General features: G+C 33.7%; 2 protein-coding genes and 2 non-coding genes across 10 annotated transcripts; 2 read left to right on the top strand and 2 right to left on the bottom strand.

Moving 5' to 3' along the window:
• Positions 1 to 17,290: 17,290 nt before the first annotated feature.
• LOC121208355 (small nucleolar RNA R71) lies at positions 17,291 to 17,397 on the bottom strand. The gene has a single exon (XR_005903337.1). It is a non-coding gene; the product is annotated as a small nucleolar RNA R71 (small nucleolar RNA).
• Positions 17,398 to 26,183: 8,786 nt separating this feature from the next.
• LOC121207535 (small nucleolar RNA R71) lies at positions 26,184 to 26,290 on the bottom strand. Its single transcript, XR_005902611.1, has one exon. It is a non-coding gene; the product is annotated as a small nucleolar RNA R71 (small nucleolar RNA).
• An 18,761-nt stretch (positions 26,291 to 45,051) lies between these two features.
• LOC107916989 (probable LRR receptor-like serine/threonine-protein kinase At1g56140) lies at positions 45,052 to 58,432 on the top strand. Its single transcript, XM_041111890.1, has 24 exons — positions 45,052 to 45,281; positions 45,945 to 46,137; positions 47,204 to 47,275; positions 47,474 to 47,545; positions 47,629 to 47,700; positions 48,031 to 48,102; positions 50,325 to 50,396; positions 50,504 to 50,575; positions 50,704 to 50,775; positions 50,862 to 50,930; positions 51,034 to 51,105; positions 51,553 to 51,624; positions 51,714 to 51,779; positions 52,460 to 52,525; positions 52,774 to 52,818; positions 53,475 to 53,539; positions 53,943 to 54,319; positions 54,868 to 55,066; positions 55,138 to 55,299; positions 55,750 to 55,868; positions 56,697 to 56,907; positions 57,016 to 57,244; positions 57,361 to 57,511; positions 57,785 to 58,432. The coding sequence occupies exons 1-24, from the start codon at positions 45,152 to 45,154 to the stop codon at positions 58,154 to 58,156; spliced, it is 3,102 nt and encodes a 1,033-aa protein (XP_040967824.1). The 5' UTR covers positions 45,052 to 45,151; the 3' UTR covers positions 58,157 to 58,432.
• Positions 58,433 to 64,423: 5,991 nt separating this feature from the next.
• LOC121228873 (protein ROOT PRIMORDIUM DEFECTIVE 1) lies at positions 64,424 to 67,849 on the top strand. 7 transcript variants are annotated; one of them, XR_005926408.1, is made up of 3 exons: positions 64,424 to 64,657; positions 65,001 to 66,576; positions 67,319 to 67,849. XR_005926408.1 is itself a non-coding variant. In XM_041111882.1 (2 exons), the coding sequence occupies exon 2, from the start codon at positions 65,084 to 65,086 to the stop codon at positions 66,392 to 66,394; it is 1,311 nt and encodes a 436-aa protein (XP_040967816.1). In that variant the 5' UTR covers positions 64,431 to 64,657; positions 65,005 to 65,083; the 3' UTR covers positions 66,395 to 67,849. The 7 variants fall into 7 exon arrangements, 2 of the variants coding, with proteins under 2 accessions (XP_040967816.1, XP_040967814.1); XR_005926410.1 differs by having other exon boundaries at positions 64,432 to 64,657; positions 65,005 to 66,576; positions 67,323 to 67,849; XR_005926409.1 differs by having other exon boundaries at positions 64,432 to 64,657; positions 67,323 to 67,849.
• The last annotated feature ends 4,240 nt before the right edge of the window (positions 67,850 to 72,089 follow it).

The following is a 72,089-nucleotide window of genomic DNA, read 5'->3' as shown; positions in this document are numbered from 1 at the left end:
TTCTAGAAAAATCATCAATAAAAGTTAGCATATAATTAGCTCCACCTCTCAAAGGCACTCTGGATGGCCTCCACAGATCAGAATGAATATACTCCAACGTTCCCTTCGTGTTATGAATTCCTCTAGTGAATCGAGCTCTCTTTTGCTTCCCAAAAACCAGTGCTCACAGAAATTTAGTTTGCAAATTTCTTGCCCATCAAGAAGCCCTCTTTTGCTCAATTCTGCCATGCCATTCTCACTCATATGCCCTAGGCGCATATGCCAAAGTTTAGTAATATCATCATCTGACAAGGAAGAGGAAGCGACAGTTGCATCACCAGTAACAGTAGAACCCTGCAAAACATATAACTTGGCAATCTTTCTCTGCCCTTTCATCACAACAAGGGACCCTTTGGAAATCTTGAAAACCCCACTTTCAGCTGTGTGTCTGTACCCTTTTGAATCAAGAGTACTCAACGAAATTAAATTTCTTTTCAATTCTGGAACATGCCGTACGTCACTAAATGTTCTAACAACTCCATCAAACATCTTAACTTTAATTGTTCCAACACCTGTGATTTTACACGAAGCATTATTTCCCATTAAAATAACACTTTCAGACACTGTTTCGTAAGTTGTAAACCAATCCCGATTGGGACTCATGTGGAAGGTGCAGCCTGAATCAAGTATCCACTCCTCGCTTACTTTAGAATCATTGACAGAAGCGACTAGAAGTTCACCATCGCTGTAGTTTTCTACAACATCAGCTTTACCAGAATTTTCTGGTTGTTTTCCCTTTTGATTTGTAGCCTCCCTTTTAATCTTATTTTGTAGCTTATAGTACTCAGATTTAATGTGTCATTTCTTCTTATAGAAGTTACAAGTTTTACCTCTGTTTGAAGACTTCGATCTACCCTTAGATTTACCACGAGGATTCCGTTCTTGTGTCCTACCACGATCATCATCAGCATTCTGATCTTGTCTCCCACGAACAATGAGACCCTCTCCCTGAGAGTCGGGTTTAACCACAACATGCTTCATCTTATCATACGAGGTTAAAGAATCATAAACCTCATCAACTGTGAGAGACTCGCGGCTATATAAAATCGTGTCTCTAAAGGTTGAATAAGACGGGGGCAACGAACAAAGTAGATTCAACCCTAGATCTTCATTATCATACTGAACCTCCATGGCCTTCAAGTTTGAGAGAATTTCTTTAAACACTGTTAAGTGTTCGTGTACAGACGCACCTTTCTCCAAACGATGAGCATAAAGACGTTGCTTCATATGCAACTTGCTTGTTAGAGTTTTCGACATACATATTTGTTCTAGCCTCTTCCATAATGCAGCGGCAGTCTTCTCTTTCATCATATCCTGCAAAATTTCGTTGGACAAATGCAGATGTAATTGTGTTAACGCCTTTCGATCCTTACGCTTCTTCTCTTCATCTATTAATGTCGAAGGCATCTTATCTATCCCTAGCAGGGCATTCTCCAGATCCATCTGCGCAAGTACTGCTTGCATCTTAATCTGCCACAACGCAAATCTAGTGTTGCGATCCAACAACAGAATTTCATACTTCAAAGACGCCATTACCTTGATCGAGATGAATAACCCGGAAGCTCTGATACCAATTTGTGAAAATAAAAATAAAATAATAAAATAAAGAATACACAAATTTTACGTGGAAACCCTTTCCAAAAAAAACCACGGGCAGAGGAGAAGAAAATTTACTATGTCGAAAATTTGAATCAATACAAGAGGAATAGACTATTTCTATTTATAGGCTTGTAAAGCCATATTCTAGTAGGATTGAAACACCTTATCCTAATCAATATAAAATAGATGGAGTTTAATAAGGTTTAAAAAACCTTATTCTAAAATAAAATAAAAGAAGTCTAGTTCTATATGGATTTTACTTTTATTTTATTTTCCATAGTATTTTATTTAAATAAGAATTCGGGTCACTTAATTCTAACACAAAGAGTTTGCTTGTAGATGAAACTATGTGTCTATATAATATGTCCTCAAATTACTTTACAGGGAAGGCTAGTGGGCTTATAACAGCCTGATTTTTAGTGGTATCGAAACAACAATTTTGGAACCCTATTTTTGTAGTCCAAGTGCATAAATATTAATATTCTATATTTATGAGACTAGTATAAAAATATATTAAAGTTTGGTCTAGCAATTTTGTTGAATTGCTAGTTGATTGAGGTACAAAGACTAAATTGTAAAAGTTTATCAGTATAAATTTTTAATTAGCCAATGGCCTATGGACTTAAATTGCAATTAACCTAAGGTCTAATTAGTCAAATAAACCATTTTTATAATGAGTATAGTGCACAATGGTGAATGTGTAAGTATTAGTATTTATTAAAGTTTTAATTAAATTACAAAATGTATAAAATGTTTATATTAAACAAAACAAGTGGAAAGAAAGAGAACTCATTTTTCTCTCTTCTTCATCAACACCGAATATTCAAGAAGAAGAACGCCAAAGAATCGGCCTTAGGGTTTCAACATTTAGTCCATCAATTGATGAGTTCAATTAAGTATTTTTTGTTGTTGTAATTTTTATATTTTTGAGGTCATGAAACTTGTTTTAGCTAGCCTATGTATTAATTTGCAAAACCATTAAAGTTTTTGAAAGTTTTCATTGATGATTTCTTGAAGAAATTGGTGTTAAATTGATAGATTTTTCAGCTTAGATGTGAAAAAGGACTAGATTGTAACGTTTAATTGTTAGTTTTTGAACATGAGTAAAGTGTATAAATTGTGAAATTTCTATAATAATAGATAATTGAGTGTCATAGAAGGATGTAATTGAGATCAATTTTGAAATCGGAACTTAAAATTGAAAGTTATGACTATTTTGATTTTAGGGACCAAATTGAATAAGATGCAAAAATTTAGGGGTATTCAAAAAATGAAATTAAATTTGTTGCATATTATGGGGTGATATTACAATGTTTGATATTGATAAATAGAATTGAATAATTGTATAGAACAAGAATTTGACCAAAATTGTTGAGTAATCCTTGAAGTTCATCTCATTTGTTGTTTTTTGTCAGGTAAGTTCCTATGGTATAATTGTTTTTAAATTGTTACGTATTTGAATTTTGAATATGTGTATGGTTGGTTGAAATTTGGATTGTTTACGATTTGGTACAAAAGATGATAATTTAACTAAATTGTAAAGAAATGTATATATGTGTTAAAAATGCCCAAGTGAACTTAGTAAAGGTTTTGTTCACATTTGTATGGATTGATTACCAATGATTATTGAGATCCAACATTTGTTGCAGACTCGAAGATACATGTGACATAGGTTTAGCCCGAATTAGTAACCTGATGTCATTTTAAAGGTTTAGCTTGGATTGGTAAGCTTATATGTACATTTACAGATTGGTCAAGCAATTGAATGTGTCATTAAATGTTCAGCTTGAACTGGTAACCTGACATGAATATGTATTCAACTCAGACGAGCAATTATATCGGAGATATTTGTGTAACTGAATCCATTTACTAGAGTTCATCGGACTAAGTATCTAATGAAAAGAAAATTTGAAATGAATTAACATGAGACTGATGTTTGAATTAATAAATATGGAATTGAATAAGAGCATGATATTGAGATATTAATTTGAAAATGAATTGAATTTGTATATGGGTAAATGACATTGTGGTTGTTTATATGATAAGCTCACCTTGTTGTGATTTACCATGTTAGGCAAACTTTGTCAAGCTAATTAGTTTATTATGTTTAATTGTAAGATAAGGTACGTTTCTTATTTAAATACCTATGAACTTACTAAGCATTTTATATGATTACTCATTTGTTTTCTTTTCCTTATAGATCACCTTGCAGAACTTGTCAAGTTGGATCAACTCGAAGCTCACACTATCCTATCACCAAATCGATAGCTTTTTTGTTATTTTGGATCTTAGTTGTGGCATGTATATCTAGGATATTTGAATGTGATTTTAATGTTTATAAGTATCTTGGAATATGTATATCAATGTGTATAAGTTTTGTTGAGATGGTAACTTATGATGAAACTAGTACATAATGACCTTGAATGTGTTCATGGCATTAAATTTGGTAACACTTGAATTAGCAATGTTGGTGTTTAGTTGATACAGAATGATTGATTAGCATGTTGATTTTATATATCTATATAGCTAAAATGAGATTGAAATGGTAAGTTTCAAGTTAGTTTAGTATAGGTAAAGTCTAATGAATTTCATGACATATTTGCTAGGTGAAATGCATTGAATTGTTAGGCTTGAATGATATGTTGGACTTGTTAAAAACTTAAGCATTGATGCTTGAACTATTTGGCATGAATTTAATACTGTTTTAAGATATAGATAAGTAATATTGAATGGTCTTATTGATAGGTTGGGTTTGTAAGTTTTGAAATAGGTACCATTTGGTTCTTTTTTACCAAAACAGTATATCACATCGCGATGTCAAGCGATGGTCATCGCGATAAGCTTTAGACTTCAGGCCACGACGCGACGAGGAGGTCATTGTCCAAGTTAGTATGCTATGCCACGACGAGGAACACCCTCATGTTGTGACATCAAATTGAAGTTTTGAAACTATTGCAAATTGATCCTCATTTGATCTCGAGTTAAATTTAGAGCATGTGTAGGCTCGTATAAGACTCGTGAAAGGTTGCATAACATATCTATTGTTTGTATTGCTAATGTTTGCACACATAATGTTTCGAATGGAAGGTTAAATGATTGTAATTGTTCCAATATTGATTGTAGTTATGAGTCTCTATTTCCCTCATTTCCAATATCTGCATTTTCATCTTTTATAAAAAAGAAAAAGAGAAACACCTTTATTACCAATTCTACATGAGCAAGACAAAGCCAAAAAAAACATAACAATGTTCGAGTGCAGTAATGAAGGAACCAAATAGTAAATGTCTCTCATTTTCTGTAATATCCTTGTTGTTTAAGATTGGCTCATTTCTTATTGTTTAAGGTTGATTTCATTGGTGTATAAAAATGTCATATACCTTTTAAATACGTAAGTCAAGTCAAATAATGCCAAAGTGTTTGTAGAAATAGGAATTAACATTTTAACACTGGTAAGGGAGTATCACTATCATGGCTATCTTCAGCATCCCTAAGAATAGACTGAAGTTGAATATTATGGTGACAGTAATGAACTTGAAAGCATTTCGCCTCTAGATTTTATTTCTATTGTGGATGTGAGGTAGAAAGATTAAAAAAAATATGTTCAAAAGTCTTTTTAGGTATTCCTAATAGTTGGTTTCACAACGACCTGTTTCTAAACTATTTTTCCAAAGAAAAAACTATGTCAAAGTTCTCGAGTCATGTCATTTGTGCTTAAAAGTATAGAACGAGTTAAAAGAGGAGAATATTAAGAACGAAAGTAGGTTGGACAAACTTTGCATCATAAGCAACATTATTGCTTTCACTTCGTTTTGGTTTTACATGTTACTTTAGTTTAACATTGTACTAGTGATGTTACTAACAAACTATCAACATAATTTTCTAGATGTAAAGACTTGATTGTGCTTCGAGTAATAAAAAATGCTACTTGTCAAATTCTCTAGGGGCGATGTTAACAAAATTTGCTTCATTGGTATCTTGTGTTGTTCTTTGTCTACTAGTGATGTTACTAACAAACTACTCATGCTAACTTGTTTTGATCTTAAGCACTTTTGGTTTCAAAATATCGATAATGCCATTAATAATAGGTCCAAATTTGGTCCCCTCAATTAAAAGTTGTATACTGTCAAATTAATTGAACTTTTAGAAGATTCTTTGCTAATGCCATCAATGGCAGGGCAATGTAATTGTCTGAGAGGTCTTTACTTTTCTTTTTCCCTTATTCCGCATCTACCATTACTGTACCATGAATCATTGAAGTTTTTATTGTTTCAATGAAGTAACTAACCGACCATTGATGTAGTATTTTCCTTCAATGATCTACCATTTGTTTGCTCTTGTCTCTGAAATATTCCTTTAAAGCAAATAAAGTAAAAGTTGAAAGCAAGTTTAGAAACAACGTAAAGATTTTATAAAGCAAGCTATTTAAACAAAGTGTATTCGTTGACCTCAAATTCACTACTTATTGAACTTCTAAAGCATCAATAGAAATGGCCTTAAGTTTGTATACATTTTAATAAACAAAATAGTAACATTGAAGTTCCAAACAAGTAAAAAAATATGGCATATGTGTATGCTTGGTCAAACGTCATCTATAATATCTTTCCATGTTGGTAAACACTTTAGATGAATAAACTTGTGTCCTTTCTTATAATAAAAATGGTGCTCATAAGTAGTCATTTTATACAACAATTAAAGGGTGCCACAATTTAGTTTCAAAATAATTAAAATTTTATACTTGTAAATGCTTTTCATCACCATGAAAACGTTTTTTGTGTCCTTGTTTTCCTTTTTGGACAAATTTTATACCTGTAAATACTTTTATACTTAGACAAATTACTTTTCTTTCCTTCTCTTCAAGTATTTCAATAACATTTTTTCTTCATGCAATGTCTCCTTTTTTTAGGCTTAGGGAGCTAAAGTGGAATAATTACATCTCCATATTGGACAGAATCTCATTAATCTTCATCAGTAATTGGACAAAACATATAAGCATAGGTTTTCAAAATTTTGCAACCTTGTATTAATCATCCACATAATCCTTTAGATGTTTTATTCGGTTAAGGATGCAAGAAATTGTATACGAACATGGTAATTCACTTAGCTACCATCTCTTACAAGATCATGTTTATTTATTCATATCGACTATAAATTGATTTAATAGACATCTAACTGGAAATGTATGATCTCCTGACCAATCTGATATGCAATTAAAAGACTCAATCTTCAACTTGTCAAGTTTCTTTTGTATTAGGACAAATTTGGCCATTAAATATCCTCATTGCATCTCATTGTGTATAAACTCTTCTTATCAACTTTGAACTGGTTGCTTCAAGCATATTAAGAATTGTTTTGTCTCTCACATCTAAAAGTAAGTTGTTGAAACTCTCGCACAGATTATTCAAAAGCATATAAAATTTAGAAAAAGTTATAAAATGCGATCTAGACCATTCCTAAACCGATTTCTTTTTCAACCACTTATAAGCACTATCACATGTCTTCTCAATCTTTTCTATCCAATAATTAAATTACCAACATCGATAGCTCATGCTATTGCCCATAAATAGTCTTTAAGGGTCTTTCCTTTGTGAGCATCAATCTTGGAAAATTTTTTATACATATGTCGAACATAAAATTGATGCTCAGAATTTGGAAATAATGATCGTTCAATAGGAATTGGACCCTAAAAATAAAAATAAAAAACATATTAATCTAAGAAACATATAATAAGGTAAAAAAATAAAAATAAAAACTTAAAAAGATGTTGCTATTTGCTAACATTTTGCCTATATGACATAAAAGTCCAAGAGTGAGAGTTTCGATGTTTAAATCATTGGCTAGCAACTTTAAAAACCAACCACAATTATTATTGTTCTCTCTCTAAACAACTGCATAAGCTATCAGATAGATGCAATAATTGGCATCTATACCTACTGCAGTAAGTAACTCTCCACCATATTTACCCTTTGGCCAACATCCATCTATAGAAATAATTGGTCTACAATCAGCCAAAAAGCCATCCTTCAATGCTTTGATGCATATGTAAACGCTTTGAAATAATGATCTCTCTAAATGCAAAACCATGTTAGACCACCTAGGTTTTCTTTTTCTTATATTTCTACAATAGTTTGGTAGTGTAGGGTGCTAGTCTTCATCCTTCCCCCTAATAATCTCTAATACTTTTACTTTTGATATGTCGTTGAGAGCACAAAAAATATCCTATTCCCTGTAAAATAATAAAAATAACAGTAAAGGGGAAGTAGGGTCGAATCCTCAGGGACTGGATTGTACAAATACTTGTTTCTTGAAATCCTAAACAATTTCTTGGCCAAGAAAACCTGCGTTCCTGAAAAATAAAAAAAATGGAATTAAGAATTTCAATTTGGAAAAATAAAATAAAAACATAATTTAAAGTGAGTTGAAATTGCGAAAATTAAAATGAAGAATATAAAAAGTTTGGGGAAAAGAAAGTTTCTTATGTGGCGAGATTCCAGCCTCCGGTTGTCTCATTCCACCTTTGGTTCAATCCTTGGCTTTTAAGTAACCCTTCTCGAGCAGGATAAGCCAGTTATAGTGGCAGAGGACGCCTACGACCACCAGCTCCAAGGATTTAGACTTAAAATTTGGCGGAGCCTGACTCTAGCCAATAATCGCTTTTGTAGGACTATCTTCTGCTAGATCATCACTTCCCAACGGCGAATACCACGCCGTTTTGTCTCTTGGATTCGCCAACCTCTAACGCAGAAAGCCAACGAACCGACTGTGTAATCTTCCCAAAACGTACAAAGCGGCCGTTCCTTGCACTAGTTGGAAAGATCACCTATTAAGGGACATGGACGGAAGTGTCAGCATCGTAGTGCGAAGAAGCGATGAATACCCTGTTGAGAAGGCTAAGCGCGGATTCTAAGCCTCATGAACCTTTTTGGGGAATTTCGACAACCTTCGGCTAGATTGGTTTAGTGGCTCATGATTTTTGGGGAAGAAATAAATAAAATAGATATGAGATTTTTATTGAAGAAAATATGGAGAGAACAAAAAGACAGAGTTTTTGGGAGAGGGAGTGTTTACAGGAAAAGAGATGTCAAATATGTGCCACTCCATCCCCTATTTATAGTACTAGAAAACCTAGTCTATTCCTATTGAAATTCTAAAAGATAAATACAAATAAATAAAGATAAATAAAGATAAATGAAAATAAATCCTAGAATTAAATCTAAATAAAAATCCTTAATAATTATCCTAATATAATTGAAATTAAAATAGAGTCTTGTGCTATAAAATCTCTTCTATTGCATTTTAGTCCTTAGGTCTTCTATGTTTGCATTTTTGGCACCACTGCTCTCTTTCTTTGCATGTTGGCCCATATATCTTCAAATTTGCACTTTTTGCCTTTAAATCTCCTCTTACTTCCAATTTAGTCCCTAAAAGATAAAAGACCACAAAATAATCCAAATTAGTAGGATCATACTCAAAATAAGCATGCAATTAGCACATAAAATATGTCGTTCTAGAGTATTATCAAATTCCCCCTACTTAGCCCAAGCTTGCCCTCAAGTATGGTTCGTGTTTTCTGTGAAAATTAAATCCTGCCATGAAAGAAATACTACTCCAAAGTTTTATAAAAATTAGTCAAAATGCATATGAAAAATAAAGAGAACCCTTAGCTTGCTTTAAGTAAAATTTGAAAAAAGTATTTCAATTAACACACACAAAAATTAAGATCGACTTGGATTATTTCATGAAAATTAGGTAATTTACCAAACCTATCAACACAATTTATTTATTTCTCCTTTAGTCCCCCAATTTTATTAATACCTCATTCTTTTTTTCTTTTTTTTTTCTCTTTTTTTAATTCTATTTATTTATTTTTACTTAGGAATATATTGAACCTTTTGACGCGAAGAGAGATGACAGCCAAGCACCCCACCCTGGTTACTTAGCCCAACACATTCCTAATTTTTATTTTTCTTAAGAACATATCGAACCTTTTGACTCGAAAAGAGATGATAGCCAAGCACCTCACCCCAGTTACTCAGCCCAACACATTCTTAAAAATTAATTTCGGTTAGCGGAGTTTTATCTAACACGTCACACAACCTTTTGACGCAAAATAGGATGACAACCCAAGTACCCTACCCCGATTACTCAGCTAGTCACGTCTTAAGCTGCACTTATAACCATGGAAACATTATTATTAAACGAAATTTTAATTTTGGAGGACTTAGGAGCAATAATCAAGTGTCAAAAATAAGTTTCAGCAACCACCTTAATAGTCATGAACATATTTTAAGCATGCAAGTGTATTAAATGTCCTCTTTGTATTTAGACTTAATCAAATTTACTAAAAGCAAAATAGGGTTAACTCTATTAATCAAAATTATTCAACCTAAAAGAAATAAAATAATAGAGATGCAATCAAACAGGCAAAATCATAACTAACTCAGTAGACAAAAATCATGCATGTGGGTTAAACAGTGGGCAATTCGTGGTCAAATTCTTGGGCATGAAAAGAGGCAGAATATTCTTTTAAAAAAAATTTATATGGGCAGCAACAACTCGGGCAGCAACAACCAAATCAGCATCTAAAACGACAGAAATAATGAGGAATGTCTCCCCCTACTTAAAACACATAGTCCTCGATGTGGAATAAATAAAATAGGAGAAAATGGTGTATAGGAACTCCCCGTGTACTTAATGTCATTCGCGTATGATTGCAATGAGATCCGCTAGTTGCTATTTGGCTGCAGGGTTGTCTCTCCCTTTCTTCGTTTCGGTTACCTAGAAAAAGAGAATTTTATTAATATCTAAAAATAATAAATAATAAAATAATAAGATAAAATAAAAATAAAAGTAAAAGTAAAAATAAAAATTGGGTTGCCTTCCAATAAGCGCTTGTTTAACGTAATTAGCTCGACACCATGAATGGTTCTATGGTGGCTCTAACTGAATCTTTTCGACCTTGTGCGCTTGAAAATTTTCGTAAAATGGTGTCAACCTTTGGCCATTGACTATGAACCGCTTCCTTGTTTCTTCACTCTCTATTTCAACTGCACCATGTATGAATACTTGGGTCACAATAAAAGGTCATTGCCACCGAGATCGAAGCTTACCTGGGAATAGCTTTAATACGGAGTTATAAAGAAAAACTTTTTACCTTACCGAGAAATGCTTCTGACCTATTTCCTATCATGAAACAGTTTTGTTTTGTCTTTATAAATGCGAGCATTTTCATAGGCATCATTACGAATTTCCTCCAAATTTTCTTGCCTTCCCTGTGGGCTCTAACTCTATGTTACATTGTCGAATAGCCCAATAAGCTTTGTGCTCCAGTTCTACTGGTAGATGACACACTTTTCCAAAAACAAGTCGATATAGGGTCATGCCAATCGGGCCCTTATACATCGTCCGATAGGCCCAAAGCACGTCCTTGAGCCGAAGACTCCAATCCTTTCGGTTGGGCCGATCTATTTCTTCCAAAATAGACTTGATCTCCCTGTTCGAAATCTCTTCTAGGTCGTTTGTTTGGGGATGGTACGCTGTTGCTATATGATGATGAACTCCATATTTTGATAATAGTGCCTCCATGACCTTGTTGCAAAAGTGGGTACCACGATCACTGATCAAAGCTCGAAGTGTGCCAAACTTAGAAAAAATAGTTCGTTTTAGAAACTCCATAACAGTTTTAGCATTATCATTATGAGTAGGCTTTGCTTCTATCCACTTAGAAACATAGTCTATTGCAAGAAGTATATATACGTTTCCAAATGAAGAAATAAAGGGGCCCATGAAATCGATGCCCCATACATAAAAAATCTCACATATATGAATTAGGGATAGGGGCATTTGATTTGGTTTAGTGATGTTACTTGTATGTTGGCATTTATCGCAAGACTTACAGAAGTTATATGCGTCGTGAAAAATTGTGGGCCAATATAGCCCACACTCCGATACCTTGTGAGCTGTCCGTTTAGGGCCGAAGTAACCTCCACAAGCTTCTGTATGACAAAAAGTAAGGATAGAGGTTACCTCGGTTTCTAGAACACATCGTCTTATTATCTAATCTGAACAGTGTTTCCACAAGTATGGGTCGTCCCAAATGTAATACCGAGCTTCCCATCCAAGCTTGTCCTTCACGGAACGTGCTAACTCAGTGGGTAATGATCCTGTGGTTAAGAGATTAACTATATCCGCATACCATGGATAGTGAGCCTCAGTCGAAAATAAGCTTTCATCAGGGAACTCATCCTTTATAGGAACATCATCAAATGGAGTTTTGATCCAACTCAAGTGGTCAGCCACCAGGTTTTCACATCCCTTTTTGTCACAAATTTCGATGTTAAATTCTTGGAGCAGCAGAATCCATCTAATGAGCCTTGGTTTCGCCTCCTTCTTTGCGATCAAGTACCTAAGAGCTGCATGGTTAGAAAAAATAATCACTTTATATCCCAATAAATAAGATTGAAATTTATCTAAAGCGAATACAACTACTAAGAGTTCTTTTTCCGTAGTGGTGTAGTTGCTTTGTGCAGTATCTAGGGTTTTTGAGGCATAGCAAATGACATGAGGCTCTTTGTCTATCTTTTTCCCTAACACGGCCCCCACATTGCGTTCGCTTGCATCGCACATAATTTTAAAAGGGTAGTTTCAATCTGGTGCTTGTACTATAGGAGCGGTCACCAACTTCTGCTTGAGTGTATCAAAAGCCTCCTTACATTTTTGGCCGAATTCAAATTTCCTATCTTTCTGCAATAACTCGCATAATTAGTCTTATACCCATTCATCCATTTTATTTCAAGATTTAATTCCTTTTCTATCTTAGCTAAAAATGTATTCACCTTTATTTTAGGGTCATTATGAAACACATCTAAAAACCTATGTGTCAACCATTCAATAGATGCAAATTTATCTTCAAAAAATTTACTACAGTTATGCTCACTCATAATACTTCTTGTGTCACCCATATACTAAAAGGACAACCTTCTTTGCACATTACATCCATTCTATCTTTATCATTATGCTTAAAATCAATCCCAAGCTGATTAACTATTTAGTATCATGCCACAACAAATTCAGGAATTTTCACATCCCTTTCAACATCAATTTAAGGAAGTTTAAGTTTTCTCTTGACATCACTATCACTATGACTAATAGCATAGTCTAGATATAATTAGTCATATCTATCTGAAAAGTAACCAAATCTAGATTAAAACTAATCATCTAGTGAATCATTTGACCATTTTATTGGTTTTTTATCAATAACTTTTTGTTTTTGTTTTGTTTTTTGTTGTGTTTTTGTTGCTTTCCAGTCATGGATTAATGTGCCATCTATCTTACTACTGACTTCAACATCAAATAACCCATCATCACCATCATCTAAATCATATCCATTATTGCAAAAGTTACCATCTTCATTGTTTTTCATATTCTAAACCATTCCAAATTCTTACCTATGTTCAAAACAAATTTCAACTTTTTGGTTACATGACGCATATAAACCAATTGTTATAGCATCATCATCTTTCTCTATCTTAACTAATCTATCAATTAAGCCTTTTTCTGGTATCCTCTAATGATATATTTTATATCTATTATAACCTAACATTTATGCAAACTCATTAAAAAAGCTCAATGAAAAATTAGTTGGGTTACACCAATTAATCTATCTCATCACCATCATATTTAATTTCCTTGTTAATACAACATAGAATATAAACAAAAATCAAATAAAAAATAACAAAAAAAATACCAAAAACATAAATAAATAAATAAAGATTCAAATCAAATCCATAGAGTATATTGGTTAATTTTAGTAATTCTAAAAGAACCTTTACAAGTTTACATTAAGTTTTAATAAGGCTGAAAAATAAGCATTGGATTCAAATGATTTTAAACCAATCAAGGTTACATAAGTTTTCCTTTTGAAAGAGAGATTACTTAATTTCAGGTATTTTTTGAAACTAGTGGTTGTTTAAGAAATCAACATAAATAACACTAATAAATTTAATATGAAATTTATCAACATATAAAAAGCCACAAACTCTAAATCTTCTTCTTTTACTATTTAACTTATTTTTTTTTAAAGTATGTATACTCTCTTACAAAAAGGATTAGGTACATGAGGGTATATGAATTCTAGGTACATGATGGGCATATGAATCCAAAACAATAAACAAAAAACTAGAATAGTCGATGATGATTATTAGTAGTAATTTAATTGATAATCATTCTTTTATTTTGAATGAAAATTATTAAAATTAAATTTTAATGAGTTTACTAATAGTACAAGCAACATAAAATCGAAAAAAAAGAATTATAAAAGTATTAAATACTTACAATATTTGGGCATGGGTTCAATTGATTCTCGTAATTTTGGTTTCATTCTTCTTCTAAATTTGAAAAAACTCTTCATCTATAGGAATTCTAAATTTTTCTAATAATTTAGATTTGAAAAAACCTTAAAATTTTATTTAAAATACCAAATAAATGTTATTTTGATTACATGTAAAAAATATGCCAATTAATGGTGTTGACTCAACTTTTTCATTAAATCATTTAATTATGTTAATGTAAATGATTTATTTTATTAATAATAAAAGTAGAATGTTGTAGCTTGATTAAATTAAAGTTTTATGATTTATATGAAAGTTGAAGTAAAGTTTGGTGATTTAAATTGTAAATTACTCCAATCTATTAATGTGATACATATGCTTAACAATATTAAAATTTTTACATGTCAACACACGTTGTAACATCCTGTTTTTCAGTGGTATTAAAAATAGTGGTTTTGAAACTCCATTTTTTGATGATCGAGTTTGTACATTTTATTAATTATTATTTATGAGTCTATTATAGTGTCTGATGATTTTATTAAACAAATAGTAATTAAGGTATAAAAAATAAATCGTAAAAATCATAAAAAGTAATCACTATAAATTTTTAATGGCTAAAAGGCTTAATTAGTAATTGAACAAGGCTTGAAATGACAATTAAGCCTATTTAAAATAGCATGGATGATTAATGCTTGTTGATTAGTAATTATATGTTAGTAATAATGTTAAATTAAGTTTAAATGATATTAAGATAAGAAAAAAAATACCACTATCATTTTTATTTGTATCTTTCCACCAAACATTCAAAAGAAAAAGAATCAATAACTATTTTTGAAGCTTTGTTGTTTGGCCAAGCTTCTTCCGTTGCATGGTAAGCTAAATCACACATGTTTCTTGTAAATTTTATGTTTTTGAGATCTCAAGAGCTTGATTTTGCTAGTCTAGGGATTACTTTGTAAAACTTTTAAAGTCTATAAAAGTTTTCATTGTTAAATCTTGAAGGTTTTGGTACTAAATTGATAGATTTTGAGCTTAGTTATGAAAAAGGACTAATTTGTAAAGTGAAAGTTGATAGCTTTGAATAGTGACTAAATTATAAACGTTTCAAATTTAGCATGAAATTTCTATAAAGATAGTAGAGGGTATCATAAGATCATAATTGAAATTAGGATGAAAAACAAGGCTTAAATGTGAAAGATATGATTGTTTCAGTTTTAGTGACTAAATTGAATAATGACAAACCGTAATTTATACATATTTTATCCCATGCTTAGCACATTTATGGATGAATTCTCTTTAGATTTGGTGAATTCGATGCTCCTAATTCTTTAATTTTACGTTTTATACTTAGGTGAGCATATGAGAGTAAAAAGAGCGAGAAATGGGCTAAAAACGAAGAAAATGAACCCACATGGGAAATCAACACGACCTGGAATTCCTCACACGGGTGTGTCACACGATCGTGTCCATTTGGCAGGATCGAAGTAGGACTTAAACCGGTAGACTACACGCCCGTGCCAATTCAACAGCCTTGACCACGGGCTGGAGTAATCACACACTGAGGTGGCACACGGGCGGGTCCCTGCCGAGCCCAAGTATAGTCCTATTCGGAAAAGGCCACTTTTGAGGGCTCTTAGGTATTCTAAAGCCTATTTAAACACCTGAGGAGGCACTTAGAAGACACACGCGGAGTAGGAGGCAAGGAATTACTCAAGGGAAGCCGATTGGTCCATATCAGAAGCCGAGTTCATCGTCAAGACTAAAGATCTCCCTTCAATTTCCATTCATAGGTTTTGGGTTTTCTTTATGATTTGTATTCATTATTCTTCTGAGATGTTTTCTTTTATAATTATGAACTAAATCCCCTAAATACCTGATGGGAATAAAACCTAAGACGGATATTGTTATTATTATTTGAATTGTATGATAAATATTTGATTTGTTTTTAATTATGTGTTCTTAATTCTTGTTTTAATATTTTAGGATATTGATTCAAGTTAATGCTCTTATTCAGAGGAGGAATAGACCCTGTCTAAGAGTAATTTTGTCATAATTAAGTGGAGTTGATTGCACGCCTAGAGATAGGGTGTTCAAATTTTGCCGGATTAGGGTGAAACCTAATAAGGGGATCCATAGATTGAGTTAATGCAACACTAGGGCGTTAATTAGAAAGATATTTCAATTAATCAACCTAGGGTTAGACGTTATTAGTCTCGTGAGAGATAATAATATAACTTATGGATTTCTACGGATCAAGTCAAATGAATAAATCGTCTAATTCAGAATCAAATAACAAGTGAAGTCTATGTTGATTTTTCCTTGGGTATTGTCTTAATCAATCAAGTTTTCCCAAAAGCTTTTTCCCAATTTTCTCTCTACACACCCTTAGTTTAGTTAATTAGTCTAGATAAACAAATCCCTTCATTTTTTAGGTTAGATAATAAAAAGAAAGTAATTACTAGTATTCTTGGTTCCTTTGGGCTCGACAATCCGGTCTTGCTAAAGCTATACTACTATTCGATATGTACACTTGCCTTCATCGTGATAATAGTTAGCTCCAAGAACGATTAATTATAAATACTTAAAACCTGTCACGAATATCACGTACCAAGTTTTTGGCGCCGTTGCCGGGGAACTAAGATATTAGGAACACTCAATTTTTATTACTTTAGCCATTTTACTTTATTTGCAATTTAAATTTTTATTTTCTTTTCTAATTTTTCTTTTATTCGTTCCTAGCAGGTTTTTATAGTGTATGAATAGAAGAAACCCGTCGGGACCATTACTGTTTGATAGTGAGATCGATCGCACAGCTCGTAGAAATCGAAGAGAAATAAGACAAAGCTTAAGATATACAGAAGAAGAGCAAGGGGACGATATTTCAACCACAACCAATGAGATGGCTGAAAACCAAGAAAATCCGCTACCTCCTGCAATTGCTGTTAATCAGAATCCTGCTCCACTACTATTTATGATTATGCTAAACCTTCTTTAACAGGAACTGAATCGAGCATAGTTAGGCCTGCTATTGTTGCAAATAATTTTGAACTAAAACCTAACACCATTCAAATGATCCAACAGTTTGTTCAGTTTGATAGTTTGCAGGACGAGGATCCCAACACTCACTTAGCAAATTTCTTAGAGTTTGCAACACTTTTAAAATCAATGGCGTTTCTAATGATGCCATTCGCCTTCGGTCATTCCCTTTTTCATCGAGGAACAAAGCTAAACAGTGGTTGAACTCGTTACTACGAGGGTCAATCACTACTTGGGAACAAATGACCGAAAAGTTTTTATTAAAATATTTTCCGCTGGCTAAAACAGCTAAATTACGTAATGATATCTCTTCTTTTGTGCAGATGGATTTAGAAACACTCTACGATGCATGGGAGAGATACAAGGACCCGTTGAGAAGGTGCCCTCACCATGGGTTACCACTCTGGCTACAAGTTCAAACGTTTCACAATGGCCTGAATCCTTCAACTAGATAAATAATTGACGCAGCTGCAGGAGGAACTATCAATAACAAGACACCGGAGGATGCTTATGAATTTATAGAAGAGATGTTACTGAATAATTATCAGTGGCAAGTCATACCGGCGTTTTTAACGTCGATTCAGTCACCATGCTCTCTAATTAGGTAGAACTTTTGAATAGAAAAATTGACGGTTTTCTTGGTTCTTCACAGGTTCACCTAGTAATGCAGTGCGAAGCATGGAGGTGGATCAACCAATTCAGAATACCCACCCTATGGCCACAACATGGAGAACGAGCAGTTAAATTACATGGGTAATAATTCTCGATCTCAAAATAATCCTTATAGTAATACTTACAATGCCGGTTGGAGGAACCACCCAAATTTCTCATGAGGAGGCCTAGGAAATCAAAGACCACCACCACCTCCAGGCTTCTAACAACCACCCTACCAACAAGAGAAAAAACTGAACCTTGAAGAGATGCTAACAAAATTCATATCTGTATCAAAAACTCGTTTTCAGAATACTGAGACAACACTTAAAAATCAACAAACGTCGATCCAAGGGCTAGAAACTCAGGTAGGTCAGCTCGCTAAATTATATCTGAACGACCACAAGGTAGCCTACAGAGTAACACTGAATCTAACCCAATGGAGCAAATCAATGCAATTACCATTCAAGATGAGGAAGGGTTAGTCGCACTTGAACCAGAACCGAGGCAAAAATCTGTGGTAAAGACATGTAAAGGTAAGGTGGACCACAATGACCAGAAATCGGTAAGTAAAGAATACAAACCTCGTGTGCCATACCCAAACGCGACAAGGAAAGACCACACAGAAGAACAATTCAGTAAATTCCTTAAATTATTAAAGAAGTTACATATTAACTTACCGTTTATTGAAGCTCTTTTGCAGATGCCAAACGCAGTTAAATTCCTGAAGGAGCTTTTAATAAACAAGCGGAAGTTGGATGAGGCGTCGTATGTGGAGCTAAATGCGGTTTGCTCAGCCATACTACAGAGTAAGCTGGCCAACAAATTAAAAGATCCAGGGAGTTTTACGATTCCCTGTTTAATTGGTAGCTTAAATGTTAATAATGTTTTGGCTGATTTAGGGGCTAGTATCAATGTCATGCCTTATAAAATGTTTAAGCAACTAGGTCTTGGGAAACCCAAACAAACTAGGATGAATATTCAATTAGCCGATAAAACAATCAGATTTCCTTGGGGGATTATTAAAGATGTACTCGTTAAAATTAACAAATTTATATTCCTAGTTGATTTCGTTGTTTTAAACATAGAAGAGGATAGTAACGTTCCTTTAATTTTAGGGAGGCCCTTTTTAGTAACTGCTAGAACAATAATTGATGTTGGCACAGGTGAACTCACGCTTCGTATGGGAGACGAAATAATCACCCTTCAAGCTCGGAATTCGAGTAATACATCGAAAATTGAATGTGGTGGTGTAAATCATCCTACTAAAACTAACCATGAGGTGCAACCTACTTTGCAGGAAATAGGTTCGAAGAATATACATGAGCCATGTTCAAGCAACAATAAAGGACCTATCTATGAAGAAGGAGGGCTACAAATCGAGGAACTAGATGAATGACGGACACATAAACCGAAAACACACGATAAACCAAAACCACGCCATGAAAAGCTAAATTTTTCCCCAAGTCAACTTAAAGTTGGAGACAAAGTGCTATTAGACACAGCAGACCCTTGTATTATCACTTCTGAACCGAATAAAGAAATCCCTCTTACGGTACTTAGCATTTTTCTATACGGTATAGTCGAGGTAATTCATCCCAAATTTGGCACGTTCAAGGTAAATAGTACTCGTCTTAAACCTTATGTTGATAAAACTGATAGTAGGGATGAGGAGTGTAAACTCCTCGAACCATTATGATCACGCAACAAGAGAGGTAAGTCGAGCTTAAACTATAAATAAGCACTTTTCAAGAGGCAACCGAGCACTAACGATGTTTACCTCTTTAAAATTTTAGTTTTTAACATCTAATCATTAACTAAGTCATTGAACCACAGGTTTTCTAATCCACGCGGCCGGGCACACGGGCATGCCTTAGACCGTGTTAACACTACGAGAGGAGACAAGGCTGTGCAATACGGACGTGTGAAAATAGGGCAAAAACGTTTCCTCAACACAGGAATCGATAAGTTGCCACGGCTGTGCGACATGGCCGTGGGCAATCCTGCCAAAGTAACATGAGTGTGAGACACGACCGTGCCCACCGATCGTGGTCGTGCCTGTCAAAGTAACACGGGCGTGCACCTGCATACACGGGCGTGGAAGAAGTGAACGAAGATTGACACGGCTGTGCACCATGGCTGTGTACACCAATGTGCTCAATTTCAAAAACCACGAAACGCACGGGCTGAAATAGGGCACGCCCGTGTGCCCCAATCTCTTTATAAACACCTATATTTATTTTATTTTTATCTTTCTATTTTGAAATTACTTTTTATTTCCTTTTAATACTACTTTATCTTGCGATTTTATAATTTTTATTCGGCTATTTCTTTACGAGTAATTATGCTTCTTTCCTTATTCTATCATAGTTATAAAGAGCTCCAAAGCTAACCATCACTTAGGAACTTGATACTCCACTGGAAAAGGTTCTCCACGACTGCCATGTCCTGGCCGACCACCACGATAACCTCTTCGATGGACACAGTGGTTGTGGAACCCAACCTCTACCACCACCGGAATATCCGCCTCCAATCTTATCATTGCCATTGGCCGATTATTCTCCATAACTCCATTTCAAGGAGTCCATTCATCATTCAGGAAGTTTCACTTCTCTCTCTGTCTTATGATCTTATATCTATATCGTCATGAATCTAACTTTGTACATTGGGAGCAATGTACATCTTCAGTATAGGGGTCTTTTATATCATTATCAGAAATCCCTGAATGTTGTCTCGTTCTCATGTGATCTTCTCATACCACTATTAGAATGAATTTTGATTAAGTTATGATTTTTATCGATATGTCTTGAATTAAAACATAGGCATTTATGCATTGATCGTTTAAACTTTAAGATATTAGAGAATCAAAGATGATAAGTGGATTTTTGAGAATTTAAAACTTTTAAATTGCTTTCCCCAAGTTTAGGTATTATCTTGAGTTGAAATTCACAGGTTTAAACATCAAACAACTATAATTTTTGTGAGATCTTGAGCCTTTAGAGCATCTATTTCTTTCATGATCACTTTTATTGTTGCTTTCAGTACGTCAGTGTTGATTTGTTATTCTAGAACTTGCTTGATTATGCATGTCAAGACCACACCATTTGATTTGATAAGTCGAGATGATAAAGGCACTTAGGTTTAACCCACTCACTCCATAAAAGCCTACCTTCATAATTAACACTTAGTAAACCCTTTTGAGCCTAACAAGCCATTAATTGATTTACCCTCAATATTAACCCATAACCTATTATTATTGAAATCCCCTAATTTGATCCCTATTTTTGTTGATATTTTATTTTAATTAATTGCTTAGCTATGTTTTATTCTTCAAATTTCTATGTTATTTATCTTGTGAAAAAAATACAATACATACATACATACATTTTAGTAGTAATTCGTCGTTTTTGAGCTCAAGTGTTAATTCTATATTCTGAGAAGAAGCTCACTTATATTCAATTGATGACTAATTATTTTTCTAGATAAGTAATTTTTCAATTCAATCTCGATTCTGACCTTTTCTTTCAGCTTGTGACCACACCGCTTAACCAAAGCCACACTACAACCCTCTAAAGACCTTTTTGATTGATGTGCCATCTGAATATATAGTGGTGGAGATTTAATTTTCAAGCAAGCCTATGGTAATAACTTTTCATTTTGACTAATGAGTGCTTTATTTGATCCCCTTAAACACTTCGAGTGATTTGAGTGAACCTTTAGTGAGGATGTTAAACTCTGTGATATTTTGATCAAAGGTGATTACTTAGATGAGGGGGGACACCTATGTTTTCATGAAAAAATGCTTAACTTGAAGTGTTTGAAACTTTGGTGTACTTTTAGTTGAATTTTCAATGTATGATAACTTATGGATAATTTTGAGATATTATTGATAGGGATTATAAATTGAGAAGAATTTATTTTGATTGTGAGTTGAAGATTTTGCTTGGGGACAAGCAAATGCTTAAGTGTGGGAGTATTTGATAAACCATAGTTTATACATATTTTTATCTCATGCTTAGCACATTTATAGATGAATTCTCCTTAAATTTGGTGAATTTAATGCTCCTAATTCTTTAATTTCACGTTTTATACTTAGGTGAGCATATGAGAGTAAAAAGAGCGAGAAATGGGTTGAAAATAGAGAAAATGAACCCACATGGGAAATCAACATGGTCTGGAATTCCTCACACGGGCGTGTCACATGGTTGTGTCCATTTGGCAAGACCAAAGCACGACTTACACGGGTAGACTACAAGCCCGTGCCTATTCAACAGCCTTAACCACGGGCTGGAGTAATCGCACACAAGAGTGGCACACGGGCGTGTCCCTGCCGAGCCCAAGTATAGTCCTATTCGGAAAAAGGCCACTTTTGAGGGCTCTTAGGCATTCTAAAGCCTATTTAAACACCTGAGGAGGCACTTAGAAGACGCACGCGGAGTAGGAGGGAAGGAATTACTCAAGGGAAGCCGATTGGTCCATCTCAGAAGTCGAGTTCATCGTCAAGATTGAAGATCTCCCTTAAATTTCCATTCAGGGTTTTGGGTTTTCTTTATGATTTGTATTCATTATTCTTCTGAGATGTTTTCTTTTATAATTATGAACTAAATCCCCTAAATACCTGATGGGAATGAAACCTAAGACGGAACTTGTTATTATTATCTGAATTGTATGATAAATTTGACTTGTTCTTAATTATGTGTTCTTAATTCTTGTTTTAATATTTCAGTATATTGATTCAAGTTAATGCTCTTATTCAGAGGAAGAATAGACCCCGTCTAAGAGTAATTTTGTCGTAATTAAGTGGAGTTGATTGCACGCCTAGAGATAGGGTGATAAGATTTTGCCGGATTAGGGTGAAACCTAATAAGGGGATCCATAGATCGAGTTAATGCAACACTAGGGCGTTAATTAGAAAGAGATTTCAATTAATCAACCTAGGGTTAGACGTTATTAGTCTCGAGAGAGATAATAATATAACTTAGGGATTTCTACAGATCAAGTCAAATGAATAAATCGTCTGATTTAGAGTCAAATAACAAGTGAAGTCTAAGTGGATTTTTCCTTGGGTATTGTCTTAATCAATCGAGTTTTCCCAAAAGCTTTTTCCCAATTTTCTCTCTGTGCACACTTAGTTTAATTAATTAGTCTAAATAAACAACTCCCTTAATTTTTTAGGTTAGATAATAAAAAAAAGTAATTACTAGTACTCTTGGTTCCTTTGGGTTCGACAATCCGGTCTTGCTAAAGCTATACTACTATTCGATAGGTATACTTGCCTTCATTGTGATAATAGTTAGTTCCAAGAACGATTAATTATAAATACTTAAAACCTGTCATGAAATCACGTACCAAATAAAATGCAAAATTTTAGGGAATTTTAGAAAAGTGAAATTATATCGTCATATGCATGAAATAAGATGGTACAAGGTGTTTGAAATTGATAAATTGAAATGAATACCATATAGATCAAGATTCGAACTAACTAGTGGATAATTGAAGAAAAGAGAAAATTTCAAATTAGGTAAGGTCATATGGTATGATATATATATAAATAAATGTAATGTATGCATTTGAATTATGAATTTATATTTTGTGATTGTACTTTGAATTTTATGCAAATTGGTACAAAAAGGTGAGAAATGGGCTAAATTGTAAAGAATTAATATGGTGTGGTAAATATCAAGATTGGATAAAATTGGCATGCCAATAGGGTTATTTGTGCATTGTACAGGATTTACAAAAGAGATGGTACATGGTATACTGATGTACAGAGAATTCACTAGTTATCAGAATCTTGCATTTGATGTGGATTACTGAGTTATGTCTTTATGGAGACTTTGGTGTGGTGGAGGGATGTACTGTTATATTATATCTGTGCCTAGGGCCTTGCACTTCGGTGCCCTGGTGTGGTGTAGTTACCTTTTGTATCCATATCCGTCCAATTTACTACATTGAGTTAAATGGTTAAAGAAAAGAAAAAATGACAAGTTGATAATATGTAATTGGATGTGATATGTTTATACGATGATGAATTAATGTTAATGATATATAGTTGCGTACTTTGTTGAACGATATTGAATCGAAATTGCATGTAAATGTGAAATGTTACTTGAATTGAATATTTGATGAGCTCACCTTGTTGTTGTAAATGTTATAAAAGGAAATTGAGTTAAAGTAGTTATTTTGATATGTTTAGTTATGAATTGATGTAAGATACCATTTAAATACCAATGAACTTACTAAGCATTCATAATGATTACTTTATTTTGTTTTATGTTTCTGCAATGGTCAATTTTCGAATTGTGTCAATTGGATCACCTCGAAGCTCACACTATTCAACTTCTGACTCAGTAGACTTTTAAACGTCCTGGAGTTGGTTATGTGGCATGTATATAGGATATGTTCTACAAATTTTTTACTTTGAATGTTTATGATTTTGAACCATAAATGATGTTTGATTTTGGATGCTGAAAAACCGTAATTTATACATATTTTTACCCCATGCTTGGCATATTTATGAATGATTTTTTCTTGGTTTTAGTGAATTCGATGCTCCTAATCCTTTAATTTCATATTTTATACTCAGGAGAGCTTAGGATAGCAAAAGGAGCGAGAAATGGGCCAAAAACGGACAAATTGGGCATAAAACAGTGTTTCACACGGCCCAGACACTTCCATACGGGTAAACCACACGCCCGTGTGAGGCACACAGGCAAACCACACACCCGTGTGTCATGGTCGTGTCAACTAAGAACCAACTTAGTATTGCACACGGCTTGAGCACCTTCACACGAGCGTAGCTCACGGCCGTGTCCCTGCCGAGCCCAAGCCTAGTTCTATTCGGAAAAGGGCACTTTTGAGGGTTTTGAAGCATTCTAAAGCCTATATAAACACCCTAGAAGAGGATTAGGGGCGACATACAGAGTTGAAGGTAGAAAATACTCGAGAATAGCCATCGGAATCACCTCGGAGCCAGGATCTATATCAAGACTGAAGATTTCCATCCAATTTCCTAGAAGTTCTTTGGGTTTCTTTATGTTTTGTTGTTTTCCAAACTTTGAGATGTTTTCCATTATTATTATGAACTAAACTTCCTAAATACCTAAGGGAGATGAACCCTGTGACGAATCTTATTACTATTTGAATCATATGATAAAGACTTATTCTTATTCTTAATTGTGAGTTCGAAATTCTTATTTTAATATTCTAGGGTATTAATTCAGGTTTTGATATGCTTATTCAGTGGAGCAAAAGTCCCTGTTTAAGAGTAGATCATTCATAATTAAGTGGAGTTTAATGCAGTCCTAGAGATAGGACGACATAAATCTGTTGGATTAGAGTCAAATCTAATAAGGGAATCCATATATCGAGTTAATGTGACAATAGAGGTTTTAGTTAGAAAGAGATTTCAATTAATGAACCTAAACTCAGTTGTTCTTAGTCTCGAGAGAGATATTAACATAAATTAGGGATTTCTACGGATTAAGTTGAGTGAATAAATTGTCTAATTCAGAAGTAATAAGTGAACTCTGGGTGGATTCTTCCTTGGGTATTGTTTTTTCCATCGGTTTTTCCTAAAGCATTTTCCAAACTTCATCTTTGTGGTCATCTTAGTTAATTAGATAATTAGTTTTAGTTTAAAAACACACTTTAATTCTTAGGCTAGATAATAAAAAGATAGTAATTATTAATACTTTTAATCCTCGTGGATACGATATTTCCAGTCTCACCAGAACTATACTACTATTCGATAGGTGTGCTTGCCTTAGTCGAATTTATAGTTAGTTTGACAACCATCAAGTTTCTGACGCCGTTGCCGGGGACTAAGATATTAGGAACACTTAAATTTTTATTACTTTAGCCATTTTTTATTTTTATTGCAATTTAATTTTATTTTTGCGTAAATTACTAAATTTTCTTTTATTTACTTCAGGTAGGCTTTTATAGTTTATGACTAGAAGAAACCCGTCAGGACCTTTACTTTTTGATAGTGAGATCGAAAGCATAGCTCACAGAAACCAAAGAGAAATATGGTAAAGCCTACGATACATAGAGGAAGGACAAGAGGATGATATTCAAATCACAACCGAGGAGATGGTTGATAATCAAAATAATCAGTTATGTCTTGTGGCTATTGCAGACCCAGTAAATCAGAATCCAGCTCTTCGTGCTATGTATGATTATGCTAATCCTACCTTAATAGGAGCTGAATCTAGTATAGTTAGACCTGCTATTGCTGTAAATAATTTTGAACTGAAACCTAACATGATTCAAATGATATAACAGTTTGTTCAGTTTAATGGTTTGCAGGACGAGGATCCAAACACTCATTTGGCGAATTTTTTGGAACTCTGCGACACTTTAAAGATCAATGGCATTTATGATGATGCCATTTGCCTTCGGTTGTTTCTATTCTCATTGAGGAACAAAGCTAAAAAGTTGTTGAACTCGTTACCTCAAGGGTCAATCACAATTTGGGAACAAATGACTGAAATTTTTTTACTAAAATACTTTCCGCCGGCTAAAACGGCTAAATTGAGGAATGATATCTTTTCTTTTGTGCAGATGGATCTAGAAACTCTGTATGATGCATGGGAGAGATACAAGGACTTATTAAGAAGGTGCCCTCACCATCGGTTACCTCTATGGCTGCAGGTTCAGACTTTTTACAATGGTGTGAACCCCTCAACAAGACAACTTATCGACGTAGCCGCCAGTGGAACATTGAACAACAAAACACTTGAAGAGGCTTATGAATTTATTGAAGAGATGTCACTGAATAACTATCAGTGGCAAGTCATGAGAATGAAGCCGACGAAAGCTGCTGGTGTTTTCAACCTTGATGTGGTTACTATGCTATCTAACCATGTAGAGCTTTTAAATAAAAAGATTGACGGTTTTTATGGTTCTACTCAGGTACATCCAGTGATGAGGTGTGATTCAACTGAAAGAGTACACACAGATTATCCAACCTTCAACCCTAACACCAAGGAGGAACAATTTCAATATATGGGTAATAATAATTCTAGACCTCAAAATAACCCATACAGTAACACTTATAATGCAGGTTGGAGGAACCATACTAATTTCTCGTGGGGTGGGCAAGGAAATCAATGGCCACAACATCCCTTAAGTTTTTAACAACCACCATACCAGCAGGAAAATAACGGAACCTTGAGGAGATACTAACGAAATTCATCTTGGTGTCAGAAACTTGTTTTTAAAATACTGAGACAGCCCTTAAAAATCAGCAAGCGTCGATTAAAGGGCTCAAAACTCAAATAGGACAACTTGCTAAGTTAATTTCCGAGCGACCACAAGGTAGCTTGCCGAGTAATACTAAAACTAACCCAAGGGAGCAACTTAATACGATTACTGTTCGAGAGGAAGAAGGGCTAGTTGAACTTGAACCAGAACCGAAGCAAGGACTTGTGGTAAGTAAAGGTAAGGATGAGGTGGACCACAGTGAGCAAAAATCGGTAAGTAGAGAATATAAACTCGTATGCCATACCCCACCGCAACAAGGGACGAACAATTTGGTAAATTCCTTAAATTATTAAAGAAATTACATATTAACTTACTGTTTGTTGGAGCTCTTTCGCAGATGCCAAACGCAGTTAAATTTTTAAAGGAGCTTTTAGCAAATAAGCGAAAGTTGGATGAAGTGTCGCATGTGGAGTTGAACGCAGTTTGCTCAGCCATTCTACAGAATAAGCTACCTAACAAATTGAAAGATCCAGGGAGTTTTACGATCCCTTGTTTAATTGGTAGTCTAAATGTTAACAATGCTTTGGCTGATTTAGGGGCAAGTATTAATGTCATGCCGTATAAAATGTTTAAACAACTAGGTCTTGGGAAACCCAAACAAATTAGGATGAGCATTCAATTAGCAGACAAAGCAATAGGATTTCCTAGGGGTATTATTGAAGACGTACTTGTTAAAATCGATAAATTTATATTCCCAATTGATTTTGTTGTTCTAGACATGGAAGAGGTCAATAACGTGCCTTTCATTTTAAGAAGACCCTTTTTAGCAACTGCTAGAACTATCATTGATGTTGGCACAGGTGAATTGATATTTCGTTTAGGATATGACACGATTAAACTTTAAGCTCATCATTCTACTAAAATGATTCTGCTAAAATATCTAGTAATCGAGACGATTGTTTAAGTTCTATTAACCTGAAAAATGTTGCAACTAAACCTCATTTGCAGGACTCCCCTAGGAAGAACGTGATGGACCTGCAATCTAATCTATGCAACAAAAATAGAGAGACTCACGAAGAATGAAGGCTTCAGATCGATGAACTAGATAAATGGCGAACATATGTCAATGAGAAACCAAAAGCACACGATGAATCCAAGCGACACCTCGATAAGTGCAGGAATGAAACAGCGAAATTTAAGGCTGAGGATAAAGTATTGCTAGATGAAAAGGACCCCCTAATTGCTACCTCAGAGTTTAATACAAACGAAGCGACTCCCTTCACGGTACTGAATGTTTTCTCATACGGTGCAGTCGAGGTAAATCATTCTCAATTTGGCACTTTCAAGGAGAATATTACTCGACTTAAAATTTATGAGGAGAACAGGATTGATAGCAGAAGTGAGGAGTTTCAACTCCTCAATCCACCGTAATCATGCGAATGAGAGGTAAGTCGAGCTTAGACTCTAAATAAGCGCTTCTCGGGAGGTAACCTGGGCACTAACACCACTAATTCATTTATTTTAGCTATTTTTAGTGTTTTTGTGTAGGTACAGTGGCCCACACGGCCTAGACACACGGACATGTCCTTGGCCGTATGGAAACAAGGCTAAAAATTCCCCAAGTATTGAGCTACACAGCCATAAATTCAATCCACACGGCCGTCCGACATGGCCGTGTAAAACACACGGCCTGGACACATGGGCATGTCCAAGGCCATATGAAAACTGGAGCTAAGTTTTTAAATTTTAAATAAGTCAGGGAGCCACACGGGCAAGGCACACGGCCGTATGGCCCAACACAGGTCTCACACGGCCATGCCCCTTTTTAAACCCCCAAACCCTACTTTTTTCTTCTTCTTTTTCACCAACCCTTTCCCCCCTTAGCCGCCGCAGCACTTCCCCTACACCGACGCCCTTTTTTGGCCTCCAGCACCATTGGCCAAACCTCTTCCTACCTTACCTCCCCCCTTTCTTTTTCTTTCTTTCCCCCCTCCTTTCTTCCCTTTCCTTTCTTTTCTTTTTCCTTTCCACTTACTTTCACCAATGCACCGCACGGCCTGACCTCCCACGCCCGTGTCTCGTCCCTGTTCTCTACCGTCAGTGCTACCAGCTCTGACCACGGTCCTCCGACGACCGACCACCACCACCGCATATAATGACAAACTCACGAGGTAAAAAGAGTGCAGTTCTCGCTTCGAAAAAGTGGAAGAGTCCTAGCGCAACCTCCTCGAGCGCTTCGACCCAAGCTCGCCACCCTCTACTTCGGTTCTCGTCAGGCCTATAGGACGACCTGTTTCAGCTTTTATGAGTACGACTATTAGGAGTGGGTCGATGTATTGACTAGGCCGCTTTGGAGTAGGTCCATCTTGCTCACCTTGTTCGTTTTCATCTCGATACCGTGCCATGGGATCGGTTCTTTGCAATCATCAAGCCCACATATTCAGAGCTGACATTGGAGTTCTGCACTACTTTTCACCTACAACACGTGATGAATACACATGACGAGGCTGGTACTATCATTTTCTGACTTGGTGAACTTGTCATGCATATGAGTGCACTCGAATTCGGGGAAGCTTTGGGCCTCTACACGGAGAAGTTCATGGCTTCATCAAATTTCCTACAGCTTCATCGTCACATACACTATTCACCATCTTGTTATTAGACCGACCTTACGGCGAGAACAGTTCTCTATGACGCGATTCGCTCGAAAGCGACTTCTCTCCCTCCAGCACTACGCTACATTCACGCCATCTTGGCCCACATTTGACTGGGAAGAGAGAGAGCACCGGAGTAGTTAGCACCACCGATGCCTACTTCCTATAGAGCATGACGACTGGCCATGTATTTGACTTGCCGTATTTTATCGCCCTCGCCTTTCGCCACCAGACGGATCTCCATAGGAGGGGCCCCATCTGCCTTGGCCCTTTCGTGACTTGCCTCGCTCGACACTTCGGCCTTTTTGACACTCCGAAAATGTCATCGACACTCACATTAGTTGGCCAGATGTCTCCGCAGGGAATTTCCAGTATGATCCACATGCGGAAGATAGAGCGACGCCGTGAAGTCGACCCACCTCAATACAGACTTATCCAGTTGGCTGGCCAGGATGAACCAGAGGACATTACTGACGATGTCCCTCCCTTTCACGAGGACCCACCCTCACCACCACCACCGCGTCACCAACCTCCTATTGCCACTTTGACAAACTTATCCGAGTGATTAACTCATTTTGAGTAGTAATGTTTTGAGCAATTCGACAGCATTGATGCCACTCTCTGACAGATTTGTCACCACCTCCATATCTCTTCTCCAGCGCCACCGGCTCACAACTTTGATGATGAGAACTTTTGAGTCCGTTTATTTTACTATTATTTTTATTTTTACTTTTCTTTTTATTTAAACTTTATTGTGTCTTATTTATTTTTCAAAGACTTATGGTTTTATATTTTAAACTCTTTTTATCTTTATGATTATTATCGCTTTATCCCCTAATTCTTTTCCACAATGGTATTTTCTTTAGTACATCAGAATCATGCCTCTTATTCGGCTTCCTCTACAATTCTTGCTCTTGATACTTTAAGGATCTCATCCAAATTTTCAGAGCAGATTCGCTTCTCCCCCTCTCTTCTGATATTATGCTTATATTTTTATTAACTATCTTTGTACATTGAGGACAATGTACATCTTAAGTGTGGGGAGGTTATCTATGTGATTATCAGAAAATCATTGAATTTTTAAGCTTGTTCTTAAATAATTTTCTCATATCATTATTAGAGTAAATTTTGATCGATCTATGATTTTTATTGATATGTTTTGAATTAAATCATAAGTAACTATGCATTGATTGTTTAAACTTTAAGACATTAGAGAATCAAGTACGATAAGTTGAAACTTTTGAGAATTAAAATTGCTAGGTTGTTTCCCTAAATTGAGGTATTATCTTGAAATTTTGAATTTACAGGATTGACATCAAATACCCATAATTTCTGTGAGATTTTGAGCCTTTTAGAGCATATGTCCTTCGTGCTCACTGATTTTATTAATTATGAGTGTGTCAACATTGATTTGTTATTCTAGAACTTGCATCGATTTTATATGTCGAGACCACACCATTGATTTGATATACTAAAATGATAAAAGCACTTAGGTTTTAACCCAATTTTCCCCCCATAAAAAGCCTACCTACACAATTGACCCTTAGTGAACCCTTTGAGCTTAACAAACTATTTTTTTTAATTTACCCTAAAATTTAACCATTTTATCATACTTTTTGATTCGTTAAGAATTTTTCCCATTTTATTGACTCCCTTTTTGTCGAGATTTGAATTGGTTAATTGCCTAACTATGTTCTTTCATTTGAATCATATAATTCTCTCTTATATAAATATTTGTTTTTATTCTTAAAAAAAATACATACATACATACATATTGGTAGTAATTCTTTGTTTTTGAGCTTAAGTTTTTAATTTCATATTCTGAGAAGAAGCTCATGTTTATAGATGTTAGTTATTTTTCTAGTTAGGTAATATATCAAGTTAATCTCGATTCTAACCGTTTCTTTTCCAGCCTTTATCCACACATTAACCCAAAGCCCCATTACAACCCTTCAAAGACCTTTTGATTTATGTATCATCTCATTTATAGTGGATGCAAGCCTATGGTAATAACTTTTCATGTTTGACTAATAAGTGCTTAATCATTGAACCTTAAACACATTGAGTAATTTGAGTGAACCTTTAGTGAGGATGTCATTCAATGTCAATTTAGAATTAAAGATAATTACTTAGATAAAAGGGGATGCCTATAATTTTATGATTGAAATGCTCAACTTTGACTATTTGAAACTTTAATGTTCTTTTCGTTAAATTTTCAAAGTGTGATTACTTGTGGATTATTTTGAAACATTATTGATGAGAATTATAAGTTGAGAAGAATTTATTTTGATTGTGAGTTGAGGATTTTGCTTGAGGACAAGTAAATGCTTAAGTGTGGGGATATTTGATAAACCGTAATTTATAAATATTTTTACCCTATGCTTGGTATATTTATGAATGATTTTTTCTTGGTTTTAGTGAATTCGATGCTCCTAATCCTTTAATTTCATATTTTATACTTAAGAGAGCTTAGGATAGTAAAAGGAGCGAGAAACGGGCCAAAAATGGATAAATTAAGCTTAAAATAGTGTTTCACACGGCCCAGGCACTTCCACACGGGTAAACCACACTCTCGTGTGAGGCACACGAGCAAATTACACGCCCGTGCGTCATAACTGTGTCGACTAAAAACCAACTTAGTATTGCACACGACTTGAGCACCTTCACACGGGCGTGGCACACGGTCGTGTCCCTGCTGAGCCCAAGCCTAGTTCTATTCGGAAAAGGGCACTTTTGAGGGTTTTGAAGCATTCTAAAGCCTATATAAACACCCTAAAAGAGGATTAGAGGGGACACACAGAGTTGGAGGCAGAAAATGCTCGAGAATAGCCATCGGAATCACCTCGGAGCCAGGATCTACATCAAGACTGAAGATTTCCATCCAATTTCCTAGAAGTTCTTTGGGTTTCTTTATGTTTTGTTGTTTTCCAAACTTTGAGATGTTTTCCATTATTATTATGAACTAAACTCCTTAAATACCTAAGGGAGGTGAACCCTATGACGAATCTTATTACTATTTGAATTATATGGTAAAAACTTATTCTTATTCTTAATTGTGAGTTCTAAATTCTTGTTTTAATATTCCAAGATATTAATTCAGGTTTTGATGTGCTTATTCAATGGAGCAAAAGTCCCTGCTTAAGAGTAGATCATTCATAATTAAGCGGAGTTGAATGCAATCCTAGAGATAGGACGACATAAATCTGCCGGATTAGAGTCAAATCTAATAAGGGAATCCATATATCGAGTTAATGCGACAATAGGGGTTTTAATTAGAAAGAGATTTCAATTAATCAACCTAAAGTCAGTTGTTCTTAGTCTCGAGAGAGATATTAACATAAATTAGAGATTTCTACGGATTAAGTTGAGTGAATAAATTGTCTAATTCAGAAGTAATAAGTGAAGTCTGGGTGGATTCTTCCTTGGGTATTGTTTTTTCCATCGGTTTTTCCTAAAGCATTTTCCAAACTTCATCTTTGTCGTCATCTTAGTTAATTAGATAATTAGTTTTAGTTTAAAACACACTTTAATTCTTAGGCTAGATAATGTATTGATACTTAATCCCAAAGATTGAGACTTTATAATGTATTGATACTTAATCCCAAAGATTGAAACTTTATAAAGGTATCGATACAAATTGACTTGTGTCCAAAATTTTGTAAATGACAGAATTCCAAAATGATATCGATATTTAAGTTGATATCAGTACTTGTGTATTTTAACTTGATTTTTGAATCATCGAAGTTAAAGACGGTATCAGTGTCTGACCTAGGTATCGATACCTATGCTCAAACTTTGAAAAGTTTACAGTTTGATCCTTGTTCATGCTCGAGGACAACTTTAGAGCTTTCACAAGCTTCGCTAAGTCTTGGTTTTGTTCGTAAATCATATTGTACATGAAGTTAAAAAATGTATTGAATTCATAATAAATTAATTACTATGAACTGTGAGTTATTGCTCTGGTAATGATAGTAACATCCCGTAGATCGGGTCTTATGACTGGCTCAGGTCCTATGACTGGACCGGGTGAAGGGTGTTACACATGTGACCAATGGTAGAGTGTAACGTGTCATTTTTTTTAGAGTTTTTTCTTTCAAAATATGCTAAAGACCTTAAATTAAATAAGTTAAATTCTTTTTTAACCAAAAGGGAAAATATTCGCGAATGTTATGTTTGAACAAAAAAAAAATAGAGCTAAGGTTCTTGAATCGATGATGATGAGGCATTTCTCACTTCTTCTCTTAGCATTCACGTTGTTATAGCTCCTTTGCTTCACCGCTAATGATGATATTTTTTTTATGACTCATTTGGTGAGTGATGAGTTATCTTTCATAAAGATTATTGTAAAGGTGGATGGAAGCAATCAAAGAGCGAAAGGCATCATGACTTTGTGCATCTAGTAAGCGAGATGGCATAGAAGTATACAATATTGAAATAGTTGAATCAGGGTGTGAGTCTCAAAATGAGCCCATTGTACTTTATTTTAAGGCAAACCACTAGATTGGACTCAAATGCAGTGGTGCATATATGAAATAATATGGAATTTTTTTAAAACTTACATTCAAATTTTTTTCTTTTTTAACAAACCTAATCTCTTACTTCTTTTTTATCTTTTAATCATAATTTTCTTATATTTATATTTATTTCTTTTTTAAATCTCATGAAATTTTCTAATTTGTGTTTTCACTTTGTTTATTTTATTTGTTTAGTTATTCTCTTGCTCTCTTACTTTTGAAATAGATTTTCAATAGGAGTGAAATTTCTGGTCAAGAAAAAAGAATAGGAGTGAAAATGGGAATAGTTAGAGATTTAAAAAATGATTTTGATTTTTTGGATTTTGTGTAAGAATTAATGGTTCTTGATTGGTTAATAATAATAATAGGCTTAAGGTTTTTTAAGATTAAAAAAATATTTGTTAAAAGTGACACATGACACCTTACAATTGGGCCACGTGTCTTGACAAATCATAATTTAACACCGTTACGCATAGGTACCAAATTAATAGATGAAGTAAAAGTATAGGTATGAAAGAAAACATTTTTACAATGGAATTACCACATTAGAAGATTTGATAAATTATAGGGGCCAAATATGCTATTTTGCATATATAAAAGGTTTAAATGATAAAAAAATCATAAAATAAATGAACAATCAATTGCGTTTCTAATTAGAAACATCGTCCAATTGAGGTCTTAATCGAAACTAGCAATCAATTAATTATTCGAATTTGTCTTTTTCATTGAAGCTCTTGACATTAACTTTGTGCTAACTAGGTAAAAGATGAGGCGACATGATATGAGGTTGGCAAAATATTGAAAAATAAAAAACAAAAAAAACTATTAAAATATTGTAAATAAAAAAATAAAAAAATAAAATTATTATAAAAATTATGAAACATCTCGATTAACTCAAAATTTATAATTACAATTCATATAACTACAAATCATGTTTAAGCTACTGATTGAAACTAAAATCAATTAGTTATTTGAAATTGTCTTTTTCGTTGGAACTCTTGATATTAATTTTGTGTTAACTAGGTAAAAGATGGGGCGTATGACATGAAAGTTGAAAAAATATTAAAAAAAAATTTATAAAAATATTATAAAAATATTGTAAATAAAAAAATTTAAAAAATACAATTATATAAAACTAATAAAAGCTATAAATTATAAACATGTCAATTAACTCATAGTTTATAATTGCAATTCATGTAACTTCTAATCATATTTACGTTGTTGTAATTTCAGGAGGAATGTTTGATCTTAATAATTACATTTGGAATTTGCGAGCAATTATATTTTTTTTATAGTTTTCATTACTTTTTTTATAATTTTGTTTTGAAAACATGTTTACTTTTTTTATCTTAGTTATTCTTACTATAAAAAACCTTAAAATATTAAAAACATCTAATTTTTTCTAAAAAAAAAATCTATTTTTTAAAGTACTGGAAATTTTAAATATAATGTTATGTATTTTATATTATTATTTTTTGAAATTAAAAAAAATGTATAAAATTATTAATAATGTACATTTAGAATAAACTTGGACAAAATAACATCTAGATATATTTAAATTTGGACATCCATTTATCTAAATTCATTTTAGACATGAAATTAAAAAAAATAAAACTTAAAAAATCTATACCACGCCATGTCAATGAGTGTCAAATTTTTTGAAAAATGTGGCTTTAGAATTTTATGGCAACATTTAGAAGTCGATCAAGGATCCAAATATTGAGCATTGTAGGCATACATTTGTGAGGAGACATTATTTCACCTTTAGCCATGTAGTATTTAGTAACTCCCTTCATCATCATGGTGTGAATGATGTGAATTTCTTGGCTAAAGATGATTTTCTTGCTACTCAACTCACCAACAATGTTTACACTACAAAGCTTGAAGGCTAAGATTTCAAAATCTCTGAACTTGAGACAACGTATACTAATTTGTAGGTCAATGCTATCAAGAATTGATTCATTAATAAATAGAGCATGGTGATGAACAAAATGATGGATGCATTACTATACAAGGTGGTTTCATTTATTCCTTTTGATCTTGGATTACTAATCTTTAATAAAATTGTTAAGCATGCAAAAACAAAGAATACTAGGCATGCATTACCCTTTCCATCATTCATTTACTAAATTCTCTTTAAGAAAAAGAAAGATATAGTGGAGAAAAATGAGGCTCTTGAGCCTTATATAGGTCAATTGGAGTATTCTCTAAAGTGGAAATGAGGTAAACATGTTGTTGCTAACACAATTTAGGATTTGGTACTAATAAAGATGAAGATCCTACCCCAGTTGTTACCCTAGTTGCCATTATATTAACATTTGTTGGCATATCTAATGCTTATCAAGCTAGATTCATAGAACATCTTGATGAAAATTTGGCCTGCCTTGATAAGAACATACAATATCATAAGTTTCAATTGAAGTTCTTTAATCAACAAAAGACTCATACTTTCCACTATAAGGCAAATTTGCTTGCTCATTAGACATAATGCTTTTGCATTTTTAAGCAAAAAAGAGAATGAGTTCGAGGAGGAGTATGTGTTTGATATATGATTTATGATTTTGTTTTTTAGTTTTCTTCTTATATGGTTTAGAAATGATACTTTGGATTTTATATTTGAGAAATGAACTTGTAGAAGTTTCCTTTAATTTTTGTCTTTTGCTATGACACTATGATACTATGAGTTTTCATTATTAATGTTGTATATTATCTTTGCTTTGATGATTAATTCCATTGTTATATTTCATAGATGAATAGATGGATTAAGGATGAGTGTTGAGTGTTGAGTTCAAGACTATATTTACCTAGCTTGAATGTGCTATTGTGTTTTTATTTTTTGTTTTTTTTAAAAAGACAAATGAAGAGATTGTTAGTGTTGATTACATGGGCCAGATGCAACTCCAATTGCAACTTAGCTTGCATTTGGCAGGCTAAATGTAACTTGACATATTTGGTTAGCATCTTTTGACCAAAATTGTTGGACTCTTTAAAAGTATATCTTTGAGGATTTTTTTCATAATTTTACTGAGGCTGAATGTAATGCCCCAGATTTTATGAATTCTAGTTGTTAAGCATGTCAAATAATTTGATTTGGTGTAGTGGTTAAGTGCATTGCATGTTTACCTTAGATGTTAAGTTTGATTCCCTTCTTTTGAATTTTCCTATTTATTTTGGGGTTATGTTCAACTTGAGTCTTAGGGCTTATCTTTTATTTTTGTTGAATTATAACAAGAAAATGCTTGTTGGTTTAGTGGTAAGGCTTTAGCTTATCACTTGGTCTTATGTTTGAATCTTGTGTTGTTCGTGAGTGTAATATTTTCGGTTAGTTATTGAATTTTAATTTAAATTCTAAAAAAAATCTAGTGGGTGGGATTTGGATTAAATTAAACCTCTTAATTATTTTATTTTATTTTAATTTTACCAAATCCCTACTTTCTCTCCCACTTTGAATTGTCCAAACTCCCACTCTCTTTTGCACATTACTATAATTTGTTTCCCTTATTCTATTGTTTTCATCTCCTTTTCTCTTGGTTCTTTCTTTTTCGCTTTGATCATTCTTAAATACTATCAATTTTTGTGCATTTTGACTCTTAAATCGTATTCCGTTCATAGTGTAAGTTTCATTTGGTTACTTTTGCTATCTTTCTATTATTATTTTAGTTTTAATTCGTTTCTTGAATAAGTTGGGTTTGTGTTAGTATATTTTCTTCGTTGTTTTTGTAATTAGCATTTTTGTGGTTCTCGATTAGGCGAAAGATGTGAGAATCTAAATCCTCCAACAGAGTAGGCTCGGTTTTGGACGACGTTTTGGAGAGGTGAGTAAGCGAATTGTGATTTAGGATCTGAAATTTTGGTTTAATTGATGTGATTTTAGATTATTTTCTTTCGGTTAATTAGTATGAGCTAATGAACAATTGTGGGTTTTTGGGAGTTCCTGTTGAGTAGTTAATCAAATTAATAATCAGGTGTGTGAAACTAACCCAAAATATCACTCAAAACTTGATAAAATTGCAAAAAAAAGACTATTTTAGAAACTGCCCAACACCACACGATCGTGTACCAAGCCGTGTAGTTGGCAATGTGCTAGGCGGTGTGGAGCACACTACTATGTGTTATTACACGACCTATGTCGGTAGACCATGTTGACCACACAAGCTAGCTTTTTGGGCCATGTGGGCCTTTTGAGCCAATTTTAAGGCCCAATTAGGGGTCGAATAAAGGACTCAAAAATTGGGTCTGTGGGTATCATACAGGCTCAAAAAATAGTAAGTTTTAGTTCGTATATACACAAGAGTAAGCTTATTAAATATGTTAAGTAAGTTTGGTTGTGTAAAAACTATACGCTATGCTATGTTCCCTAAAAGAAAATGTATGTGTATGCGTGCCGTAGGACTTATGATATATATATGTGTGTATGATGTTATAACTATGTTTATGTCTATGTTTTCGGGTTGATGCGTTATGATGGGGGAAGTTCTATATGACAGTTTTTACTGCAACTATAGTGACTAGACCGCAAGATTTCTGTCTAACAGCTCAGCTGCATATTTATGAATTGCATACTGCCACATATTGGTATGATTGGATGGATGGACTATTTTAGTCCTAATTGGTGTGATTGGTTGGATGGAGATGGTGTGTAACGGATGGGGTAGAATATGATATGTTATGATATGATATGATAAAATATGAAATGTGCTACGACATGATATGGAATATGATATGATAATATATGATATAAGATATGCCCCATTATGAAATATATTATGCTAAGACACACTCCAATATATGTATATATTTACCACGATACGTAGGCCAAATCACACACTGGACGTTAAGCTCACGCGTTTGTTTGTTTTGTTTCAGGTGACCCTCAAACTTAGGATTGGACAGTGACTTTGGAGCTCGAATTTCACTCATTCGGTTTAACTATATATTGGACTACCTTTTGTTTATATGGATTTTATAGGCTTTTTGGACTTTCGGACATTTTAAATTTTGTCTGGGACGTTAAAATTATTTAGGTACTTATTTTTGCTAAAGTTTTTAACTTTTACTAATGCTTAGGTCAGTACAACTAAAAATGAACCATAGTTATAAAATTGATTCGCTATAATGTTTTCCGTTACAAGTTTAATCGAAATTCGTTAAGGTGATTTATCTCACAAGCGTAGTAAGTAATAAAAATATGTTTTGGTAAAATTAATAAAGGTGGTTTTCTTCAACGTACTCACAGGTTTTCAAAAATGGTATGTCTTCAACGGGCTAATCAAACTTGTTTTCTTGAAGTTAAAAAGTTTTTTCCAAATAAGAAATTTTTGTTTTCACGTGTAATGTAGCCTCGACAATTCGACTGTAACGTCTAGGCCGGGTTTGGGATGTTACACTGAATCATAGAGAAAAACATGGATAAATTGAAGGCTTTCAATGTGATCACATTTTCTTATATGGAGAAATTTATTTATCTTAGAAGATTAAATCAATAGTGTTATCTTTTATATCCACCAAGAGGGGGGCAAATTAAAGTTTTAAGAAATTTAATAAAATGGACTCAAGAATAGTTGATACAAGAATTTATAGTGGTTCTACCTAAAATGCCTACCTCACTACCTTGCATCCCAAAACTAAGGATTTTCTCCAATTTACTAATTGGTACCTTTTTAGGACAAGGTATAACCTTTACACAATCTTTATCTCTTAATTTGGTAAAATAATGCCACTACCCTTTAAGCTTTTTTACCCCCAAAACCTTAAGATCACTAAAAAATGAGAATGGAAATAATAATGAATAAGTTACCTATCAAAGGTATATTTACAATGAATAGCTCTCACAAATACAAACAACACTTAAAAGAATGAATAATAAAAAAAGCCATGAGTTTTTTATAATAAAGATGACTTTAACAAAAAAAGGGATAAGATTTTTGCTCAATGAACTTTGTAAACTTATTTTCTGAGTTTAGTTGGGTGTACTTGGATCATATTTATACTCTCTCATTGATTTTGAAACATTTGGAGCCATTAGAGGGAGTTTCTAGTTGTTAGAGACATTAATTTTGTGTATTTGATGTAGTCTGCTAGGTCATGTATTGATACCCAAAAAAGGTGGTACTGATACTTAGAGAATAAAATAGTTGTTAGAACTTTGTGGGTATCAAAACCAAGAAAGGAGGTTTGAAACCTCAAAAGAAAATGTTGATATCTCTTAAGAGGTTTTGATACCTTACTTCCCTATTTGTCAATTTTAGCTACTGGCTTTCCTAGTTCTGATACATCCAAGTCGTATATCAATACTTGGCACATATTGATACTTGACAGTCAGTGTACTACTATGTTCAACCAGGTACTGATACATTGCTCCCTGCTTTGCAATTTTAGTTATTGACTTGCCATGTACTGGTACTTCTTGTTCTAGTATGGATGCACAACCTCAAAATTGCATTAAAAGGCTTTTGAAAGATTTAGGAGTTCTAAAAAACTTTTGCAATAAGTTTAAGTCTTTTGAAAATTGGTCTTTGAGTTTTATACCACTTGAAAATATTTTAAGTGATCTCCAATTGATTTTTGCAAATTTTATTAAGATATTTTTAGAGTTATTTTGTTATATCAAAACATTTTAAAATCAAAGCTAACAAAGAAGATCTTTGTTTATTCTATTCCATATTGAAGATTTGATTCAGTTTAATTTAAGGTAATTGTATATTTATTTAAGAGAATGCTTGTAATTTTTTTACATACGAGATTGTTATAGAGTACTTATATTGTTCATGTTAGGAACTTATTTTAGTGCAAATTTATTTTAAGTAAACTATTTTTGTTGATTAATTTACAACTAAGCTTTTAAAGGGGAAAGTCTTAGTGGGTGAGTGATTAAGATTGTATATACGAGTGAAGTTACAACTTGGTGAGTGAGTTAGAATTAAATCATGACTTGTGTAAGTTGATTTATAGTGGATTACTCTCTAAGTAAGACATCTAAAATGTAAGAAGTTTTAAAACTACATAACTAAAATTCTATTTTCATCTATTATCTTATAATAGTTAATAAATTAGTCCACTTGCAACTAAACATGTAATTGAAAGGTAAAGTCAACAGATTCACACAATTCAACTTCAATTCTAGTAAGATGAATAATAACTTAGAAGAATTCTAGTGAGAGAAAGAGTGTCGAGGAATCTTGATTTTTTTATGGATTTGAAGTGGAGATGGACTATTTTTAAGTTTTAGAGTCCAAATAGTAACAATAGATTTCAGAATTGATAAGTTTAGATTTGAGTTTGAGAGGTTGATCAATAAGAGTTTTGGAAGTGGACTTGGTTTCTCGCTTGATCAAATGTATTCCTTCTAGTCTTGAAACATTGTTTTTATTGTGTCAATGAAGCTAAGGAAGTGGCGGAGAGTTATAAGGCCAAGAGGAAGGGGAAAGTTACAGAGAAGTGATTGATTTTCAATTTTTGCTCTTTAATTTCCAATATATTATATACATTTTTTCAAATTAAATGCTTTAGGATCTATTGTTTAGTTCATAGATTGATTTGTTTATTATTTTATGGAAATCTTGATGTGTTCATGTATATTAAGTATGCTTGTTTAGAAAATTGATGTATTCTTTATGATTAGTTATGACTGTCATTGCGAAATGCATAAAAAAGATAAGTTGCTATTGAAATTTTTGTGTTGAGATCAAGTTATTAAGTTATGTTAAAATGATTATGAATAATCTTAATGGCCCTATTTAATGATATTGGATAGTTCTTATGTATAGTTTTCATGCTACAGGGTATGTAGAGCTCTATTAAAATTTTGTATATATAGGTTAGGCTAGTGTGCCCCAATAAATTCGTTTTGTAGCTTTTCACACATTCACGCATTCTTTTTCGGGGAATAGTTGGATAAGTCGCGTTATACACGCACTAGAGATTCATTATTATGTACCTTATTGATGTGCCCTATACACCACTTTTCGGGTATTTGAATTGATACCCATGCATCCATTCATGATTCCATATTTGGTTTTGGGTAAATATGTCTATATTGAAATATTCCTATGTTGATTGATTATTTGAAATGATTCATGGAAATATCTATGTTACTTATGTGCTTACTTGTGGTAGATGTATAATTAATGGTTCTATACTAGCATCACAAACTTGTTAATATGTTCTAATGCCTACTATCATGGTTAGGCTATATGTCATGAAATTGAGAACATAAATATTGTTGGTATGCTCTTAATTTTGTAAATTGTTTATTGTATTATTAGAAGTTTTTTTAGCATCACTAAGCTTTAAGGAAAACGCAACATGTAGATTTCTATTCTATGCGCATGTTACAAGAGATTCGAAAGTTTTTCTTGAAGACAAGTAGCATCACTTTCAAGAGTTTTCAACTAATCATTTTTTTTTTGTAAAGATATTTTTTTCCTTTGTTATTAGTTTTTGGCATGTACCTAGACCTTAGGAAGATATTTTTGGATGTTGCTTAATTTCCAATATTGGTTTGGTCATTTTGATATTCTGACACTTCTTGTTAATACTTTGGCATGTATAATGCTTATGCTTCATTTTAAATGTGAGACTATAAAGTGACTACATGTTAGTGCATAAGTGTTCAAACTACTTATATAGTTAAATTTTTCCTTAATCAGTTTTTGGCTATGAATTTGCATGTTTTAGACTTGTCTTAGCATGCTAAACTTGATGGTAATGAGTTGGTTTAGTGTCAAATATGTTTGAGCATTATTGGAGCATGATTGTATGGTCTAAAATGTCATTTTTTGCATTTCTAAGTTTAGATCTCGAGACAGATTGAACAAAATTGTATGAAAATGCATTTTCTGGGTGCATGTCTTGACACATGGCGTGCTTGACTCGAGATATAGGAGACTAAGTCTCGAGACACTAAAATCAATAGCTAAAGTTTTAGAGGTTTCAGGTGTCGAGACAAGGATCTTTTGTCTCGAGACATAAGGCACTTTCTTGATACTTTGCCTTAGTATCGAACTTGGCTAATTGTTTGATCAATTTTGACCCTGGTACTTCGTATTAAGGCTCATTTGAGCTTGATTTTCACCTATATTGATATGTAATTACTTTTGTATCATTATGTATTATGTTTTAAACTCGAATTTTTGTTTTTGGACTATAAGATTGATCACTTAAGTTGCTTTAGCAACAAATGTGATGCTTTAACTTATTCTGAATATAAAGAAAATATTAATATTTCTAAATTAAATCAAGTATTATATATGGATTAAAATGTGAAGCCTAATAATTATACTAATATTATAATGGATATAGTGTTAAATTATAATTAAAGGTGTTCACTTGTCATAATTTTATTTTTTGATGCCATTTTTTTTACTTAAGGGTACACAAAACGGTTGAATTTTTTGGAAAAAATAAATGAGGTCTTTTTTTTTTTGCACCCAATTGCACCAATGAACTTTAAAAATACACCTAATTAGGCCCTTTGACCGTTAAGTTTAACGGTTCAATTTTTTTCTATTATTGGATTATGTTTGCCACGTGGCATGCTATGGTTGTGCCATGTGACAAAATTGATATTTTCTTTATAAATTTGTAAAAAATATAAAAATATTTTAAAATAATAAAACTAATAAAAATTATAAAAATATAAAATTGTATACATAAAAATTATATAGAATTATAAAAATAATAAATATATATAAAATAATAAAAATAAAAAAATTAAAGAAAATTCTAAAAAGATAGAAAATTCTGCAAATTATAAAAACATTTTTTTTTTTCATTTTCCCAACAAAATATGAAACAAAATGTATGTTGAATCCAATAAAAACTTAATCGAGTCAAACATAATGATTTAAAACAACATTTCACTCTCAAATTTCTCCTAAAAACATAAAAACAAGCAGCAACGCATGAAGATTTATAAAATTGAAAGAACATTTTGACCTGGATTAACTCTCTCTCTCTCTCGTATATAATAAATTATTTTAACATTAATTTATATGATTAAAATAACATGTCTCGAAAAGGTAATTTTATTTACGTCTTACTCTATTTCATTCATCACACTTGTGATAATTTAACATCGATTGAGATCTTTGATGTGGCATTAAATGTTGTTAAACGATAAGTTTTTATAATAATATTGGGGGATGTGTTAAAAACGAATGCTTAGTAAAAACTTTAACTATTGTTCCATACAAGTCAAGATATTAGGCTCCAGAGTTTTTTTTTTTTTGCCTAAGCAATTTGACTCGAAAATAGAAATGTTGATTCAACCAATTTTTACTGGTTTATTTGGTTTAGGGTTCCTATTCAATTGCGATTCATGGCTCAATCAATTCTCACCCTTACTCCGAATTGATCTACCGATCGATTCTCAATCTAATCAATTCAACTGATAATCTAATTCGATTTTAGTAACTTTAGTTTTAAGATATTTCAGATAAGAACTTTTAACTACTGGTAGTTGACTTTGCAGTTAAAATTATGTGTGACAATTAAAGCACAGGGTGCAAATAATTTAAAAACATTTATAAACTGAAAAGGTCATGCATGGTATGAAAAGTAAATTTTTTATTAGAACTTTAGGATATATAATAGCACCATCCATGACGCATGGACGGGCGGGTGTCATTGTCGTATTTGTACGTGAAACTCAAATGTAATGGCTGGCGCGCCACCAATGCGCTCCGTTGAAATACTATAGTTGAATATTCAACAATTAAATAATCAATAACAACGTCTAAAATATTTTGATAATCCACAGTCAGACTTTTTCATAGGGTTAGCATTTCCTTAACAATATTGTAATGAATATATGTTAAAATTCAACTAAAATTATTTAAAATTTTGTACAAATGAAAACCAACCATCATGTATGAGAGGAAAGGGAAGTAATGGAATCCCTTCCGACATTTCTTACTCTAATATTAAAATAAATGAATATTGGTTTGGTCAAATTTTATGATCCAAAAAGGTTGCTTAATTTGCAATTATTCATAAAAGGCAACATTTTTAACTACTCTCCTACAACTTTTTTTCATTCAACAATCAAACAGAGAAATATATATATAGAGAGAGATACATACATATACATGAAACAACAATTAATTAACATTGGAAGCAGTGATTGATGAAGATGTGGAAATTATTTAGATCAGAACAAGTTCTGGGTTTGAGTTTATGTGCTCTTTGTGTTTTAGTTTTGCCTTTTGCAGCTGAAGCTCAAAATCAATCTCAGCCAACTACTGATCCTGCTGAAGGTTGGTGGTTCTTAATATTTTCGTTATATTACCTCTTTCAAACGTTTGGAAATAACATGTGCGCTAAATCGAAATAAGTTACAACTAAGCTCTCTTTCTTTAGTTGGATACATACTTCTTTGCATGGCGTTTAAGAGATTAGATACATAATATTCAGGTTGTTCGAATATGACTATAATATTATTTTCATCGATGATGATATGATGAATGAAAAGCTTATTTTTGAATCTGAATGATTTTTTTATGTGTTAAAAATTTTATAAAATTATTAGTAATTTTTTTGTGAGATGGGTTATACATTTAGTTTGATAGGGAGGCTTGCTTTAGATATCGTCTTATAATTGAAAGTAGTTTGATTCATATTAATAATAATATTATTAATATTATTTTATTTAAATTTACTTGTGAAAATATATAAATAAATGATATAAAAAATTATATATTTTAAATAATAAAATGATTATTAAACTGTGTACGAACTAATTAATAAAAATGTAACTCATATCATGTTTTTATTGGATACCTATAATAAAACGAGAACAATTTGGTTAAAAACTTCATTAAGAATTAAGAAGCGGTTATTTGTTTTAACTGTCAATATTTTTTAGTTAAATTTTATTTAGAAGACATGTAGAAAGTTGACACCCTTGAATGGGAGTTCAGTGAGAGCATTGAACTCAATATTTGAAGACTGGGGAATAACAGCACGACAGGACCAATGGAACACAACGGGTGATCCATGCAGTGGAGCGGCCCTCGACTCTGACTCCACCGACATCGACAACGTTGCTTACAACCCTTTCATCAAGTGCGACTGTTCTTTCAGCAATGGTTCTACTTGTCATATCACCCGCCTGTACGTATCCGGTATCTCAATCCCATGAAAACCTGTTATTTTTCATGTACGGTATTTGATGGTTGTATAGCTTCTGTTTTGACATTATGTCTGAATGATCTTGAAACTGCTTGTATTGAAGCTATAATTGTTCCCATCCACTTGCATATTGCTTTAGTTCTACTTTTCGTAGCAAAAACTTTTCAGTTTTTTCTTTAATCGTATATATTTCATTAACCTAAATTTTAACTACTATGGACTTGAAAACTTTTTTAATATATGAAAATATTATCTATTAACTTTTTTTTATCTTTATTTTTCTATCTCTCGCTCTTCTTTTTTCTGCTTCAAATTTATCATAAGTTATCATCTTTTAATGTTGAGATATTTTGAACTTAAAATGAAAATATACAAGGAATATAATTATTTATTTTCTAGCATGAATAAAATTAAAAAAATATTTTGCATAAACTTTTATATTAGATTTCACATTGATTTTTTTATGCATCTTAGTAATAGTTCACTCATATAGTACTAAAAATACTCTTTTGTCTAATTTCCAGTTTCTTTTATTTTTAGACATTTTACCTCTGGGTTTAATTCTAAGCCTCCATAACTTGTTTCATTATCCCTAGGCCAAAAAGAAAGAAAGCTATTTCTTTTATCTACCTAGCCAAAAAAATCTATGGGAACAAAACGAAAATGTGGAAGCATGCTTAATTTGTTTAATGTACAGAAAAACAAAATAACAACCTTTGATTTGATAGCCATTTGCTGCATGATTACTGATAAGTAGATCTATAGAGTACTTTTTTTAGAAGGATTTTTTATTATGTCATCCTATTAGTTTAATTTCAAATTTCTGTTATTGGGAAAAAGATTAAACAAATGAAAGTGAATGTTTAACTTGAGTTTATGTTTGCAGACTGTTCTCAACTTATCATGTAATACTTAATTTTTAAATTCTATCAAATTTTGGATGAATGATTGATGGTATGATGAGAATTTTGTATCCGAACTTTCAGACTAATATACTTTGTAAAAGCTTCATATTATACTTTCTTGTTGAGATAATCTTTTTTTACAGGAAAGTTTATGCACTGAATGTCATGGGTGTGATCCCGGATGAGCTCTGGACTTTGACTTTTCTTACCAATCTGTATGGATTATATTTACTTTTCTTACAATTGTACATTTTCAAGGATTACATCCTTTCATGTCTCTGCTAGGATCAAGGTGCTGCAGAGCTTGAAATTTGAATTATGTTGAATATCGTCTAGCCAGACTGTTTTCCACGATCAATTGTCCATGTTTCTTGATGATGAATATTGACATTTGTCAAACCCATTTCTTTCAGGAGACTGGGCCAGAATTACTTGAAAGGTCCCCTTTCAACTTCCATTGGCAATCTAACTCGAATGCAATGGCTGTAAGTACAATTTGTAAAATCTCAGTTATGACTTCATTATTATAAATCTTTCTAGTTCTGATGTTAACTTCCGTGTTGAATAGGGACATTGGCATTAATGCATTATCAGGGGAGCTCCCAAAGGAGATAGGATTGCTTACTGATTTACGATCATTGTAAGCTAATCTTTTCATTTTTCTCTTTTGTTAATTTTGCAACTTTCTTTTTCCCACTTTTCCTTGATTGTATGATGAGCATCATCCCTAAAATGCAGGTTTCTTATTTTACATTGTTTTACATTACACATACATTTCGACAACAGAATTTATTTACAGATTTCTTCTTTCTTTTTCTTTTTTTTTCATATCTTCCCTTTTCTTTTCTGTTACTTATTGACTTTGTGGGATTGTCCTTTTCATATTCACTGTACTATACTCATGTAAAGTAAATCAATAAAGTACTTTAGTAGTATAATCTATTCATTGATGTCCTTTTCAATATTGCAGTGCCTTTGGCACTAATAACTTCTCCGGCCCTCTACCATCTGAGCTTGGCAACTGTTCAATGCTGCAACAACTGTAAGTTCTTTTACATTGCTTAATGTTCCAATTTCAATGCAGATTCTGTAAGCTGTTTTAGGGAGCAGTTTGTAGCTGGAAAATAGATATATATATATCATATAAAAAACTAAAAGTGGATTAACATCTATGTGACACATGACCAAAATTTGCAACTACTCCTATGATTGGCGATTCCCAAATATCAATGCTTTACAGAGGAAAACTATTTAATTAATATGGTGGGATTATTTCACAATCTAAGCAGTCTAGAAGTGAAAAAGTTACATAGAGAGATACTGATTACAACTATTAAAACTAATTATAGTTTTAGTGAATAACATTATTTATATATTTACTATTTTATTGTTGTAAAGCCATAAGAGTTATGAAATCTGAAGAAAAATGTGTAGATTTGTATGCTAACTTAAGGGCTTAGGCCATCCTAAAACACTGACATCTTATACCTCGGTCTAGTTCTTGACTTCCAGTCCACTTTAACACACAATGTCTAATAGTAATATTAAGAATTATAGACAGTCCGTAGGGGTTGCAGTGGAGCAAGGCGGGGGCGGATATTGCCACTTTGCCAGATCTACCACCACTTCATTGTTGGCATGTTTTTCCTTAACCCCCTCTCCACTCTTCCATGGATTTGAAAACTTGAATACCCCTACGACCCGTGGATGTTGGCTACATCCATAACTGCTCTGCCCTACCTCATTTGATATTTATTTGTTATTTTTTATATTTTCAATGTGCTTTTGATATATAGACATAGAAGAATAACCGATGATACTATTACATTTTTATCCTTCTAAAAGTAAAATATATAAGGATAACACAGTAAATTCAAATATCAAAGCGGGGTGGATGAAGCAAATACTAGAACTGCTCTATACCCACCTTTTAAACAAAAAAAAATTTTAAAAACCTGCCCTGACACACCACTATTGTTCAAAGAAAAAAAAAACTCTATCCATTTGGAGTGTATCAGTTCGAAATCTCTCGTGTGGTTTGGGTTGTCCCATCCCTATCTATATGTTTCTAATTTGACAAGGAAAATGATAAAAACTAATTTTTTTGGTAATTTAAATAATAATTACTTTCAAAGCTCATTTGCTGGGGGCATCATTGCCATTGGATACACTGGTCCTTCATTGTACAAGGATTCTTGTATGATGGAAAATTGAGGTAATGTTCCTTACCAGAGCTATAGTTTGTGGGATTCATCTGATTGATTTGCCTAGGCTTTTGAACAAACTACAATGCGATCCATAATGATGTTCATATTTTGATAAAGAAAATGAGCACAAGAAAACAGTCCTTCAAAATAAAGATGCGGAAATAGGAACGACCAAATAATTACATGAATCAATACATGTAAGGATATTGGAACAAGCTAAGAGCCTAACTAAACAGAGACTCTCTTTCATAAGGTTTTATAGAAAGTGATATACTGATTTAATGCTTCGAAATCATTTTACAACGAATTGCATGTATGCTTGTGACAGTTAAGACACTTTCTTTTATTATTCATTTAACACGAGATAGTGAAACTATATGGAGTAAAACAGTTAAGGTAAATCATTTATATCCACTTGGTAGCACATTTTATTGATGGAATTACCTTTCTTCTACCTGAGTGGTCATATTATTATATTCTGTACCATTTAGTAAGCTATGAATATGTTTGAACTTATTAGTGGCTAGATTTGAAGGCAATTTCATCTGTTTGCACAAGTACGCTTCTCTGAACTTTCTCTGTTCTTCAAGATCTTGTATTCTCTAAGATGCTGAAGTTTTCCTTATCATATGTGTTTAGTGTCCTAAAAATAAGAGAAGTAACTTCTGTTCATGATCAGCACATCATATTTAAAAGGTTAAACACATATATGGATTCAAACTAACATTTTATCATGCATGGTACTGCAGCCAGAGTCTACTACTCATTTTTGTTGAACCTCTTTTAGGATGTATAACATGATAAATTTCTCTATGATATGTATTTGAACATGAAGCCTTTGGGGTTTCAAGGATGTTGTATGATTGAAATATAATATGTAAATACCCGCGGTTATTTATTTATAGGATTCTGTTTTTATGCAACCTACTTCTTTTGTAGTGTTTGTGTACCTCTCGGATGGTTTGATCCTTAAAATTTATGAGCTATTCATTTCTTGTTCTCTTGATGAAAATTGTAGCGACCATCAGAGGTGATGGAACTTTGTTTATGTTGGCAGTTATTTTGATAGTTCTGGGGTAAGTGGTGAGATCCCTTCAACATTTGCTAATCTGCAGAACTTAGAGACGGTGTAAGAATTTTTTTCATGTGTTGTTTTCTGTAATTTCCCAAACAATGCGCTAAGCTCAGAAAAAAAATTATTCATGAAATTTGAAGCAATAATTTTATTTATTTCAGGTGGGCATCAGATACTGAACTTACTGGGAGGATACCTGAGTTTATAGGAAATTGGTCAAAGCTTACTGTCTTGTATGGTTTACTTTCTTTCTGGTTTTAAGGTCTTCTCTGATTTGCAGCAGAGGAAAATGGGATACATAATTGTGTCTTAATGCTATCTCTGCACATTTATTATGTCTCGGTCTATTCTTTGGTTGTAGGAGATTTCAAGGGAACTCTTTTGAAGGTCCTATACCTTCAACATTTGCCAATCTTACTTCTCTGACAGAGTTGTGAGTGCCTTACATTTTTTTTTTTTGAACTTAAAAAAAAAATTGAAGGTCTTTGACGTCAACATTCTAATATGATGTACTTGTAGGAGAATAAGTGGTTTATCTAATGGAAGTTCTCTAGCATTCATAAAGGATATGAAGTCCTTGGGTGTCTTGTAAGCCAGCTCAATTCCTGCTTCTCCTAAATTTGCTTTTTTTTCTCTCTTTTTGTCCAATAAATTATAGTAGCATTGCCTCAAGAAAAGATACTGCATGCAGGGATCTAAGGAACAATAATATTTCTGGTACAATTCCATCCAGTATGGGAGAATACCAGAGTTTGACACAGCTGTAAGTTACTTTCTTGAATGGTTGTTTCCTTATAAGTCAAGCTTCTGTCAAGGCAGGTATAGAGTGTTGAACCTAAAAGCAGTCAACTGACCATTTGATTGGTCCTTCTAAAATGATGGTCAGATGTTTTATGAGAGCCTTTCATAAAGTTTCTTAAACCCAAACCTGTTTTACTTAAAATTGGGTTAGCAACCATTTTACTTAAAGCTTGATTGTTTATATAAGTGTGTCATATATGCTTGTGCATGCACATACTGATACACATATACACAGACACACACCATGTGTGTTGATATGTATGTCTATTTTGGTGGGAGAGAGCTGGTTACGATTTGATGAGTTTGGTGAAACTTGGGGAGCTTCATGATTGGCTTAAATAGAATTATTATTTTTATCACTTTTTGATTGTTTCATACATTCTAATAACTGTTGAGTATTTTTTTCTAGGGATTTAAGCTTCAATAATATAACTGGAAAGATCCCAGATTCACTTTTTAATTTGAGTTCACTCACTCATTTGTAAGACTCCAACTTCTAAGGAAAATATCTTCATGTACCTGTTGTTTTATGCATGAAAATGTAGTCCATTTTGATGTTTTTATCTGCAGATTTCTTGGAAATAATAAGTTGAATGGTACACTTCCTGCAGAAAAGAGTTCATCTCTTCGCAATATGTAAGTGCAACTTGTATCCTTCAACTCAATGAGAAGATGATATACAAAGATACAAATTTAATTGGCCTAATTGTTTATTACTGCCAGTATATTCATTTATGCGAATCTTAGGGACATCTTAAGCTGCAATCTCTTGTTCCTATTATTCTGGTGGTATAGCCCTATCTTTTGCCCACAAATCCCCAAGGGACCAGCTGCTAAAAGTTGTGTAGGATGAAAGTCGACAGAAATGAACCTTAGGAACCACTTTTAGGAACAATGAATAATAAAATGTAGCATACATGTTAAAAGAATTCAGATGTGCCATCGAATGCTGCTGTTTCTATTTGATTACCTATTAAAGTTTCTTAGTGGTTCTTTATGCAAAAGGAAGTATTATTTATATGAAAAGGATGCTTCATTCTGGCTTTTTTTTCTTGGAAATCATAAATGCTTCCAGGTTGGATATAAGAAGGTACAGATGAAGGCACATTATTGTGCCAAAGCCTTCACTGCTGGTTTTGCCTAGGAAACTAGGGACCATATGTATAGCACACTTCCAATGTCACCTAAGATTAATTGATGGTGAAACATAGATATACAGAAGTTTTGGACGGTGTTTAAAGCTTGTATGAATTGATGTGATTTACTTCATTCTTAGTCTTTGAATATGTTTCATTCTCAACATGCAACCCTTGCAGAGATGTGTCGTACAACAATTTAGCTGGGAACTTTCCCTCTTGGATCTCTGAGCCAAATTTATTAATGTAAGTTTCTTATAGGTTTATGTTTGTACATATGCATATAGTCAATAAGATAAAAACAGATTCTGTTGTAATTTACAGGTTCTTAACTCCTGTTAAAATATTTTGTGCTCTTTTAAGATTTGTCTTCTGCTATCTCTTGAGATTGGTTGTCCAGTATTATATAAAGCTTCAATTTTTACATTGTGTCCTCGCATATACACTGAAAAATCAAGAAATTGACTACTTTTTCTATGGTGTGCATTATACAGTAACTTAGTTGCCAACAACTTCACAATAGGGGAGTCAAACAGCAGGTGATTCTCTTGGTGCTATTTTCTCTTTTACATGATTGAAGAAGATATGAAGTTGATTTAAGAAGTAGTTTTCCCTCTAATTAGAACATTATGGGTCTAGATTGTATTTGGTCACTTGTCCTTGCTATGTTACTGCTCTTGAGCCAGATGGGTGCTATAAATGATAATAAAATAATGTTAGTTCTATCGTTATAGTAGTCTTTTCTCTCAAAAACTAGATTCTATCATTGTTTATATGTTTTAAAGTAAAATTGATTATCTATTGTATGACAAGTCGGTAGTCTTTATTATTTTCTACGGTTTTTCGCTTTTGTGTACTTCTCTTTTTATGCCTCACGCCTTGTTATAGGAATAGATAAAAAAGTATTTCTAATGCTTAAATTTACCATTGGTTTCCTTTCACTTTACCTTTTGTGTTATGATGTGATATAATGAATGATTAGTACATTTTACAATTTTATCTAGAGAAAAAGAGTGACTACTTCTTGAAGGAAAAGGGTAACAATTTATTGCAGTTTGCAAAAAAGTCATTTGTGAATTTGATATGTTTAAGTTAAGCTGATTGATATTTGGATTTTGGACTGTCATTTGTCATCAAACATTTTTAAGCAAGTGATCCTCATCCTTACACAGCTGTGTTGCTCTTTTATTTTCAGTGTTTTGCCATCCGGACTGAACTGCCTTCAACGTAATTTTCCTTGTAATCGAGGATCTGGAATCTGTGAGTATAATTTAAACTTTCCCTCTTCATGCTTCTTAAGGTGAAGCAAATAGGTTGCTACTTAGGCTAGAAGAGGATGGAAAGACCTTCCTGAGTTCATTAGAACGTATTATTGGCACAATATTGGATCATTATTGTCCGTTATCTGTTTTTCATGTTGTTGGTTTCGCATATTTGTTGCCTTCGCTGTTAACTTGTCTGTTTCCTTAGTTATTATTGAATCACCCCTACTATGGAAAAGTGTTAAATGGTATTACCAAACGTAGGTCAACTTTGAGGAATATTTTTCATTGCTTTTATGTTGAATGCTGACTGTAAGAGTTGCAAATGATGCTAATTTTTTTCCACTAAAGGTATCCTTTTCGGTGAGGTTGATGAGTATCTCTTTTGTGTTCATTTGCAGATTTTAACTTCGCAATTAATTCTGGTGGTCAACAAATAACATCATCAGATAGGACTCTGTTTGAGAGAGACAACGAGACACTTGGTCCGGCGTCATATTATGTTACCAACACAAATAGGTGGGCAGTCAGTAATGTTGGATATTTTACTGCGTCCCATAATCCTCAGTACATTATTACTTCAGGATCTCAGTTCACAAACACCCTAGACTCAGAGCTATTCCAGACAGCACGGATCTCTGCTTCCTCACTAAGGTACTATGGATTGGGGCTTGAAAATGGCAACTATACTGTTAGGCTTGAATTTGCAGAAACACAAATTGTAGAAACCAATAGATGGGAAGGTCTTGGGAGGCGTGTTTTTGATATTTATATCCAGGTTTGTACCTCTTTATGGAATTCTTCCCTGTCCTGCCCTTCCACTGTTATCCTGAAAGCTGATGTATTCCAGATGGTGCTAAAGTTTTTAATACTAACTAAAACTCTTCAAGAAGTAACAATTTTTGTTCAGTGCTCATATATTGACAATAGTACTTCATCTCTAGAAACGACACAGTTAAAATGGAACTGAGATTAACTCAATTTTGTAAATACTTGTGGAAATGACCACCTAAGATTTTGTTTCCTCATTTCGAATTTTATGCACAGTTTTTCTATAGAATTCTTCGCATATATGATTCCTCTTGGATGGGAAATTTTTAGCTCATGAAGAATTGTTAGTGCACCTAGTGGTCGTAAAGGTTAGAACCTTTCGAATAATGAATTTAACAAGTTAGCGGGTTCAAACTTGAAAAGGATCCTTTTGGTCTTAAGTAGGATAATTTTAGCTTATGAACGTTTTGTGTTTTAGCGTGATTCATATCATACTCTTTTATAAGAATAACATCAGCATTTAACTTTCTTTATTTCTGAATTTGATTATTCCAGGGGAGTCGTGTTTTAGAGGATTTTGACATATGGAAGGAAGCAGGTGGTGTTTCTAGACGAGCAGTTACAAGACAGTTTACAGCTGTGGTATCGGAAAACTACCTCGAAGTTCATTTGTTTTGGGCTGGAAAAGGGACTTGCTGTGTTCCAGCTCAAGGTACATATGGACCATCCATTTCAGCAATCAGTGCTACCCCAGGTCAGCAATCAACAATTTATTTGGTTAATGGCACAGTGTTTCAGTAATACTGATTCCTCTGATTCATTCAGATTTCATACCTACTGTTAGTAATAATGCTCCAACCAGCGAGGAGAGTAGAACAGGTTTGATTGTGGGAATTGTTGTTGGTGTTGGAGTTGTATGCCTACTTTCTATTGCAGCTTTCTTCATTTTTAGGAGACGAAGAAGGGTCCCTATGAAGGATGATGAAGGTAAACTTCGTAGCCATGGTGCGAATATTATAATTGTAACTTCTTATTTTGAGATCATTTCTGGGTTTAAAAACTTGTCTGCTGCATCCATGTGGACCAAGTCGATGCAGACGCAAATTTCATCCTAAGGACAGAATGGAAGAAACCAGTTTGAATTCAAAGAAACCATTTTACACCTTTGCGACCAAGCATTTTTGGAACCACATAATTTCCTTTTAGTTATTTAATACACCAACAACGTTTGAGAAAAGTAAGGTACTAATGACCATCAGTTTCTCCTGCTACCAGTTTTTGGTTTCAACTGGACAAGATTTTAAAGTACATCTACGAAGAAATTTTTTTAGCATAAAACCTTTTTATATCAGTTTTAAAAATTTATTTGACCGTAGAAACATATACAGAATCACCTTTTCTCCTAAGAAAATAAATCTTCTATTCTTGAATTTGCAGAGTTCCTGGGGATTGATGCTAGACCCTACACTTTCAATTATGCTGAACTTAAAGCTGCTACAGAGGATTTCAGTCCTGCAAATAAGCTTGGAGAGGGAGGGTTTGGGCCTGTCTATAAGGTAACTTTTGGTTCTCTTATTGGCAAAATGATGGAGCTGGGTGAATAAACCTGGATATGGGATTTTTGTCTCAAATGCCCATAACACCTGTGGATCCATGACTAATCTCAGATTACAAAATCCTTATGTCAACTAGATTTCGTAACACATGCAAATGCATATGAAATTTATTTTAAATTAAAAATAAAAATTAATAAAATAACAAAAATTCAAGTGTGTAAGACATGGAGTGATATTAGGGAAAGCCGGAAGTTAAAATAATTGCAGTGAAATTAAGGTGGACAAGACATACATAGCCTTACTTTTTCATTTTATCATAGTTTTAATTTATTTAGTAAATTCACCAACTGAGTTGGTGTCTATTAACACGTAACAGCAACTTAGTCAAACACAATAGATAAAGATATAGATTTTCCGAAGCAGAAGCAGTTCCCCTTGATTTGATTGTCAACCATTGTTAACATATACAAATGAGGAAAGGGAAAGACACGAGCAGCGATAAGACATGAGCCTTTGACATGATAATAAATTGAAAGTGACTGTTCCTATTATCCCCTCATCCGTTTGCATTTTAAAACCAAATAAATGAAACTTGACATTTTTATTGTTATTCTATCTTTCCTTCCTTGTGAGAAAATGTGTGCTTCTGTTCTGGTTATGTTGATTTTAATTTGATGGAATCGTATGTCTAATACTGACTTTAAAAGACTGAATGAAAGGAACTCCAGTATAATAAAAATGATTTAATCACTGTATTAGTAGTTTTTTTGTTGAGTTTGTGATAGCTTGTTTCATCTTTTCTTTATTTTTTTTAATCACACTACATAGGGAAGACTTGATGATGGAAGAGCAATTGCTGTCAAGCAATTGTCTGCAGTATCCCGGCAAGGCAAGAGCCAGTTTGTTACAGAAATTGCCACTATATCTGCTGTGCAACACCGTAACCTTGTCAAACTATATGGTTGCTGCATTGAGGCTGAACAACGTCTCCTCGTTTATGAATTTCTGGAAAACAAGAGTCTAGATCAAATATTGTTTGGTATGAAGATAGAATCAACTAAATTATTAATCATATGCCTATCTTTCGAAGATGTAAAATTGGAAAAATATTGAATGTATATAGTTACCTATGGTTTTCGTGAAGCAGGAAAAAGTTTGGATCTCAACTGGACAACACGCTATGATATATGCTTGGGAGTAGCACGCGGTTTAGCTTATCTTCATGAAGAATCAAGGGTTCGCATTGTGCACAGAGATGTCAAGTCCAGTAATATTTTGCTTGATTCTGATCTCACCCCAAAAATCTCCGATTTCGGTCTAGCCAAACTTTACGATGATAAGAAGACCCACATAAGTACCCGTGTTGCAGGGACAATGTAAGATTCTTAAGACTAGCAAACCTGATTTTTTTTTACCAAATTTATTGCTTTTCAACATGTTTTATGCATCAAGGAGAATAAATACTAACTTCTTGTTTTATTTACCAATGTAGTGGATATCTTGCACCAGAGTATGCCATGCGTGGGCACCTTACAGAGAAGACTGATGTGTTTGCCTTTGGTGTCGTGTGTCTAGAGATTGTTAGTGGAAGACCTAATGCTGACTCAGGATTGGAGGAACAGCAGATGTACCTTCTTGAATGGGTATGAAATTCGTTTTCTTTTTTCTTTATTGGATATATGGGAGGAACAGCAGATGTACCTTTTGCTTTGGTATTTGACATTGGGTTTTCTGCTCCAACATCCTCATTTAAATATCTTGTATCCATCAGTTAGATTTATAGACTCATATTCGTGTCACTTTTAGCATCTTCAAAACATATTTTTCACCTTCGATCCTTTGCTTTCTGAGTTTCGTCTGCATTATGCATATAATTATTTTTTCTAAACTATGCTTTCCATCTTTCTGCTCATTAGGCTTGGCACCTGCATGAAGTAGACCGGGAAGTTGAACTGGTAGACAGTAATTTATCAGAATTCGACGAGGAAGAAGTGAAGCGTGTTATAGGAATCGCTCTTTTGTGCACTCAGACATCACTCCTGCAGAGGCCATCCATGTCTCGTGTCGTGGCCATGCTTTCAGGAGACACAGATGTGAGCAGGGAGGTTTCAAGGCCTGGATACTTAACCGACTGGAAATTCGATGACACAACAAGCTTTATAAGTAATGAGGCAACTAGAGCAAGTGATACCAGCTACGGTAGTACAAGCATAGCAGCTGGTGCGGAGAGTTCACCAGTAAACCTTACAAAACCTATGCTCCATAGTTTCATTGGGGAGGGAAGATGAGACTTTCGCCCTTCATATCATATTATTATTATTATTCTGCTGTAAATCTAAATAACTCGTAGATTCTTGATTGGTTTTACTATTACTTCCAAAAGAGAAATTAGAAGTTTTGCCTTTGTTTATACTCGTGAAGGGATACGGATAATGGAGTTTGGGGAGAAAGTCACGAATTTGTGTAGCTTGTATATATGTATATGTCAACGATGGCGGTATGGCCATTGATTTTAATAAGTTGTTCAGTTTACATTTATTGAAGCAATGGTTAGCATGTAGCAATCACATGTTTTATTATTATTATTATTATTATTATTATTATTATTTGGATGTAATGATGTAACTTAGTTGTATTCCAACTAAGTTTGTTAGTGGTAGTAGGTGGTGATTTATTTTAAGTGGATGTAATGATGAAACTTAGTTGTATTCCAACTAAGTTGTCAAGTTGTAAGCTTGTATAAATAGGCTTTATGCCATTTTAAAAAAAATGAATGAATTCAATCAAGATTTCATCCATATACTCTCTATTTTAGCTTTGCTTAAAATTTATTTCATTTTTCTTCTTTGTTTCTGCCGCAAGTCTCGATTCTTGCTCGGCAAGCTTTTTGTTGAACCTTGCTATTTGTTGCACTTAGCTCCAACAATTGGTATCAAGAGCCTATTTCTTAAGGGATCTGTTATACAAATTCATGGCTTCATCAAGCTTTTCACCAGCTGCACCTCAAGTCTTCAATGGAGAAGGCTACCACATATGGGTGGTTAAAATGAAGACCTACCTACAAGCTTTCGATCTGTGGGAGGTAGTCAACTCAGATGTTGAACCAGAGCCACTTAGAGGCAATCCAACAGTGGCTCAAATCAGGCAGCATGCTGATGAGAGGACCAAGAGGCACAAAGCCATGTCTTGCATCCAGAACTCAGTGTCAGATGTGATTTTCACAAGGATTATGGCCTGTGAATCACCAAAACAAGCCTGGGACAAGTTGCAAGAGGAGTTTCAAGGGACAGAGAGGACAAGGCAGCAACAGTTGCTGAACTTAAGGAGAGATTTCGAGAATTTGAAGATGAAGGAAGAAGAAACTATCAAGCAGTACTCTGACAGGATTATGGCTGTGGTTAACAGCATAAGGCTCCTTGGAGAGCAGCTCAAGGAAGCTAGGATAGTGGAGAAGGTTATTGCAACTCTGCCTGAGAGGTATGAGGCAAAAATCTCATCTCTCGAGGACTCAAGGGACCTGTACACCATCTCCCTGACAGAGTTGATCAATGCTTTATATGCTCAAGAGCAAAGAAGAGCAAGCAGACTGGAGGAGCATCAAGAAGGTGCCTTTCAGGCAAGAACAAACACTGCCTACAAAGGCAAGAAGGCCTAGAGAGACAAGCCAAGGACTGATGTTGCAAGAAAAGAGGGTCAGACTTGCAAGCACTGCAGAAGGGCTGGTCATCCAAAAGAAAAATGCTGGTTCAATCCAGATGCTGTATGTCAGCATTGTAAAAAGAAGGGTCATGTTGAGAGAGTCTGCAAGAGCAAGGCCAAATCAAGGCAGAGTCAGTTTCAACAGAAAAAAGCTGAGGCTCGAGTAGCTAAGGAGGACAGTGACCAAGAGGAGCAAGTCTTTGCTGTGTTATGCTCAGCTGCTCAAGAAAGGTTCTCATCTGGTTGGCTTCTAGACAGTGGATGCACCAACCACATGACACCTGATGCTGCAATCTTCAAGTCTTTAGACAGAAGTTGCAGAACTAAAGTCAAGATAGGAAATGGACATTTTATTCAAGCTGAAGGCAAGGGTGATGTGCTGATATGCACCCCCACAGGTGCCAAAGTGATTTCAAATGTGCTTTTGGTGCCTGAAATTGACAGAAACCTGCTCAGCATAGCTCAGTTGCTGGAGAAAGGTTATTCTGTTGTGTTCAAAGACAACCAATGCCAAATCAATGATCCAAGTGGATCCAAGCTGATGGCAGTTCCTATGGCTAATAAGAGCTTTGTAGTTGACTGGACCAGGGAGTCAGACATTGCCTACACAGTCACATCAGATGAATCCAAGCTTTGGCATCAAAGACTGGGACATGCCAACTTCAGATCGATGGCTCGAATGGTCAGAGAGGACTTGGCTGAAAACTTCATCAACTCAGTGGATCATGATGATGTGTGTGAAGTGTGTCAGCTAGGAAAGCAGGCCAGACTCCCATTTCCCTTGAATCAAGCCTGGAGAGCCTCTGAAAAACTCCAACTGGTGCACACTGATGTGTGTGGCCCTATGAGGACTAAGTCATTAAGTGGAAACAGGTACTTCATACTGTTCATTGATGATTTTTCAAGATATTGCTGGCTTTACTTCCTAAAACAGAAATCAGAGGCGGCCTCAGTGTTTTGGAAGTTCAAGACTGCTGCTGAGACTGAAACAGGTTGCAAGCTGAAGTCCATAAGGTCTGATAATGGGACTGAGTACACCTCAGCTCAGTTCCAAGCCTTCTGTGATAAGGCAGGCATCAAACATCAACTTACCAACACATATACACCTCAGCAAAATGGTGTAAGTGAAAGGAAGAATAGGAGTTTGATGGATATGGCCAGGTGCTTGATGATTCAGAAGAATCTGCCTAAAGCACTATGGGCAGAGGCAGTTAACACTGCAAACTACATTCAAAATAGGCTTCCAACCAAGGCCTTGGATCAGAAGACTCCATTCGAAGCCTGGTTTGGATTCAAGCCATCACTGGCTCATCTGAAGGTCTTTGGATGCATCTGTTATGCTCATGTACCTGCTGTCAAAAGGGACAAATTGTCTGAAAGGGCTCGACCTGGTATTTTGGTAGGCTACAGCACTGTTAAGAAGGGCTATAGGATCTTGGATCCTTCAACAAAGAAAGTGTCAGTCAGTAGGGATGTGGTATTTGATGAAAAGTCATGTTGGAACTGGGAAAAACATGAACCTGAGGAAGTTTCAGAAGGACTTGCAGCAGATCAAGCTGAGCCAGATCAAAATGTTCCTGAAATGGACATTGATGATGAACCAGTTAGAGGAACAAGACCATTGACTGAGATTTATGAAAGAGCTCATGTAGCCATAGCTGAACCAAGCAATTTTGAAGAGGCTGAAGCTCAGCAAGAGTGGAAGCAGGTAATGGCTGAGGAGATTAGCATGATTGAGAAGAACCAGACCTGGGAATTAGTTGAAAGGTCAGTCAAAAGGAAGATAATTGGGGTGAAATGGGTGTACAAAGCCAAGCAAAATGCTGATGGTACCTTGAACAAACTGAAAACAAGGCTAGTTGTCAAGGGGTTCAGTCAGAGGTATGGCCTGGACTACCTGGAGACCTTTGCACCAGTGGCCAGGCTAGACACCATCAGATTACTGATTGCCTTAGCAGCACAGCTCGAGTGGAAGATCCATCAACTCAATGTGAAATCAGCCTTTCTGAATGGTTTCTTAGATGAAGAGATCTATGTTGAACAACCACAAGGGTTTGAGATAGCTAGCAGAGAGCATATGGTCTACAAACTGAAGAAGGCCCTATATGGCTTAAAACAGGCTCCAAGGGCCTGGTACAGCAGAATCGATGGCTACTTGACTAATTTGGGATTCGATCGAAGCAAGAGTGAGCCAACACTGTATGTCAAGAAGCAAGGGACACAAACACAGCTCATTGTATCCCTATATGTTGATGACCTGCTGGTGACAGGAGGAGATCGAGCAGTGCTGGTCGATTTCAAGACCAAGATGCAAGAAGTATTTGAAATGTCTGATCTAGGGGAAATGTCTTATTTCCTTGGAATGGAGGTGACTCAAGCACAAAATGGGATATTTCTAAGTCAGAGAAACTTTGCCACAAAGATTCTGACCAAGTTCTCCATGCAAAACAGTAAAGCAACTAAAACACCTGTTGCTGTTGGAGAAAAACTATCGAGCCAAGGTGATTTTGAGAAGGTTTGTGAAACAACCTACAGAAGTCTAGTTGGTTGTCTGTTATATTTAACTGCCACTAGACCAGACATAATGTATGCTGTAGGATTGCTCTCAAGGTTCTTGCATTGTTGCAATAAAAAGCATTTACAAGCTGCTAAGAGAGTGCTTAGATATGTCAAAGGCACTTTGAGCTATGGTTTAAGGTACAGCAAGGAAGGAAATCTGAAGCTGGTTGGCTACACTGATAGTGACTGGGCTGGCTCGATAGATGACATGAAAAGCACCTCAGGGTATGCTTTCAACCTTGGTTCAGTCATGTTTTGCTGGAGCTCGAAGAAGCAAAGTCTGGTGGCTCAATCTACTGCTGAAGCAGAATATGTGGCAGCTGCAAGTGCTGTCAACCAAGCCATTTGGCTAAGGAAAATCTTAGCTGATTTGAAAGTGCATCAAAAGGAAGCTACTGAGATCTTCTGTGACAACCAATCTTCAGTTGCAATTGCTAAAAATCCAGTGTTCCATGGAAGAACAAAGCATTTCAGCATCAAGTTGCATGTTGTTCGAGAAATGGAGCAAGCTCAGGAAGTGAAGCTGATCCATTGTAATTCTGACGATCAACTTGCAGACATTTTGACTAAAGCCCTTAATGTCACAAGGTTCGAATGTCTAAGAAGGAAGCTAGGTGTTTGCTCCATGCAAACCAAGGAGGAGTATTGAAGCAATGGTTAGCATGTAGCAATCACATGTTTTATTATTATTATTATTATTATTATTATTATTATTATTTGGATGTAATGATGTAACTTAGTTGTATTCCAACTAAGTTTGTTAGTGGTAGTAGGTGGTGATTTATTTTAAGTGGATGTAATGATGAAACTTAGTTGTATTCCAACTAAGTTGTCAAGTTGTAAGCTTGTATAAATAGGCTTTATGCCATTTTAAAAAAATGAATGAATTCAATCAAGATTTCATCCATATACTCTCTATTTTAGCTTTGCTTAAAATTTATTTCATTTTTCTTCTTTGTTTCTGCCGCAAGTCTCGATTCTTGCTCGGCAAGCTTTTTGTTGAACCTTGCTATTTGTTGCAGTTAGCTCCAACAACATTTAATGAAATGCGTAATCGAATCCATCACTTACTCAACTTCATATGATATTTACGATAGATTTGGTCGAGTTTCTTCATTCAATAATTTAAGATTTATCGCATGTTCTCGTTATATATATATACACTTGCGATATAGCATGAATGTTTCATGAATAAAACCTTGCCCAACTGGAAAATTATTTGACATTAGCAAAAGGTGACGCATATTTTTAGAAAATATATATGAAAGCCCGTAAACTAAGATTTAATTTCGCTTATTTAATGTTTTGAAAAAATATCATAAAGAATGTCCGAAAAGAAACCCTTTTTCAGTTACCCATAATAACATTTTTCCCCCTTCAATTTTATAAAAATAATTATTTAACTCTTTATTTTAAAGTTATTTAACAAAAAATATAAATTTAAGAGCTAAAAGAGGTAAAAAATTAAATAGAGGGCTAAAGTAATTCTTCTTTTTATAAAGTTGAAGTAGACTTGTTCATATACTAGGTTATCTATTCAGTCCCGAAGGCTCGCTTAAAATTGAAGAAGATTTGACTAAAAATATTAAGCTTGAAAAATAGATTTGAACAAAAAAATTAAGCGCGTTTAAAATATGAGTCAAGCTTGGGCCTTAAATTTCAAGTCCAAGCCTGACCGGTTTTAAGTTTATAATATTTTATATTATGTTATTTTTATATATTATATAATTTAGAATACATTAAAAAATAAATTTATACTAAATATATAATATTACTTTAATGTAAATATTAAAATAATGTTAAGATAACTATATACAAATTTTCAATAAATAAAAAATGTATCAAGTTATTAAATATTAAAATAATATAATATAAATATTTTTTTTAAAATTAAAAATAATATGGATGTGACTAAAATAGGTTTGGGTTAATTTTTTACAAATATTAATAGGTTTTAGCAAAATTTTAAACTCAAATTTTAGGTCAGACTAGGCTTGGATAAGCATAAAATATATTAATATTGTGTTTAGGTCCAACCGGAATTAAACCGACCCGAGCACCCCTAAAATTTTTTATTTTTTGGTTCAGTTAAACAACTAAAGTTATCTTTTGCAATGCGGTTTAGTCATTTATATTCTTAAATTTTCTAATGATGGAAAATAAATGGTAGGAGGCTCAATCAATTTTTTCTTTTTTACATTAAAGGACTGAACTGCTTTTCAGAAGATAACATTAGGTCCTAATCTAGATTAAAAAAACTTTAAGATCTAAAGTGAGAAAATTGGTATAGTTGAATGACTAAATTAAGCATTAACCGTAAAATAAACCATACCGGAATCACCCACCCATGACCCAACAAAAAAAAAAAACCCGACTTCCTGGACTGCCGAGACGCCTCTCCGTTCTGCTCTACAGATATTTGATTTCCCCAAACCCTAAATATCCACTGTGGCCACCCTTTCCTCAGGGGCTGTAACCGAGCAACCGACGCCTGCCACTTTACCCAGCAGCCAACTCACTCGCCAGCTACCGTGAGTCTTAGGGAAATTTATCTTCTATTACATTTTAATTTGGGTAGTTCATATGTGCTTTATTCATTAACTGGCCTGGAATTCGGATTTTCGATTTAGATTAAGAATTTACATGCTTTCCTAACTATGGGTTGCTGCTGATGTCAATTTTATATAACTGGTTAGCAAGTATGTGAGATTTTTCATGTTTTTTGGTTTTGGTTTGTTTAAATTTACTTTTTATTTACACTTTATCATGTACATCGTGTTAAATTTTAGAAATTGTTTTAGCTTCAGAAAGGTATTAATTGGTTTTCCAAGTTTTTTTTTTATTACTTTATTAACATTTTATCATGCACATTAGGTAGGCATTGTTTAGTTACAAAAAAGCTTTTTGGTGAAGGAAGCTTGTGAGACTAGTTGAGAAGTTCTCTAGGTCTTGAAAGCATGATCTTTTTGAAAAGTGTAAGGTGCAATGGAATATTATTTGGACCATTCAATTCATTTTCTCAAAGGAGATGGAAAAAACCAATTGTTTCAGCTCAGACTCGCCTAGAATCCAGAACTAAAGATTTAAAACTAGACAAGCTCATGATGCACATTAACAAACTCAAAACCATCCTTAACATCCACCAGCTTATGGCCCAGCGAAAGCGTGGTCCCTTTGTCTCTGTGCAACTGATGTCACGATGGAGAAACATTGTCGGTCTGAATGTGGGCATGGGTGAATTTCTTCACAAATATCCACATGTCTTTGAGTTATTTGTACACCCCCTTAGGAGGAATTTATGCTGCAAGATAACTCAGAGAATGCGAGATTTGATTGACGAGGAAGAAAAAATTGTCAAAGAATATGAACCTGAATTGGTGCAAAAGGTAAAGAAACTGCTCATGATGTCAAAAAATGGGACACTTCATGTCCATGCTTTGAGGTTAATTAGGAGAGAACTTGGCTTGCCTGAGGATTTCAGAGATTCTATTTTAAGAACACATTCAAAGGATTTTAGGTTAGTTGATTTGGAAATTGTTGAGCTGGTTGACAGGAATGAGAGTTTGGCCAAGGCTGAAGTTGAAAAATGGAGAGAAAAAGAATATGTAGATAAATGGTTGAGTGAGTTTGAGACAAGTTATGCATTTCCCATTAATTTTCCAACAGGGTTTAAGATAGAGGGAGGTTATAGAGAGAAATTAAAGAACTGGCAGAGGCTTCCCTATTTGAAGCCTTATGTGAGCAAGGAGGTTCTCAGAGTTCGTACTTGTGGAGGGATTGAGCGTTTTGAGAAGCGGGCAGTTGGGATTATTCATGAGCTCTTGAGCTTGACAGTAGAGAAGATGCTTGAAGTTGACAGATTGGCTCATTTTAGAAAGGATTTTGCTATTGAAGTTAATGTGTGTGAACTGCTTTTGAAGCACCCTGGTATTTTCTATATATGTACCAAAGGAAGTACTCAGACTGTTTTCCTTAGAGAAGCCTATTCAAAAGGGTGTTTGGCTTTGCCAAATCCTATTTATGTTGTTCGAAGGAAAATGCTGGACCTTATCTTGCTTGGGCGTCGAAATACTAGATCTTTGGAAGATCTGGAAGAAATTAAGGAGGAAAGAAATAGCTCAGTTTTCAGAACAAATGTGGGAGGCAGAAGAGACGGTGACTGGGTTATCCCAATTTTAGATAGTTATGATCAAACTGCTTTTGGTAGTCTAGGTGACATCAATGATTCTAAGCAGCCATTTGATGGATGTGAGAGTGGAAGAAATTGAACTTTTTGCTTTGAGGATAAGTCTAGTTGATTTCAAGTCATTGCACCTTTATCTCTGCAATATACAGTTCCATTCTCTTAGGTAGTTAGATCCTAGCTTGAATGGAGATGATGGGGTGTTTGAAAACCACAATGTGCTTCGCGAGACAACTAATAAGCTTATATCAACACAGTGACAGAATGGTAAATCTCTTATTTCTTTCATTCTTGATTGTTTGTGTTGAATGTTGATACAATTCCCATATCTTTATTTTTTTCTATAAAATTGCCATTTCATTGTCGTATCTATTTCTAGAAAAATTAATACAGATATAAGCTTGATAGGGCTAATAACCTGCTTTTGGAATTCAAAACTAAATCCAACATGATAGGCAGTACATAATCCAACTTATTGAACCTTGCAAATCTACCACAAAATTGAACTTCTTAATTTGATTTATTTGAGAGTGACTTGTGAATTTTATTGTATAAATATTTTATGAAAAAAGTATTGTGGAAGTACCAAAGAAGTTGTTAGATTTTTTTTTTCTTTATAACTTAGCCCAATGTCAATTTGTTATTTACACTTTATGACTTCTAACAAATTTAGACTTGGAGGACATTTCATGATACTATAAACCTAAGCTTTTCCACCTGTGATACCCAATTTGCTAGCTTTTTCCCCCTGTAATGGTCTTCTTTTTTAAGTGTGTGTGATACTGGGGACTCTTGTATTATAGTCGGCCCATTCTTTCAGTTTGTACATGTCATTCTCTACTGCATGTGATATACCTATGGTGCATTCTGCCTGGATATGTAAAATTGGCCCTCTGTTCAGAAACTAATCTTCATAATGGTTTACCTGGGGCTTCCCATGTGTGTGTAGAGATATATATATTTTAAATGTTAAACATGTAAAAATACAGTTGAGTGATTATGCTGCCAGACAGGCTTGTCGGTACAGTAATAAAGAAGCTTGGGTGGAACGGATGATGCCATTTGGAGTCGAAATTTGTCCATTTCCAGAACTATGAACCTGAATGACTAAAAGAATTAGAGGTGTGCCTGTAAGTTTTATTTGTGGTTGCCTTGCTTGAGAGTCTGTTAGAGGGGGCAAAATATGAATACCTGCACCCTGCATGACAAAGAAGATCGGCCTTGGAGGTACAGGATTGTTTTCAACGATCAAGTCAATCAAGTACGAGGATATTGGATGTTGTACATGTTTGTGAATTTGAAATGAATGGCATAGCAGCCTCATTAGCAAAACTGGGCATTGACGGAAGCTACCATATTTGCTGCTTGGTTTTGTTTGTATGATATCTGGGGTTCGTTGCAATTTGATTGTAGCCCTCCCTAATTTACTAGGTCTGCCATGACCACAAGTATTTCCAACCTATTGTAAACCTTATATAGCAAAGAGATTGCTTGCTTATTTAAGTATAAAGCCCTCCCAAAAAAACTTACGAATTTTTAACCAGTTCAGTAATCTATACTAAGCCCTCAGTCTCTGTCTCCCTTTTTAAATAGTTCAGTATTTCTATACTTCCGTTCAAAAGAATTTTTATACGATCATGTCACACTCAATCTTACAACTATAATCATAATTTGTCGCAATCATGCGTCCGTGGATATTGAATCTAATGGTAACCTCCTTCGCCTGCTTACAAAATTTAATGTCTTTTCTTTTCCTTTTTCTTCCATTCGTTTTTCTTTTTCCTTTTCAACGAAATTAATAAAAAAAAAATCTTGTCACAATCATATTTTGTCTCGTATTAAATTAACAAAATTTAATGACCTTAAGATGTTTTGCCAAAATGACCTTAATTATATTTTTTAACATTTTTTTACTATAAATTTTTATTCATTTTTTCAAATTGCTTTTTTGAACAGATTTTATGAAAGTACATTTGTTAACGGGATAGTGTCATTAAGCTAAAAAAGGTTTCAAAATAAACATAAATAAATACTTTAATTCATTTTGAAACTTTTTTAGGTAATTATGTTTATTTTCTTTAAATTAAGAGTTTTTATTTTTAATTTCATATATGATTTATTTATTTTATTATTTTTCACATATAATGATCTTATTGGGTTACTTAAGTAGTAAATTATATCTCATTAAAAATATTCCACATATGAAATTTCACATCATCCCGTTAACTTTTTAATGGTGTTTTCATTAAATCTGTTAAAAAAATTTTAAAAAAAGAAAAAGAAATAAAGGTTGATGGCCAAAAAAGGCTCAAAGATATAATTAGAGTCACTTTGATAAAACATGTAAACGTTAGTGGCCAAATTTGTCATTAAACCTTAAATTTGAATAGATTCAATTCTATCTAAAATCATATTTAATATCATAGTTTATATTCAACAAATTTTATCTTTAAGGTTTAATAAAATCTTTTTAAGCATAGTAGTGGAAAATTTAGTCTTTTACATTTACATCTCAATTTGATTTTTTTGAGTTAAACTTGGTTGTTTCACTGATACATTTTCTTTTTAACAATGTTGACATGACAACATGTGTGATAAACCACATATGCTTCATGCAAATATGTCACTATTTATTTTATATGCTATGACATTAAATAATTTAAAAATTATAAAATATTCAAAAATAAAAATAAAAATTTGGAAATTTATAAAAAGTTAATAAAAACTTTAAAAAAACATAAAGTACACGTGAATTATCATACATGTTATGTTTAAAATGTTAACGTTTTAGTCAGCATGTTGATCTAAAAAACAATAATTTGATTCTTTTTAAAATGTTTATAGCTAAATTCAACTCTTTTTAAAGGTCAAATTAACTCAAAAAAAATAAATAAATATTAAGAACTAAATTTATCATTATGTCAAATTTTTTTTTACTTATAACCATATTAATGATCATCATCAAAATTAACCAATCAAATGCTAAACTAAATAATTAATTCAACAAACCAACTCAACTCAAATAAAATTGTTGATACATGATTTACATAACTAAGGCCTCAATGGCAAGGTTTGATAAAAGTTAATTTATGATTTTTAAGACCAAATTTGAAAGTCAACATTTTATATTTTTATTTAAGGATGACATCAAACCAGATGTTTGAAATTTTGCATAATTACTTAAAAAGGTTTAACCTACATATTAATATTTAAACTATGTCAATATTTTCAAATTGCTATTTCAAATTTTTATGATAAAAAATAATACTTAAATTTTCTTTCCCTAAGGTTATACCTACATCAACCAACTATTATTGCAATAACTAGTGTTTCAATGACATGACGACATGTGGCATAGAAAGTCGTGTAAGATGTTGATCAAGGGTTGACTGATCAACCTTGGTCAGCTTGTTTAATTTGATTTGATAAAATTGTACATAGTTATAATAATTATACATAGTTACCGCTATTGCTAGCGCTACTTTTAACCTCATAATGCACATCTAAAATATCCCTTTGCTTCAGCTTTTTCCACCAATGAGGTGAGGCCCGAACCAGTTTTGTACTTTAAATTGGCTACACTGCCTCTTGGATGTACATGGTTCAGCTCACTAGATCCAAAAACCTCCAGTTTAGGACGGTGAAATTTTTGTTTAATTTCACACTAATGCCTATGCTTTCATCTATAATTTTCCCTAGTTCAAATATTTTCTTATGTTTTCAGATTTTACAACATAGCCACATATTGTCCTTTAAGAACTGTCATAACATAACAGTCGACACGGAGATATACAAGAAAAAGAAGGCAGCAACCATCCCAGCTCGGTAAAATGAACAAGAGGTCAACTCACTGGGCTCAAACAATGGTGCTGCTGGTGGGTCACTGTGCTCCTTCTCGTCTTGACTGAACCATTTTTTGCTAAGCTCAAAGAAATGGTGAAAGCTTATGTGGAGAATGCATGTCATATTACTGTAGAAATGGAATGAAAATAAACAAAATAGTGTAGGCAAAATAAGATTACTAAAGACTGTAAGAAGAACGATGAAGTTGTACGAGGGAATTTACAAGACGGCCTGCTACATATGTTGTGAAAATGAAAGGCTTGCAAGAGATCAACTTTCCTAGTGCAATTTAGTCATAAGAACCTAGCATTGACTTGGATTTTGGCTTGTCAATGCTTTTGCTACTCCAAAGTCATCAATATGAGCTTCAAACTTTTCATCAAGCAATGCGTTATTGGACTTCATATCAGGGTGAAAATTTTTTAGGCTTGATGTAAATATGCAAGCCCTTTGGTAGCACCCCTCCTTCTCAATCAAGATTACAACTCTCTGTGTAACACTCTAAATCCGACCTAGATGTTATGACCATATTTGGAGATGTTACTGTAAGTTCATTTGAAACTCATAATTCGTTTATTTTGAAAAGGTGTCATTAACTTTTGTTACGTAAAAATCTGATTTATTTGAAAACATATTTTTCTTATCCGATTTGTGAAACAATTATTTGTTTACATTTTCAAAAATGTATAAGTTTGCAGTGGAAAACTTTAACACATTAAATTTTGTAAAACTCAATTTGTTGTTAAAAAATCCATTGTTTTCCAGGAAAAACGAGCATTGTCAATAAAAACATTTAAACAACTTTGAGCAAAAAAACGAAAATAAAATCTAAAACTAAAACAATCTCAAGTGTCCAAGCAGTCCAAAATTTACAAAACACCTTAATCCCAAAATTTTTTAAAAAATCAAATGTACCAAAATACTATAACCGAGCTTTCGCTGCACCTATCTGCCTAAATATGAGGGTTATCTGAATGTGACAAACAAATAGAGAGTGAGTTTTCAAAACTCAGTGTGTAACTTATTAAATCAATTTCATAGATTAAATTTTACACATAATTCATAACAGAGCAGATATAGAACATATATCACATATAGAAATAGAACCAAATGCAAATTTACAATCCTACCCCTATCAGCTACACATCATCTCTGACCATCTCTACACACCATATAGGGTATTAAATAGTCGTCCAGCCCTACACATCTCTTAGTGTAGGTATGACAATTCTCAGAGTATTTGCAGCTCCAGATCATTAGGCAGTTTATCACTGTTTACAGAAATATGTGTGATTGAGCCACCAAATACGACAGGTTATTATATTGTCTACACTTCCTCCATATATACAAATCTCATCTCAAATGCACATACAGATATATCAGGTGTCAGATATGTATATGCCATACATGCTCAAAAATCAAACTCAAGTCATGCTTATCGGATATCAGGCCATACGTAACATTTTTCAGTTCATACACAGCATATTACAGATTTTATCTTATATTATTTTAAACATGTGTATTTATATCTAATTTTACGCTAACAAGTGGTCAAAATTCGTGTTTTATAGCTTAATTTATAATATATTGACTCTACAAAAGACCTACAATATATCCAAACAATGTTTATGGCCCTAGCAAAAAATTCAGAATTTTGGGCTCACACGCCCGTGTGGTCCACTTGATCTAGACCGTGTAGCTCATCAATTCGCACACGGCCTACCACACGGTCTAGCACATGGCCATATAGCATCGACAGAATTATTTTTTGACTTTCGCCGTTCGCTGATTTTTAATTTTTTTGTTACACACCTAATTCGTTTCTGATGCGGAATCACCCAAAAGAACTCAAAAAACTCAAAAACCTAAACACATTAAATAAACACCAATGAAGATGATTTATCAATCTCGATTCGCAAAAATTCAACACTGATGGA

This window comes from Gossypium hirsutum, chromosome A01 (genome assembly GCF_007990345.1).
Source record: "Gossypium hirsutum isolate 1008001.06 chromosome A01, Gossypium_hirsutum_v2.1, whole genome shotgun sequence".
Lineage (NCBI taxonomy): Eukaryota > Viridiplantae > Streptophyta > Magnoliopsida > Malvales > Malvaceae > Gossypium > Gossypium hirsutum.
This window is presented reverse-complemented; position numbering and strand designations above follow the sequence as displayed.

Bases quoted from the DNA above. Each gene is read 5' to 3' on its own strand.
- LOC121228873 (XM_041111882.1), top strand. From the start codon at position 65,084: ATGATCTTTTTGAAAAGTGTAAGGTGCAATGGAATATTATTTGGACCA.
- LOC107916989 (XM_041111890.1), top strand. From the start codon at position 45,152: ATGAAGATGTGGAAATTATTTAGATCAGAACAAGTTCTGGGTTTGAGT. The intron at 50,931-51,033 runs GTAAGCCAGCTC...TACTGCATGCAG, and splicing joins ATGAAGTCCTTGGGTGTCTT to GGATCTAAGGAACAATAATA. The intron at 54,320-54,867 runs GTTTGTACCTCT...TGATTATTCCAG, and splicing joins TTTTTGATATTTATATCCAG to GGGAGTCGTGTTTTAGAGGA.